Source organism: Plutella xylostella, chromosome 19 (assembly GCF_932276165.1).
Source record: "Plutella xylostella chromosome 19, ilPluXylo3.1, whole genome shotgun sequence".
In the NCBI taxonomy this organism is placed as follows: Eukaryota; Metazoa; Arthropoda; class Insecta; order Lepidoptera; family Plutellidae; genus Plutella; species Plutella xylostella.
Genome location: NC_063999.1, coordinates 4445894 through 4506841, shown reverse-complemented (window position 1 = coordinate 4506841; position 60948 = coordinate 4445894). Strand labels below are relative to the sequence as shown.

At 37.5% G+C, this 60948-nt stretch overlaps 6 protein-coding genes across 10 annotated transcripts in view; 3 read left to right on the top strand and 3 right to left on the bottom strand.

Annotated features, from left to right (window-relative positions):
• Positions 1 to 304: 304 nt before the first annotated feature.
• Positions 305 to 9354, bottom strand: LOC105393458. Its single transcript, XM_048627960.1, has 7 exons — positions 7852 to 9354; positions 6601 to 6770; positions 5128 to 5289; positions 4723 to 4808; positions 4135 to 4292; positions 3394 to 3672; positions 305 to 1328 (listed from the first exon to the last, which is right to left on the bottom strand). Exons 1-7 carry the CDS (start codon positions 9101 to 9103, stop codon positions 1126 to 1128), a joined length of 2310 nt encoding a protein of 769 aa, XP_048483917.1. The 5' UTR covers positions 9104 to 9354; the 3' UTR covers positions 305 to 1125.
• A 137-nt stretch (positions 9355 to 9491) lies between these two features.
• LOC105389599 (ras-related protein Rab-2A) lies at positions 9492 to 15000 on the top strand. Its single transcript, XM_048627961.1, has 6 exons — positions 9492 to 9689; positions 10223 to 10382; positions 10643 to 10798; positions 12333 to 12513; positions 12973 to 13104; positions 13405 to 15000. The coding sequence occupies exons 1-5, from the start codon at positions 9644 to 9646 to the stop codon at positions 13066 to 13068; spliced, it is 639 nt and encodes a 212-aa protein (XP_048483918.1). The 5' UTR covers positions 9492 to 9643; the 3' UTR covers positions 13069 to 13104; positions 13405 to 15000.
• On the bottom strand, positions 14731 to 16808 carry LOC105389598. Its single transcript, XM_011560741.3, has 5 exons — positions 16586 to 16808; positions 16290 to 16498; positions 15974 to 16186; positions 15568 to 15722; positions 14731 to 15325 (listed from the first exon to the last, which is right to left on the bottom strand). The coding sequence occupies exons 1-5, from the start codon at positions 16662 to 16664 to the stop codon at positions 15094 to 15096; spliced, it is 888 nt and encodes a 295-aa protein (XP_011559043.3). The 5' UTR covers positions 16665 to 16808; the 3' UTR covers positions 14731 to 15093.
• Positions 16809 to 21539: 4731 nt separating this feature from the next.
• Positions 21540 to 24628, bottom strand: LOC105391368 (thioredoxin domain-containing protein 9). 2 transcript variants are annotated; one of them, XM_048627890.1, is made up of 7 exons: positions 24465 to 24628; positions 24303 to 24375; positions 24102 to 24201; positions 23808 to 24009; positions 23369 to 23504; positions 22951 to 23162; positions 21540 to 21864 (listed from the first exon to the last, which is right to left on the bottom strand). In XM_048627890.1, exons 2-6 carry the CDS (start codon positions 24365 to 24367, stop codon positions 23027 to 23029), a joined length of 639 nt encoding a protein of 212 aa, XP_048483847.1. In that variant the 5' UTR covers positions 24368 to 24375; positions 24465 to 24628; the 3' UTR covers positions 21540 to 21864; positions 22951 to 23026. The 2 variants fall into 2 exon arrangements, with proteins under 2 accessions (XP_048483847.1, XP_048483848.1); XM_048627891.1 differs by having other exon boundaries at positions 21540 to 21869; positions 22971 to 23162.
• Positions 24629 to 25138: 510 nt separating this feature from the next.
• LOC105391367 (peroxisomal multifunctional enzyme type 2) lies at positions 25139 to 39801 on the top strand. Of its 3 annotated transcripts, none has more exons than XM_048627754.1 (15): positions 25139 to 25275; positions 25507 to 25706; positions 26412 to 26557; positions 26966 to 27117; positions 27585 to 27756; positions 28761 to 28867; positions 29245 to 29374; positions 29769 to 29871; positions 31484 to 31644; positions 32315 to 32441; positions 33638 to 33821; positions 34186 to 34308; positions 34669 to 34826; positions 38591 to 38797; positions 39119 to 39801. In XM_048627754.1, the coding sequence occupies exons 2-15, from the start codon at positions 25514 to 25516 to the stop codon at positions 39331 to 39333; spliced, it is 2178 nt and encodes a 725-aa protein (XP_048483711.1). In that variant the 5' UTR covers positions 25139 to 25275; positions 25507 to 25513; the 3' UTR covers positions 39334 to 39801. The 3 variants fall into 3 exon arrangements, with proteins under 3 accessions (XP_048483711.1, XP_048483712.1, XP_048483713.1); XM_048627755.1 differs by lacking the exon at positions 25139 to 25275 and adding an exon at positions 35379 to 35482 and having other exon boundaries at positions 25469 to 25706; positions 34669 to 34722; XM_048627756.1 differs by lacking the exon at positions 25139 to 25275 and adding an exon at positions 35233 to 35336 and having other exon boundaries at positions 25469 to 25706; positions 34669 to 34722.
• Positions 39802 to 42473: 2672 nt separating this feature from the next.
• The window catches only part of LOC119690556 (growth arrest-specific protein 1), a 21968-nt gene continuing 3493 nt past the window's right edge, over positions 42474 to 60948 (top strand). The window contains exons 1-2 of one of the 2 annotated variants that reach the window (XM_038106021.2): positions 42474 to 42863; positions 58175 to 58408. In XM_038106021.2, the coding sequence (XP_037961949.2) occupies positions 58178 to 58408 (231 nt within the window). In that variant the 5' untranslated portion in view covers positions 42474 to 42863; positions 58175 to 58177. Of the gene's footprint in view, positions 42864 to 49056; positions 49208 to 58174; positions 58409 to 60948 lie in introns of those variants that run through there. The other variant, XM_038106020.2, reaches the window with a different exon arrangement.

The following is a 60948-nucleotide window of genomic DNA, read 5'->3' as shown; positions in this document are numbered from 1 at the left end:
AGATATTTAATATTTAAAGATTTTTTGAATTTTTGCCAAAATTTCATGTTTATTAAGATGTTACTAATGCTAAACAAACAAAAAAAATATTGAAATATGGCTAGTTTTTTTTATTTTCTGTTTTAAACATGAAATTTTGGCAAAAATTCAAAAAATCTTTAAATATTAAATATCTAAGAAATGGTTAAGTTTCGGATAATGCATTATAGGGTATAATCGACTGGAAATGCCTTCCTCTATCACCTCCTGAAAGGATCAGGTCTACTTGCAAATAACCCCGTATATAAATAACATAAAAACAATCTGTTATTTTATAAACAATTGGTGGTGAAGTGGGAACATTGGGAAGACATATATGGCACGCGGGACACGTACCAATAAAGATTAAGAATTTGATGGAAAATATGTACCTAGTTATAATTCTAAATACCAGAGCGTTTAACACTGCTGTTTGTTTTAATTACACTTGACAAATTCATAATGCTACTAGCTTTACAATAAAGCTTCCTTTTTCTAAAAAAACAAACTTGAGTGCAATTTTTTTAAGGAACGTATCATGGCTTTATGTAAGTATACATACAAAATTACACTGACAAAAAATATTAGTACATACATATTTACATCGTAATATTCTTTTTATACTCAAAATATTAAAAGCTCAAATATCAACCATATATTATTGGTAGGTATATTCTGAACTTACTTCCAGTAAAATACTTTAATTTACTTTTACTTTCTTTTTCCCTACATCAATATCATAAGACCACCTCACGAAAACAGCCCGGAAAAAATACACGCGTTTTAAAACGCATTTTCAAATATCCTCAAATTCATCACAAATACCTTTAAATACCAAAAAGTCACGAATTGTGTGACTATCTTATCATAATCACATTCTCCTTATCCTTTTGAGTGGACCTTCAATATTATGTAAAACTACACCCATCACACCATGGCGCCATCTATCAATGACAAAGAGACAACCTGCATCTCTACGAAAACATGCAGCCATCCTGCTTTCCACTCCAACGTGTATCGTCTATCCCTCCCTTACTTGAGGAGTGTCCATCTCCAAAATATACAGCCATCCTGCTTTCACCTCCGCTCTGTAGCTCGCTCTATCCCTCACTTACTTGGCGAGTGTCCATCTTCATACAACAGTGGCAGTTGGCTAGCGTGCATCAGTCTCCTGTGAGCCTCGGAGCCAGTGAGCGCGGCGATGGTGACCCCCGCCTGGTAGGACGCCGGGATGGAGATGTGACGCGTTCTCACGCCGTGTTCGGACCAGCCTGTGGCGCGCCACTCACGGATCACGTTCACTACTTGACCTGGGGAGAGGAAAGGGATTGGTTTTAATGGTTAGTACAAGATTATTTGGTATGGATTATGCTTCGTATTTTTATAGCAATTTATTTTTGTTTATGTGTATTTATTTGGGCTGCAAATGTAATTTCCTCTAAACTCTCTTTATGAGGAATCAAATTCATCAGAACCTTATCTGATAAACAAATCAATATGTAGCTATGAAATATACATACACCATAACATTCCCGATTAAATAAAGTAATTGCTATGTAAATGCGTCATGTAAATCAAATATGTAATTTATAATTGAGTGGATGAATATCAAACTGCCATAAGTGCACCTACCCGAAAAATTGACTTCTTGATTTGGTCGTGTTCTCCGTTAAAATGTCAGTTTGCCTATGCCCTTCAAGTTCCAATAAGTGCAAAGCATCCATGAGAAAAAAGCTGTTAAAAAAGTAAGTTTTTTTCAAATCCTTTTAAGTCTAACCGTTTCGCATTACAAATTTTCACAAGTCCATTCCGGCCAATCACAGAGCGTAATTTTTTCAACATGGCGTCAGTCTTGGTGAGAATTTCGAGGCTGTGGTGTGTGCCCCCAGTGTTTTATAACGAATATGATTGAAAATGTTGAGGAAATTGTGATTGTGGACCCTGATAAAGCTCGGAAAAGGAACAGATTGAAGAGTGTAGCAAAAAAACGACAGAAAACCATGGCGAAGTAAGTTTAAAACCCCTTTTTCCCAACCCACGTGTCAATCACAAAGCATTTTCGTAGTAAGCACAGGGCCGTATCGGGTAGAATATAATACGGTAGGTAGGTACTTTTCTACCGATAAATTTTGGTTGATTAACTTCATTGTATTTAATAGAATATAGACTATATTAGTCGTAGTGAGTCCGGCCCATGATATAAGTATTTTTCAAACAACTATAAGTCCTTATGACTCATATCAAAACAGCATAAGTCTTGTATGGGCATATCAAACTGCTATAAGTCCAAACTGTTTATTAACTTTTACGCCTTTCTATGAGTGTTATAATGGATTTGTTTATTAAAATACATTCTTAAGGTCACAAGTCAACTAATTAAATCACGGGGCAAGTTCTATCACCATTAAATAATAGAGAAAACAAAAACCTCCATTTCCCAAATTTTGCGTGGACGTGACATATGGCAGTTTGATATTCATCCACTCAATTTATAATGTAGTGCCAGTGTCACGCTTCTCGTGCAAAAAGGATCAGGTCTGATTGTGTTGGTCGGGCTGACACGGAGCGCCCACTCCTGGCCGCTATCCCACTACTGCCCGATACGGAGACTTTTGGCTGCTGGGTTTCCCCCCTGGCCCGGTTCGCCTCTCCTTAGTAAACCTGCATTCCCCAGACTCCTCCGGGGAATCCATATTAATACCAGGCTTAGTGTGGACGTCCAGTCAACATGGGCCACTCAGCGCCAGGACTCCCGACCTCAAACCATCCTCTGAACCAGACCTCCGAGAAGCCGGATTACAGGAGACGCCACGCTCCCAGTCGAGAGTTAGTGCGAATTTCACGATGATATTCAACAACCTAGCGCTGGTTCGAAACCGACTTTATCATCTTTAATTGAAAACTTGGAAAAATCCGCTTTTTGTATTTTTATGTGTATGAACGGGATTTTAGTAAAATTTTTAGCAGATATAGCTTATTTAACTGTAAGGGTTATTTACTTACGGATAATTTGAATTTAAATAATACACTGACACTAGCGCCCTCTGTTGTTGCCGTCGTAAATCATGCGCTAGCTTGTAAAATGACTTGGAGCGTTGGATGGTAAAATCTAAATTCGTTTCGGCTAACATTTACGATAAATAAATTGCCAACCCTAATCCGAACCAAAGCTGCGACCATGCTGCGACTAAAAAAGAGTTTCTTTCTCGTTGCTGTGGTTGATGTTTCCAATAGAAAACCCTCTATGACGGGCGTATTGCCGCATACATTTTAAATTTACACTTCAGCTACCACAAGTTATGTTAAGATTGTGATTCAAAACCTATTTACCGAATTAAATTCTATTAGAGGATTGTTTGCACAAAAAAGACTCACCTAAAACATTAGCCGTATGCCACCTGCGATCAGGCACGGCCATCAGCGGCGTCAGATCCGTCCTCGGAGTGAACCTCTGTAGCACATCCCTGGTCCGTATCAACAGGTTAGAGGGAGAGGCCAGACGCGGCCATAGCGCGCTCTCCCTCACACACTCGACGGGGTTGCAGAGGTAGATGCCTCGGGATGACACTCCGAACACCATCTGATGGTGCCACGCGTCTGGGGTTTCACCTTCTGCGCCCACTTGCAGGTTTAATGTCAGAATTGGGACTGCTCCTGGAATAGGTATGAAGTAGGTTTATTTTAGTACACAGAACACAAGTACAGCGTACAGTCTGACAGATGACGATACATACATCCAGTAAACAGTCTGCTGAAGGACAACGTTCTCATCCAAGACTACAGTTATTTATATTATCATCTCCACGCTTGGCAGACGATTTAGAGTTATCACACAACACAAACATTAAAAACCCAACACCTGAGTACAAATAATATTTATCTGTAATTCTAACAAATATCTACCCCAGCCGGGGATCGAACCCGACACCTTTGGCATTGCATTTTCATTGCCTCATCGTCTTAGGGTTCGCGCACATTGTATCGGGGCGCAGCGTGCCGGGCCGCATCTCCATCCTGTTTTATATATAAATGAGGCCCGGCATAGTGTGCATTAGTTGATATAAAATGTAATGGCACGCTGCGACCCGACATAATTAAAGGTACTATTACACTAACCCAGCGAGATCCAGTCAGCCAGCCAGTGCGACAGCGACACGACCCGCTCGGGGTGCGTGGGGAAGAACCGCGCCGTCACCAGCCCGTCGGACGCGCGCTGGATGCCGCTCACCAGGTCCGCTGCCGTACAGCCGGCTACTGCTCGCGTTAGCAGGTACCTGGATGGGTGGTTAGATTGATCAGTCGGTATTGTAGTGTAGAGTCTAACTCATCATAGAATGAATTGTAAATTTACAAGGTTAAAATTGACACACGAGTCAGTAAACAACATGAAATTCGTGTATCAACGTCAATTTTAAACCTATTTTAAAGTGTTAAAAAGCCTTATGAATTCGGCGTAAGCTTCGGATGAGGCAATAAATTCGATGTATTTACTATGTATGTCAATTGTCGTCATATGTCCACATTTTATGTGGATTTCGTAAAATTTATAACCCAATAGACCCATGATGCGATACACCGCATAAACTAGGAAAGTTGCCGTTTTCTTGCATACAAAGTGGCGCCTCTAGCGGAAACTCTCTTGTAACTTTTGAAGAAAACGTAACCAGGGGGTGGAAATTATTTCATAGGAGAAAGTGTCGCTACCTCGCCAGCGGCGCGTGGTTGGCTCGCTGTCTCGTGCCGACAGCCGCGTTGATGCGTTCCACGTTGACGGGCGCGCCCAGCGCTATCTGCAAACATACACAATAGATACTTGTTATATTCAGTTACACAATCTATGTTTAAGTAAGTACTGCCATTTTTCAAACTGTGTAAACTAAGTAAAGGCGGTTTCTTAGGAATATCACCGCGGAGAAAGGATTAGTCAGACCAATTATTTTTTAGTCACACTTTTCGACTAAACTTAGTATTTCGCCGTAGAAGCCTCCTAAAACTGTTTTACGTAGTTCGTTATTGGTTGTAATACCAGTTCAGTTTATATAGTATGGGTAGTTCTCGTTAGCTATCGTTCCAGCAAGCCCTGCAGCATCAAGTTATTTGTCAACTCACAAACACGTTGACCACGGCGGTGGCGCCACAGGCCGAGGTGGCGATCTGCGTGACCTGCCGCTCGCACGCCTCCCGCTCCGTCCACACCATGCAGCGCGGCGCCGCCACCCCCTCCACCCCCTCCGCCCCGTCGCCCGCCCCGGCAGCGCCCGTGTCGCGCGCCTGGAATAGAAGGGCAGAAGGCTGAAGAAAAAAACAAAGTTTGTCTATGGTTTGGGGACCAGAAAAGAATATGTCTATGGAACCCCATTCAACACTCTGAACTAAAGTTATGTCATCTAGGTGAGGAGTTTAGTTCATTCAGAATCAGATAAAACATAAAAGAAAAGCCACAATCTCATCCTCACAAAGAATCATTACAGTACAAGAGTTCCTATATTTTAATAATATATAAGGACATAATAATATGTGGAGACATATCTCTCTCTCATCTTTGTTACCATGGTTTTTACTTAACCCGCGGATAGTCGCGCGTGGGTCGAAAAGACCAGCACTCTATTTATACCTCGATAACTTTTAAAATATTCGATATTACTAATTGGCGTGCTTAGTACCTTTAAGTTACCATATAGGCTAGCCGCACTGCGCACCCCGACCAGATTGCCCGCGGCACATGGACAGGACGGACATTCAAAGTGAGTATGGGTCTTTTCAACCCAAGAGCGACGCTTTGTGTCAGTATAATTTTTTTGATATTTTTTTTATTTTATCATTTTTTCTTTTCAGAAATGTCACGTAACCTTTTAGACGATCGTTGTAGAGATCACACTTCATTTTTATGCAATAATTGTAATCCGAATATGTGAAAATACCGAAGAAAATACCGAATTATATACTTAATCAATACAATGAAGAAGTAATTTTATATGTAAATTTATGTTAACTTTGAAGCCTGATTGTTGATTATTTTTTTATATAAAAAGTTAATTTATTTTTTGTTTCTCTGAAGAATGGTTATTAGTTTAGATAAAAATAAGTTTTTTTTATTCATAAATATAAAATTAATAATAATAAGCTGTAATTTATGTTCCTATGTAGATAAATATGAAAATGAAGCATACTACTTTTGAAACTGTCAAAACATATTTTTTTATACATAATAATTTTTATACATTTATACATATTTTTTTATACATAATTCAATAATAATTTTGATTTGAATATAGTTTCATTACTAACCATACGTTTAATGTACAATAATATCTAAATTTTCTTTTGTTTCGAGAAAATAGAGCAATTTACTTTCGGGTCGAAAAGACCCACATGCGACTGTTTGTGTCACGAAATTTTGACGCGAGCACTGGCGAGTTAAGTATCTATCTACGAAGAACTGAACTCCAGACACAATAATAATTATAAAATGCTAACACTATCCATAATAAAAAACCCATAATTTAGATTGTAATACATACCAAAATATATGAACCCCATAATAAGATCCATTTCATAGAATATACTCAAAATGTTACTCACAAAATTAGCAATGTCATTGTTTTCAATTTCAGCCGCAGTCCCCTCCACCATCAGCCTCTTGGCCATGTTGAGGTGGTACAGCGTGGACGAGAGGTTCAGCGGGTCGAACGTGGGCCGCTCTCCCTGGTTGATCTGGTAGGACAGGTGCCCTTCTTCTGGTTGCTCCTCTTCTGTAAATTTTACACACAATTAATGGTGCTTATGCTCATTGACAATCTTTTTATGGATAAATTTAAACAAATCATTAAAAATATAATGTAACATAATAAATATCACCCTTTTTCAAAACTGTTTCACTTCTGCCTAGTTGAAAGTTGGTAAGAGCTCTGCTCTTCAGCAAAGTAAGTTACAGAATGTGGTAACAAAATACACTTTTGTATGCACAGTTGCCATAACCATGCCATTTATATGTTTATCATGTAGTAATAATAATATACCATAAGACACATGTTGGACAATATTGCTAAGACAAAAGTATTTAAAAAGTGGACAATCTAATGGACAACATTTCAAAAAACTAAAGCTGCTATAAATCGAAAACCATTTCGAGATTTAGCTCTAAAGGCCACAAAAAAAATGTTTTTGTATTTTTTGGATGTATCATTTTCGAGAAAATCATAAAATAGTAAAAAAGTGCTGATGACGTCATGCATCAGGTGCGATGCATTTTGATGATCAAAGCCCATATATTTAAAAACAAAGTAACTGTCACTTTCATTTTTGATTGACGTTGACGTTTTATCGTGACGTTGTTGTTTATTTGGGTCATTTTCATTAATTCTGTTCTGACACTTTCTGACTATTTTTTTTATTTATTATTAAGAGATGACCTCTATATAATATGTCCCAGAGCATGCCACCGCCTACACAGTTGAAAAAATGCTTCTGCTTATTTTTTTACATGATAAGTACCTACTTTCCATCATCAGAAATATCAATGTCATTTGAAAATGACCCATTTGTTGGTTGGCATGTAAACAAAGTTTCAATGTCACTTGTCAGTGTCATTTATGTTTTTTTTCGAGACTCAGGCAATAGACAAAAATAAAAATTGTGCCTAATATGTGACGTCACTTCCGGTTTTAAAATAATTAACTTTAAAGTTAAAAATAACATGCAAAAATTAATGTATATACAAAATAAAAAAATACGGGTCCACTAATTTTCTATAAACTTTCCGAATAGCTAATAAAAATATAGGGTAAAGAAAATGAAATGTTGTCCATTAAGGATTTATTTGTTCAAACTTACGATTTAGTAATTCTCTAGGGGAGACCAGGTCCCCACTGGACACATGGAGACTTACAGGTACATTTGGTACAGTTTGTGATGTAGTCCGTCGCACTAACAAGTGTTCTCCGCGGACATTGATGTGCGTAATAACTGACCCACACGGCTCACTAGTAGTGGCCACCAATCCTGACCTTGACCCTGATGCCTGCGGCTCTGGCTTTAATTCCACAACAGCTCTAGTTATACCACTACTCGTAGATGGCATAGGTTCCGGTTGTTGACAGCTCATGAAGGATGACACATTCAATGCTTCACATGATGATGATTTGGGCCTGCTACCAGCTAAATTAAACCCTGGACTTTGTCTGTTGCCTAATACTTCTGCAATTTCCTCAATCATTTCTTCTCCAGCCTCCAAGTCAGCATTTAATTCATCTGGACTGAGTTCCTCTCCTGAATCTACTTCATTGGAGGGTCCGGGATCAAAATCCATCTCCAAGAAGTCCATATCAGGGCTGGACTCCCGAGATCTCTCCCTCACAACAGGGCCAACTGCTTCTGGTCTGGGTACATAGTTAGGTTGAGCTGGGAGGTGCATGTCTAGAGGCAGTCCCATGTCCAAACTGAAGAAGGAACTTGGCAAATCTGCCAAATGTTCTCCTCCCCTGTAAGTGTACACACAACCATCCTCTGACCCCAGTGAGCAGTCATCATTGCCAGTATCACTCGAGCTCTCCTCCTCATCATCATTTTGTCTGTTTAATCTTAAGCTTGAAGGTCGTTTTCTGCTTTCTTTGAAAGCACTGTTGTCAATTTTATCACAGGGTTTACTTGCTCCACTTGTAGATGGGACATTGAAATTATTTGCTACTTTGTCAAGGCACACCTTGTGCCTCTGACATGATTGTTCAGTTTCAGGGGTATTACTACATGTCTTAGGTATCCTACTAACGGTAGGCTCTTGCTGATTGAGAGGGTTGGTGTTAGTGTTGGAGCCAGTATGTGATGAGCCGGGGGCGGCTGCGTCCCGGCCGTATTCCGGGTTGGTGCCGCTCAGAGCAGCCGGCGCCCGGTTGTCATTGAGCACAGAGTTCACGACTCCAGCGAGCGGCCCGTTCGAGGCCGAAGTTCCTGGCTGGTTTGACACTGCACTAAACACATCCCCACGGTCACATTGTTTAGTATTATCCTTACAACTTTTGGTGCCCTTACTTTCACCGACCCTATCAACATTTTTTCCAAAAGAATCATTGTTATCACGTGGATCCATGGCTAGAAATGCGTGCAAATCGGCAGCAGCATTGTAAACATTGGAAATTCTAAGGTTATCTTAATTCAAAATAACTTCAAATGTACACGTTATGATTTATTACGTTACTTTATATAATCCCGTAGTATTTCATTGATAGTTTCATGGCTATAAATTAAGAATCAAGACACAAAACACATTTTGCAATAAAATAACAAACTAAAATTGACAGCCGTTTGCGTTTTCGCCTAAATCGCTAGAGGTGGATGTAATGAAAAACCGGATTTTATCGGTTTTATTCTTTACTTACCACCTATTATTTGTACTTGACCAGTGTATATCAGGCTCATTACGTTTATCTTGTCTATGCCATTAACCACGTCCATAGACAAAAATAAGTTTTTATTATTTAGTTGTCAATTTTTCACAATGACATTCTGATTCTACCAGCTGTGAATATTGTAAAAATTGCGTCTAATTTTACTTATTACGATCTATTCTACGTCTTAAACTGTGGTTTTTCTCCGTATTTATAAATAATTATCAAATACTGTGCTAAAAATGGCGTACGCCTACCTATTCAAATACATCATCATTGGCGACACAGGTATTGATTTTATTCCTCAGTGTTTTATCTTGCTTATTTCATACTATGTTTATCTATTTTTTCATTTAACAAAGCTTATCATCCATGCAACACTATCCTTAAAATTCAAATGATCGAATGTCCATATTCTTATTAATGATGTTTTTGTATTTCACGATAATATTTTATCCAATCGCGTATATACCTATTACGCCTACGCACACTCATCCCCCTTGTTAAACGTTCAATAATTGCTCCGTTGAGTTTCATGGAATCCAAAGAGAAACTCACACCATTAGATACAGAATATTAGAACTATCTTTGATTGTTTGGATACAAAGATCTGATCCAAGGTCTTTGTTGTTTTCCTTTGTTAGCTTTACAATATTATATAATTAACAAACATAATTAGGCACTAATTTAATCTAGCACATACATTTTAAAAGAATACAATAATCAGTCACCAAATATGTAGAAATCACAATGTCCACATCACTATTTCACTCCTAAAATATAAATACTGATAGATGAATGTAATCATGTTTATTCAACAGGTGTAGGAAAGTCGTGCTTACTGCTACAGTTCACGGACAAGCGGTTCCAGCCCGTCCATGACCTCACTATTGGAGTGGAGTTTGGTGCTCGCATGATCACCATTGACGGCAAGCAGATCAAACTGCAGATCTGGGACACTGCTGGGCAGGAAGCTTTCAGGTTATTATTCAGCATATTTTCAGGCACTTAATGATTTAAGAGACCAAATTATTCTGGTGAATATTACTGTCTTCAACCAGATTCCGATGAATCAGATCCTAAAGGAAATAATAATGCCCAACCATAATACATAAACATATAGGTACATACATACATGTAAATGCATAATCCTTAGGGAACAGTTCATTAGTCATAGTTGATTCATACCACATAAATGTGAAACCTTACTTTATTTACAAACAGCACTGTTATGTTTGTAGGTCAATCACCCGGTCCTACTACAGAGGAGCAGCGGGGGCGCTCCTGGTGTATGACATCACTCGGCGAGACACCTTCAACCACCTCACCACATGGCTTGAGGATGCTCGCCAACATTCCAACTCTAATATGGTCATCATGCTTATTGGAAATAAGAGGTAAGTGACAAAGCTGATGAAAGAGTAATACAAAATATTTATTTAAGCAATTAACTAATCTTAACAAAATTACTATAAGGTGCATAAATCAACTGTTTAAAGAAAATGGGAAATAGATGTAGAAACAACATTCAATGCTGTTTGCTTTGTTCTGCCCTCCATTGTCTCAAATAATATGGAAGGCTGGTCAAATACAATCAGATCTGAACTAAAAATATAACTTTCACTGGTTCACAAAAATATAAATTTCAGGTACTTAGTTACATAGTAAAATTAGATTTATTGAGATAAATGGCTGTTTTGCAACAAAAACATAATTTTTCTGTCAGTATGAGAAAAAAAGTATTTATATATTTTGTGTGCAACAAATGCTGAAATTCGTAAGCAAATGCTTTCTATCTAACTTGAGAATGACATAATATTGAAAGCAATACTATTTTACTACTGAGGTAATAAGATCTTTAGGATCTCTGCCAAACGGTGTCATTATAATGTTATGCATTGTGTGCTCTACATAATTAAGGCCAAGACGGAACACTTGCGGAACAAAATGGTAATGAGAGTGGTAATGCAATACTAATATCAGAGGCATTAAACTCGTTGTGTCATATCACTCATATCAAAATGATGCTGGTTGATTCTGAGGTGATATATCGACCCGCAACCACAACCTGCAGCCACTTTTCCTAAAGACGCTTCTAAGAGGAAGAGGAAGGTAACATTCGACACGCGAAACTGTAGGGTGCAGAACAGTCTTATATGGCATAGTGATGCAAAATGCTTTGTTCTAATCGTGACCTACTTAGGTAATCATACGCACATAATAATAACTTAATTTCTACGATGTCTTTAGAAATTCGTGTCTCCTCACAGCTGGAGGGAGCATCGTCCTAATCGCTGTTATCAGTCGATCGATACGTCAACAAAACTACTTTTTCACAGAACAACAAGTTTTATGGCACAGCCGTTTGAGGTCGTATTCTTTTGAACTTGGTCACCCTTATTTATTTTTATTTACTTGGAAATTCAAGCACATGTTTACTGGATTTTTATTCCTTTTTCACTTTGTATGGTAACTGTAGATACCTACATGAGCTAGGTGTAAAAACAATAGCAGTTGAAGCGTATAGATAGGTACCTAATGAATAATGGTTTATGGATCAATGGTTTCATCTAACTGACATACAAGATTACTATCAATGATTTTGCCGTCTATGTTTACATTACCCTGGCTGGGGCGCAGTGAATACTGTTTGATTTTAGTAATGCATAGGTATACCTATTTATTTCCTATATCTTAACACTTTTTACTTATTCTACCTAAATTCGGTATCATTATTTGTCATCTATCAGTATTGGTATTTTACCTATGGTTGCATTACCGTGAACGCATTATTTTTTTACACTATGCCACTGATAGGGACCTGCCACAGTAAAAGAGAAGACCTGTGAAGTACTAACCCTCTCTTGAAGTAGCTCCCTATCACCACCCCTAAACTCATATTTTATACAATTTCCTCTAACCCCCCTCCAGTGACCTGGAGTCCCGGCGCGAGGTGAAGAAGGAAGAAGGAGAGGCGTTCGCGCGCGAGCACGGGCTCGTGTTCATGGAGACGTCCGCCAAGACCGCCGCCAACGTCGAGGAGGCCTTCATCAACACCGCCAAGGAGATCTACGAGAAGATACAGGAGGGCGTGTTTGATATTAACAACGAGGTTTGTTATAGTTTTTTGAGCCTTTTGTAACGGCGCGTATACGTTTTGTGTGTCAAAGGGATGAATCTGGATGTCATTTAACCTTTAGAATCACGAAGTCACGATATCGCACCATACACAATAGTTTTTTATGGTGTCTGATTCAACCAGTTAATTAAATTAGTTTGGATTTAGTAATGTTTGAAAACATATTAATTTATTTACAAGCTGGTTTCTCGTCATTGATAATGATAACGAATTTTTGGTAACGCTGTAGTAACAATTTGGGAGGATTTGAAATTGGTGTAATTTTCAGTTGGCCTGCCTAGCTCCCATGATCACTGCTATCTAACAGCTAAGACTTATACAACAACAAATAATCGATGGGATATGTTGATCCAAGAATCGACTATAGTTGGTGATGGTGTTTTTTAAACCTTTTTGGTCATGCTGATAATGCCAATAAATGTTAATCCACAGGCGAACGGCATCAAGATCGGTCCCCAGCACTCGACGGGGGGCGGCGCGGGGGCGAGCGCGGGCGCGGGGGGCGCGGCCGGCGGCGGCTGCTGTTAGGTGCTGACCTGCACACACTGAGCGGAACGACGACGGGTATGCTTGTCTCTTTTACTCAACAGGGTTGCGTGTAGCGCTATCTCACTCTCAGGTTATGCGACTAATTTAAATGATGACGGAAGTTATGGAATGTAAATAAAATGGATGTGTTGGTCTCTGTCACTCACCAGACGTTGTGTGGTGTGCATAGAACAACGCACACTCGTTGGTGTGAAATAACCTTCACACACAAAAGTTGTCTTGCCTTTATGTTTATTAAAAAGATTAAAAGTCGCACAGAATAACTACTTATGATTTATTCACGATTTAAAACACTTTTTTCTTGATCTTCCACAGGAGGTGGTACAGCTGTGTGCAACGAATTCTGGTTCGAAACTTACTGCATGCCGGACTTTTATAATTATTTTATACGCTGCGGACTCGCTAGCATCGGGACTTTTACATTTACGCCGAACAGGCATAGACAAGAGGTGTTGTCATCCACAGGTTGTTGCAAAACGGGTACCATAATATTAACTACATAGATATTATGTTTCGCGAATGTCCAAAACCGATTTGGTATCTACTTCTATTCCTTTTTGCAACAGCCTGTATACTATAGGCAAGGGAACGTGGCAAACAGCTATCAACTATAACTAACCCGGCTCGATGACTAACTAAAATTTTGGAGGTGCTAATCTTTTTATTTCACAAAATATTGATCGAACAAGTAAACTATTTTAATCCAGAAAATAAAATCTTTTTTTGCAACATAAAGAGCTCTATTGTGGTATAAAAGCATATTGGCTTCCAAAATTTTACACTTTTAATACTTTGGCATGGACTTGCAGTCAATTTATGGTATGTAAATACGTTAAAATAGTAGTAAAATATTCCTAAGACCGACATTTGTCATTTGTTTCCATAATCCTGCCTGTATTTTGGTGGCAGTTATCTACAATTTTAAATATCATCACTTCATAACACCTACATACAGACATCTCTACTAGTTTAGGTTTTTTGTCAAGAGAGGTGATCAGAACAATACCTTTAAAAGGAACAGTCGGGCTACATTTATCATCACCATGTATAGTTGTATTTCATATATTAGCTCCTTCATTAAATAATGAAGCTTTTTTAAGTGTGATGTAAATGTGTTGAATTTCATTTCTAATGCTAACATCCCAAGGTTTACAATAATTCATTCATCTTTTTGTCTCGCATTTATCCACAATTACCTTAAAAAATATTAATTTAATGATACTGTTGTGGTGTGCCGGAATGAGACAGATAGTTTAATTTTATTTTTATTCTTTAGTTTTAAACATATTGGTGTGATAAAGAGGACTTATTTGACTAAGGATTAGAAACACTACGAGTAGAACAGAAATCTCTTGTCAGAGATGGAGGTACCGTAACTGAATATGTATTTTTTGGATTTTTTTTAACTCAATTTATGAACAGAAAATTATTTACGTTGTTATTGTCATAAAAGATCTCTACAAAATGAATTTTATTCTGTGTTAACAATACATATTTTGTTATTTATAATTATTCTGTTATTTTACAAGAATCAGTATCCATTATTCAAAACTATCGTTATTTTTGTAGCCACGCAGCAGCAACCAAAGGTATGTTTACTTTGAATTGGGCCAGCCAGATAACATTGATTTTATTTGTATATGCTCTACATCTTGAACATTAATGTGTGTTCACATGCTTCATATCTGGCCTAGTACAGTACAAGTTGTGCACAAGTAAAATTAAATGTCCCTTATCCATTAAACTAAGGGGAATCTAAAAAGGACTGCTTGCAAGGTAACGAAAGACATGATATAGCAAAAATATACTTATTTTTAAGTTTAGCACATTGTAATGATGTATAATTTGTAAGGTTACAATATGCAAACACATTTGTAAGATGTAATTCATGAGAATAAATGTTAAAAAATATTCTTTGTGTGTTATTATTGTCAATAGGTACATTTTTAATACTTAAAATTTTAAAACTGGTATAGGATAGTTCTTAATTCAGCTTTTATCCTACTAAACAGCGTCTATAGTACATATTTCATTTAGAACTGTAAATACCGAGTTCACCATTTCGGGTGTCTTCATTTTGAAAGTACCATTGTCTTTGACGGAAGCCTTGGGCAGTGCCACTTCATGTAGGTTCAGCACCGCTATGTCAAACTCAAATGTGTCAAATATCTGATTCTGCAGTCCTTGGTATGTTAGGAATACTAATTCTGACCTCTTCTTTGCTTCTTCTTTCATACTGAAAATTAACTTTAGATTAGTTACTAAATATTACACAATTTTTTGGTACAGGTAAGAGGTAAGGTAAGGGAGGATAGTAGATACTAGTATTATTATTAGCTTACATAGATACAAATTATGTTTACCAGTTGCATTATGGGATTACAGTTGAGCCATACACTGCCCTTTACTTCCTCAAAGACTCAATAAATTTTCATCTTCATTAATCAGTATACCACATATAGAAATAAAATAACTTACCTGTTTAAAATTAAATAAACATCTTGAATTTCAAAGCTCAATGTTAATTTGTCCTTTGTGTCCACATTTGGAGTGCTGTAAATAAACTTCATGGGCTTGTCCAAGTTTGATGTTTCATTCTCAATAAAGTTGAATGCAAATTGTAATATCTGTCTCTGAAATAAGATAAACATTGGATTAGTTATTACTGTATTTTTTTTAATTTAACATTTCCATGATAACTCTTTAGATTAAAACACCAGCAGCATTAATTTGTAGATAAATAATGGTAAATAAGTGATTCTCAGCCCAAGTCTCTCCAAAGATATCTTATACTTAACTCCATCAGTCACTGCTATGTTATGTAAGTAGGTATACTTTACTCAGAACCAATTTTCAATATTTAAAAGAAACTTAAAAAAATAACCTGATTGAAACTAAATGGTATGATCCTGCAGTCAAATATGCTAGCAAATGCAGTTTTCACAGCTGTTCCAACTTTTTGCTCTCCTCGCTCCAGTAAGTATGGTAGATGTATAGCTTCAGGCACAGTGTTGCACATACCCCAGGAGAGAAGAATTGCTTCATACACTACTGCGGATTTGGAGTTCTCACTGGATGAACTACTTGATACTGTTATCTGAAAATTACATAGTTAGTGGAGTGTTTTAGAATGATTGTATTTAGTACTCTTAGTACCAAGTTAACTTTATATGTACTTAGAATGATATGGGAATGCTCACCATTAGTGCGTCGGAATCATCTTCAGAATACTTGAGCTGTGGCTCACCAACTACATTCACTGAGTATTTGAGACTGGAGTTAGTTGTGACTATGTTTACAAGAGCTTGCTTTATACTTGCACGATATTGCTTCAACTTCACTGCTTCGTATTGTAAGTTATACAATGCGGTCACTTTGCTTATCCGCCAAGAGGCTTGGTTGTAAATGACTGAAATGTAAATTATTTCCAGATCAAAACACTTTAAGTTCATAAAGTTGTAAGATATTACTTTTTATCAAAAATCTATTATCTTACCAGCAACAGGATCGTTGATAACTCTATTGGAAACTCTTGGTTCCCTCCTCTGTGGCGATCCTTTATAATATGCAGACATTACAAGATAAAGAAGGAAAACCTATTTAGCAAGTAAACAAAACAAACAACACCAATCCCAAACTTGAAATATTTTGACGGTTGGTTTTGCCACAGCATCCCTTTCCCTTGCCTAGTCTGTGGTATAGTGACAAATGTATGCGTATGACCGTTATCATTCTGAGGTACCGATCTCACTGTCCCCTCCACTCTCCACTGTACTAGTACTATGTAGGTAATTTTTCATGTAATCCATTTCCCCTATGTATTGATGCGATACTCGATGAATAAATAATTATGGATATCTAAAGTAGGCCATACACAATGATGTCATAGTAATATACATAATATATAATCCTAACTAATATTATAAATGCGAAAGTAACTGAGTATGTCTGTCTGTTACTCTTTTACGCCAAAACTACAGAACGGATTTGAATGAAATTTGGTATACATATGGTCTAGACCCTGAGAAAGAACATAGGCTACTTTTTATCCCGGAATTCCCACGGGAACACTTTTTAAGGCGAAGCGAAGCTCGCGGGAACAGCTAGTACATAATATATTGATAAATGACATATTATGTCAATGGCCATAGTTATAAGATTGTGGCATGAGGACTGCCCCTCTTGTTATGGAAGTACAAGCAATGTACTTTGCATCTGCCTGTGCAGGAACCTATGGCTGCGCAGTTACTTGTTTTCGTAACTTTATAGATGAACTTGTATACTTACCGTTTGTCGCGGTGTTAGCGAGGGACTCCGGTTTGGTCGCCTGCGCAGGTCCACACCACTGCACATGTCTATCTCCACGCACATCTGGCATACCCATAGAGTACGAGGGCTACACCGAAAAGATCGGTAATAGAATACTTAGGAATAAATTAGAGTGAAACCTTTTTGGTGTATCAAATGTAGTGTTTTTTCAAACATAATTCCATTTTCGAATTTTAAAAAAAGTATTGACCATTTGAATTTGACAAGTCGGTGCACAGAGTAGGTAATATAGCACAGAGTAGGTAAATGACAGATGACATTTTATACAGAGTAGGTAATTTTATGACATGAAAGGTTAGAGGAAGTGAGTGAGATAGAATGACTCCACCATAAACAAAACTATCCAAACTCCATACATTTGTGTTTGAAGCTCGTTTGAAGTTATAAGTTGCCACAGACCACAGAGTAGGTAATATAGTAGTAAGAGACCGGACTTCCTAAGAATAAAAACACAAAGTTTGGATAATGAATCATTACCAACCTGTGTCACTTAAACCAGTCAGTGCTGCCAACATTACAAACACAAAATAGTTGACGGTCGAATGGCGTAGTGGTTAGTGGCCCTGACTGCTATGCCGAAGGTCCCGGGTTCGATTCCCGGCTGGGGCAGATATTTGTTTAAAGACAGATATTTGTACTCGGGTCTTGGGTGTTGATATTTATATTTAGTATCTATCTATCTATGTATTTGTGTAGATATATCAGCTGTCCGACACCCATAACACAGGTTCTGCCTAGCTTGGGGTCGGATGGCCGTGTGTGAGATGTCCCCACATATTTATTTATTTATTTATTTAGTGATGTACCAAAATAGTGATGTACCTAGGTATTATTTCATATCGATAATCGACGCCTCTTGTAATGGTTGACGTAGGTATACACTACAAGGAATCGTTACGATAATTCTGCATAGTTCGAACGGTATCGATAACTCGTAGCATGTATGTTATAAAACTGTACATTAACATATTTACAACGAATTATCGGTGCTCTTAGAACTGTGTAGTGTGGCCGTAACGATTTCTCTTTTTGTATATGGCTAAAGCTAGCCAGTTTTTAAATGCTTTTCTTTTTGTTTAACTACTATGCAGTACCTATACGACTTGTTTTAGTATGTAGGTATGTCATCAATCCCCTTATAAATTAGAAGTTAATCAAAAAGTAAAACAGTTTTTGATCAGTAAAAGATTTGATATAAACAAAAACATTTTTTTATTTAACAATTTATAAACATTTATACATATGTACTAGCATTTCCCGCGAGCTTTGCTTCACCTTGAAAGATTTTCCCGTGGGAAATATTTTTTCCTGCTAACTCCCATTCCTGTAGAAATTTAGCAATATCCTATTGTATTTGTAACTAAGCTTTAAGTTTACTAAGGTACCTGCATGCCAAATTTCAAGCGTCTAACTTAGATTTGGTTTAGATTTTTCATACAAAAATATTATCCCGCTAATTTCCGTTCCTGTGAGAATTTCGGAAATTTCTTTCTTAGTGCTCACCTACACTACATAAGGAACCTACTTGCCAAGTCTCATCATTGTAGCTTGAGCCGTTTGGCCTGTACGTTGATGTCTCTTCTATTCTATTCTGGTAGGGGGTGAAGATCCTGTACGTGGCTCTCTCGAGTAGAACTTTTGTACATATCCCCTTGATTTCAGCAAAGTCCTGTCGTGTCGTGTGTACTTCTACAGCACATTGTACTGGTGGAATATTGGTCATATTATTATCTGTAGAACATGATGCACCTTGTTCTGTAAAATAATCAATTAAGAAATAGTTAGAAAAACATAGGTAAATGCCACTCAATGGAACAAATTCAATTGTAATTGTACAGTCCCCCTCACATATTAACAATGCTTCTGGGAGGGGTTAGGTTTCTCTGCCCCTGGGTGTACATGATGTGTATTATAAAATCTACTAACAATACCTACTCTTCTTTCATAAGTTTCAAAGGAAATTCTTTTAGTATTTCATCAGAGAGTGGCTTTAGAGTTAGTCTTAGCCTTGGAACCGCAGTTTTTTTCAACCGACTCTTCTTCGTATTAAAATCTGTAGCATTGAAGTGATTTCCACATATAAATTTTAGCTGGTGCAGTTTTTCAATGGGAACATATATATGCTAAATCTTCCTAGCCCGTAGCTATTACCCATTTTTTACACCTGAGAAAAATATCGACAGTTTTGTTGTCGTGTTGAAAAATTGTCTCATCCCAACACTATATTTTGAAATGAAACGGAGCAAATTATGTTTTCTTACAGAAATATCCCTTTATATCGAGGAAGATACGTTGCTTACTTATAGCTACTTATTTTTTACTTACCGAGATACGTCCAAAGAAAATCTGGCCATAAAAAAACGACTTTGGCCGTCTTTACAATTCGATTACAGTCCACATATTTCGCACTTTCTTGTTAACATTTTGGTAGTGATTTTATTGTTTTAGACACCACATACACTTAAAAGGAAACTGATTCTATCCACTTTTTCATTAACATGGTATTATTGTACTTATAACAAATTGAAAATTTAAATATAACCGACATTGAACAAAACGACTGACAGCAGTGAGTGACACAGACCACAGAGTAGGTAATATAGCAAAGAGTAGGTAAATGACAGATGACATTTTATACAGAGTAGGTAATTTTATGAGACATGAAAGGTTAGAGGAAGTGAGTGAGATAGAATGACTGCACCATAAACAAAACTATCCAAACTCCATACATTTGTGTTTGAAGCTCGCTTGAAGTTATAAGTTATAAGTTGCTACAGACTGCCACAGACTGGTCGGTGTAAAAAATGGAGCTTACGCGGGAACATTTCCGTGCAATAATTTTTCACAACTTTCGTCGAGGTTTATCTCAACAACAATGTCTCGCCGATCTTGTTTCTATTTATAAACTTGAAGCACCAAGTAAAACGACTATATATCGTTGGTATTCTGAGTTTCGCCGTGGACGTTCCTTTCTTACCACAGTCCCTTCTACTGGTCGGCGGTAACACAAGATAACATCGATGCTGTACGCCAGTTAATAAAAGAAGATAGACATGTGACATACGAGCAGATTCGGGCTTCTCTCAGCATTGGTATGACAGCCATTCAAACCATTTTACATGAAGAACTGGGTGTCAAGAAGTTAGTTTCGCGCTGGGTGCCCCACCGTTTGACCGAGGAACAAAAGTCGGCTCGTGTTAATTGGTGTCGATCTGCTCTGCAACGGTTCAATGGAGGCAGTTCAAATGCTGTCTACAATATCGTCTCTGGTGATGAATCGTGGATTTATTCATATGAGCCCGAAAGAAAACATCAATCGGCAGTTTGGGTCTTCGAAGGTGAGGTCAAGCCAACAAAAGTTATTCGCTCACGCAGCGTGTCGAAAAAAATGGTCGCTTCGTTTGTATCGAAAACTGGCCATGTGGCTACGATTCCATTACAAGAACAAAGGACGGTTACTGCTGATTGGTACACAACAGTTTGTTTGCCGGAAGTCGTAAGAGAACTTCGTAAAACTAACCCGAATCGTCGTATAATCCTTCACCACGATAATGCAAGCTCTCATACCGCTCGCAAAACAAGAACGTTTTTAAATATGGAAAACGTGGAGTTGATGGACCATCCTCCGTATAGCCCTGATCTGAGCCCCAATGATTATTTTACATTCCCAAGAATTAAAGATATGCTACGTGGTCAACGGTTTAGCGGCCCAGAAGAGGCGGTCGAAGCTTACAAATCAGCTGTTTTGACAGTATCCACTTCAGACTGGAATTACTGTTTCAATGATTGGTTTAATAGAATGAAAAAGTGCATTGAATGTCACGGAGACTACTTTGAAAAACAATAAAAGTAAATAATATTATGATATCTTTGTACTTTTTTCTATTCCCGATCATTTCGGTATCACCCTCGTATGTGTGCCCCCCTTATCAAATGGATTTCTATATAGCCAAAAAAATATGGGACTAACTTTTTTTTCTGTGGAATATACCTTTCTACCATACTGTAGATAAAATGATAAAGAAATTAAATTCGATAACAACTGCATCTTGAAAGCAGAACAGCTACCTAAAAAATTTAAACTACCTACTTAATAAGATTAAACAAAAATACTATTAACATAGAATTAAAAAATAATTTATTACATAAAAACCATAAAGATTTAATAAGCCAAGCTGGGCAAATTTCATTAGTTTTAAATAAGTTTCTAATAAGGCTCGATATTTAGTTATTTATTGTAAACATTGTTTTATTCTTTCAAAGTAGCAGCAACTTAACAAGTAATTTAAAAATGTAAATAAGTATAAAATAGTATGCATGAGATATAGGTATCTAATAATTAAAAATACTGAGTACTTAAAAAAGAGTGAATACTAAAATGCATATTTAATAAGAACATCCATAAAAGTAGGTACTTGCATTATTAGTATGAAGTGACATAACAATTTTTCCCTTTTTGCCCGTTGTCCGGTTCTGTGGTCCGGTCAACCGGACCACGGGAAATATTTTTTTTCTGTAGTACAGTTGGCCGGACTACGGAAGAATAATTTTTTTCCATAGTCCGGTTGACCGGACTACGGAAGATCTAGTTTAAACCCTTTAAGTTTTTATCAAGTTGACCTTTTTGTTTAAAATATTTAATTTTTTTTTTATTCTGACAGTTTGTTTTCCTGAAAAAACGATAGAAATGTTTACTGTTTCTTATGTTGGTTGCTATCTATCTATACGGCTTAGAAAATATTACTGAATTATGTCTCAACGTTTACACTACATTTCAAGGAAAAAGTGCTGCTATTTGATGGGCATCAGTATTACAAAAATTGTAGTTACAAAGATGGCTCGTTACTGTGGAGATGTAGCCCTTATAAAAAACTGAAATGCAAAGGATGATAAGCAAACACAAATCAGAGTTACAAAATGTAATAAACAAAATGTTTATACAGGGTGTTCAAAATTCGCGAAAAAAAAACATTATCCATAGTAAAAAGTCACGTAACCAACAAAGTTTCTATGGAAAATGATTTTTTTTTCTCTAATTTTGAAATTCTAATTTCGAAACTGAAATGGCTTAGATATGCTGCACATGTAGGTTTCGGCTTAGTATACCCTTTTTGCAACACCCTGTATTAAACGGGAAGATATACTAAATGACGATATAATAAGGCATATTTAATTGCAACTTTTAAACGAAGAAATTGATTTAGGCTATGCTTTGGAGAAGCTAGCAAATATAAGATAATTAGTAGGTAATATTTATTTTCCGTACCACGGGCAAAGAGGGAATTTAAATATTCAGTTTTTTCTTATTTCATTATACTTTCCATTGTTATTTTAAATCTCCTTTGATTGTATAGGTAAGGTAGGTACCTATAGTTACGTATATTAAAAGGCAACCGGAGCATGTAAAATATTATTTTTCAGAATGGTCACACTGGGTTTATAATTTTTTCGTTGCAGAACTACGGAAAATATTTTTTTCCCGTGGTCCGGTTGACCGGACAACAGAACCGTACGACGGGCAAAGAGGGCAATTTTTATGTTCCATAGTATTTTGTTCCATATTTTTAATATAATATAATATTATAAAAAAGAAGAATAGTTACTAAAACTAGTCACTAAAATCATCTGAATCACTGTCCTGTTTACCCCTGATAGTTTTCTTGCTCTGAATGTGCAAAATCTTCTGCTTCCGAGCCTCAGCCGGAGGCACTGTGAGGTCCCCAGAATACTCAATGACATCAGATCTGAAATATCAACATTGGTTTAAAATGATTAGGCCCAAATGAGCCGACCAAACGAACTCCAACAAACGGGTTACATTGACCTTGGTTGCTGCAATCTGCCCTGTCCTGTACTATATACCTATGTATGATAAATATCCATCTTGGGTGTTCGTTGGGCCAGTCTGTATGCAGCTTAATACAAACATAATATGTATCACTTTATTTACCTAGCAATTCTCCACTCCAATACTTCAGTTGTGAAATCATCCCTGTTACCAAGATCTGTGAAACCAACAATGAAGTCCTTTGTCTTGTTTTCCTTCACCAAACCAATAGTAGGGATCACTCTGATCTTCAGACGTCCTGAAATATTGAAAAGCAATTAACACAAAACAATAACAAAAATACTACCTATAATTACATACTTTTAGTTTTACAATATGGGTCTTTCTTTACAGCGTAAGATGCTTTGCAATATAGGTAGTCTATGACATGCAGACTTACAGACAAATTGTCCGAACCAAAAAAGTCAATAGATATTCATACATTTGCATCAATATAGGGTGTATGTACAATAACAATCCCACATGACCTGCCCTATCTTCAGTATTTATGGTAGTTCTTGCTCACTATGGATTACCATGTATAACAATTTTATCAGTGTACCTGTGAGGAATGGTGCCCTCTCAACGTCCAGCTTCACAAATCTGGTCTCTATGTGCTTTTTGGCCAACAGTTTGAGGTGCATGTCGACAATGGCACATCTCGGAGTGTCACTCTTGTAAAAGTGACACACCACATTCTCCGACTTGTTGCAGACAGTGAAGAACTCTTTCTCATCACCTATCTCTGTGTACTCTCCATGACCCTGTGAAGTAAAAATATTTATACTGTAGTTTTCAAAGACAATTATTAGTAAATAGGTTCATAATATTTTATCAAGCTATCAATATTACTTACATTAGCCATCCATTCTTGTTTCTTTGATGCCCTCTTCTTCATTTCAGCAATACGTTGCTGCCTTATCACCTCAATATCATCCTTGTCCAGTGCGTCTAATCTACACGTATACAAAAAAATAAATAAGTGTGGGTCATGTGTGGGTTGAAATTGTTTTGCTGTAGGTACCTTTATATGATTTGATAAATTTTATTTTCTTACCTTTCAAGTTCATTATCGAGTTGTTTTTCGACGTTTTGAGCGACTTGTGCTATAACTTGATCCATTGCGAAAACTGAAAAGGAAAAATAAGTAATGCTTTAGTATGAATCATGACAACGGCAAAGCATGGTTACTAAACAATGAATAACACCAACAAAATACCTTTTAAATTTACTGACGTTGGAGGAAAATGAAGCAGTGGCAGAAAAATATATGAAAAATAAGTTCCTTGTAAGATTTATCAAGTTTTATTCGATAATTTCAGATAAATAACAAACACCGCCTCGAAGAGAAACTTTTTCGTCCTTGGATTGGAGGCTTTGACTTGCTTTGCTTGACTGACAGCAACTTGACATTTGAGTTGGCTTGGCACCACAGACTAAATAGAGGCTTGGCACCTTGGCAGTCTTTCTTTGTCTTGTCTTTGGTTAGTATGGCAGTTGTTTTTTTTTGTATGTGTTGCCACACCTCTTGCACCAAGCAACAACCCTAACCCGCTAGAAGCGAGATTATAAATTATATATTGACAGTCAGATAGGTAGGTACCTAAAGAACAAGGCCTAATGATGTATACTCTGCACTCGGTATTTCCAATAGACGACAACTTTTCGAAATGCGTACAGACCGGCCAACGAACGGTTTCGTTGACCTTCGTTGCTGCAATCTGCCTTGTATTATGTATGATAAATATCCATCGTTGAGCGTTCATTGGGTCGGTCTGTACGCAGCTTAACGAGAGGAGATGAACAACAAGTTTTACTTCAGACCAAATACAAAGTGTGATACCTACGACGTCTGACACTGACAGGTGACTGACTGACATTACGTGAGTATGAGTACTATGAGTAGAAAACTAGAAAACTTGTTTACTTGTGTGTGTGTTGTACAAAGTAATAAGTAACTTCGTTTTATGTTTTTATTGAAATAATTTAGAGTTACTCCACTCAAATACCCATCCACCTACTTTTTAAAGGTAACCATCACATCAGCAGTTATAGATCTCAATATATATATAGAGCAGCAGTAAACAAGTTTTCACGGAACTTACGTGAAGTCATTGTACTTTTACTATCTTTCATAAAACTTGTTTATCGCTGCGGAGCGCTTACGAATGATTGCGATTAGACTTTGAACTCTATAATCGGACAACAAAAAGCAGTTGATTTAATTTTACTTTGTGTTTGTCATTCGGTGCGGCCGGTAGTGTCAGGATGGATCAGCTTCGCTTCGACGGTCGTGTGGCGGTGGTGACGGGCGCGGGCGGCGGGCTCGGCAAGGCCTACGCCCTGCTGCTGGGCTCGCGAGGCGCCAAGGTGGTCGTCAATGATCTCGGAGGCGCCCGGGATGGCGCTGGCAAATCTGCTAACTTCGCCGATGCTGTTGTTAAGGAAATTCAGGACAAAGGTCAGTGGAATAATTAATTATTTATAGGCTTATTGTTCGTTTGTGGCTTGTGGAAGTTATGAACATAAAAATCATTTGAATAATAAATGCATTGAAACCCAGGTAGCTTTGATTTTTTTGTGGCTATGAAGTTAAAATACAATGTAGTTAATGAACTTTTTTGTTTATACCTCAATTAATTGTCATAAAGTTAATAAGCTACTTTATTTGTATGTCCAGGACTGATTGATACACAGTAGGTATATGTAGAATTTTTTTTATGCTGTACCATGGGTCTTGGGTCCTATATGTTAGTTTTGTATTCTCCAACTTGCCCACCAAACATGAAGATAGTGAAAAAAACAGTCTTGGAGGAGGCCCATGTTCTGAAGTGTACTATTATGGACTAGTGCTAGTGTGTGGATATTTAGCATGTCTATTTGATACCTATAAGATTATACCTACCCTGAGCAATCTTGTTCTAGATAGGTACTAGGTAGTATAATTTACAGGCTGCTGTAAAGTAATTATCAGTTTGTGAGGTTACAGAAAATATTAGATTTGTTTCAGAGATTAGTCCTTGTTGTTTTAGTAACCTTCTTAATTATAATAGTATCATATCCCAGGCAGGACAGACCATGGTGATATCAGCCATTTTATATCTAGCCGCAATTAATCAAATTGTTATTACATTTAATTATTTACTATTGATTTTCTTCTCTATAGGTGGAGTTGCTGTGGCAGACTATAACTCAGTAGTTGAAGGTGAAAAAATCATCAAAACAGCTTTAGATAACTTTGGCCGAATTGATATCCTTATCAACAATGCTGGTATCCTTCGTGATAGAAGTTTTGCCAAGATATCTGAGCAGGTAAGCAAAGATTAAATCAATATGTACTTAAAGATTATATTATTATTATATTATTATATATATTACACCGAAAACATGAATAAAAATCTGTAAGAATAATATTTTGAAAATGATGTAAGGCTTGGTAAGCTGATCGGGCGAATTGGTGAATGATCAAGGTGTCTGGATTGATGTCTGCTTATACACTTGGTACTGTAAAGTTAAAGTCAATGTTCACAAAACACAGCTAGCAGTATAATTTTGAAAAACATTGTGCACATTGTCTTGATAAATCACATATAAAATATCACCACAGGTATATTGATCACCAAATAAGCAAGGGTCTACCCCAAACAAGATCAATCTAAACATTTCAAATTAAATTCTAATACCTTATTTTAAACAATTAAAACTATGTTTGATTCGTAGGACTGGGACCTGATCCAAGCGGTGCACGTGAAGGGTGCGTTCAAGACCACTCAGGCGGCGTGGGAGACCTTCAAGAAGCAGAAGTACGGCCGCGTCGTCATGACCTCCAGCAATGCGGGGCTGTTTGGGAACTTCGGACAGGCCAACTACAGGTGAATTCACATTTCTGTGTAAATGTAGTTATAAAAAAGTAGATTGACTAGCAAAAACTAAATGATTCTAAAAAATATGCATAGTATGTATTATTCAAATAAGATAAGACAATGAATGCAAAGATGTGGACAAAGATATGTTCATTATATAGTGCAGAGTTTACCAACTATGTTCATTAGGGGCCTGTAGTATCATTTATTAATTTGGGACTGGGTACCTACCTCACGTACCATTGGCTAACCTCTTGATGAATCACGGCAAATGACCCATATACCTACCTACCACTCTACCAGCACACTCTACTTATTATTATTGTAACAGTGAAAAATTCTACTTTTGTAGAGATGAAGCGTGTTTGTAACCAACAAAGTTAGAGTGACTTTACAGGCTGACGACAATGCATCTCTCCCTCATCTCTACACCACCACAAATTCCCCCTATACTGATTCTATCATTCTAATTACAGTGCCGCAAAGATGGGTCTGGTAGGCCTAATGAACACCCTCTCCATCGAGGGCGCCAAGTACAATGTGAAGGTGAACACGATCGTGCCCACGGCCGCGTCGCGCCTCACCGAGGACATCCTGCCTCCGGAGATGTTCGACGCAATGAAGCCCGACCTCATCGCTCCCGTTGTGGTCAGTCTTTTGTTTTTATTGGTGTCTATGATTGTGTTCGTTTATTTTATCTGCAACTTTTTTTGTATGCTGCCAGTAGGTAAAAATACTCATTTTTAGGGTTCCGTAGCCAAAATGGCAAAAACGGAACCCTTATAGTTTCGTCATGTCCGTCTGTCCGTCTGTCCGTCTGTCCGTCTGTCACAGCCGATTTACACGGAAACTATAAGTACTACAGTGATGAAATTTGATGGGAATATGTGTTGTATGAACCGCTACAAAAATATGACACTAAATAGTAAAAAAAAGAATTGGGGGTGGGGCCCCCCATACATGTAACTGAGGGATGAAATTTTTTTTTTCGATGTACATACCCGTGTGGGGTATCAATGGAAAGGTCTTTTAAAATGATATAAAGTTTTCTAAAAAACATTTTTCTTAAAGTGAACGGTTTTTGAGATATCAGCTCTCAAAGTCGTAAAAAGTATGTCCCCCCCCCTCTATTTTTATAACTACGGGGTATAAAATTCTAAAAAAAATAGAGGTGATGCATGCTAATTAACTCTTTCAACGATTTTTGGTTTGATCAAAGTATCTCTTATAGTTTTTGAGATAGGTTGATTTAAGCTACGGAACCCTTTGTGCGCGAGCCCGACTCGCACTTGGCCGGTTTTTAAAATTTCTGCTGAAGTTTTGTTAATATTTTTTTATAGTTCAATTGCACCACTAGAATTTAATAAAAGAATGACTTGACTTGACCTCGCGACCTCACGTCCTGTGGTGGTCCGCCAAATAAACTTTTTGTTTGCATTTAAATTACTTTGTGAACTAATGTGTATTATTTTATTCTCCATATCATGTTATACTTTCTGTTACTTTTGCCCGCCAACGTAACTTTAGATTAAAGACGTAACATATCATACTATCCTCTCTCCTTTGCATTATGAAAAGTTCACTCTCAATTTCTGAAGCTTTATCAAACAAATTCTTGTAAATTATGCCTCAAACATAGCTCTTGTTTCCAGGCATACATGGTGCACGAGTCGTTCCCGGACTCGGGCAACATCATCGACTCCACGCTAGGGTTTGCCACCAAGACGCACCTCGTGCGCGGCGACGGCGCTCCACTCAGGTATAATAATAAACACTGAATACTTCTGACCCCAAGCTTAGAATAAACACTAAAAACCCTTGGCCCTAAAGTTTAGATTGGTCGTATTTGAAGTGAAATATTGAATGTAACTCGCGAGTCATGTGTTGAGATGATAATTAAACGTGTCAATCACTCCCTAGAGTTGGATTCGACTAGGTACTTTCGACACACTAATGCCATGGTTTTGCATTACATCAATTGCCACTATTTAGTTGAGACTTGTTACCGAGTTAACTACACCTTAAGAAATCAGAGAGCATGTCTTTTTTCCCACAGGTAGTCATTATACAGACATTGTGAAACAGGCCCTCAGTCTTCTATACTAAAACTTTCATAATTTCTCTTCCACCTCACAGAAGCAAACCCTCCGACCCGGTGACCATAGAGTCGGTGAAGCAGCACTGGGCGGACGCGGTCAACATGACCGGCGCCAAGCACGTCGAGAAACTCACTGATGTCACGCTCGACTTGGTGCAGAAGCTGCAGGTCAGTGATAACATTACATTTCAGAACTTGTTACACCATGCAGAGTTCCTTTCCCATGCTACCCATACATAATAGTCCGTCCGGCGCTATTGAGATACTTTGCTGGCGGCTCACAAGCTAGACAACCACACTATCGATGGTTGTGATAATATCTATATATATGTAAAACTATGATAAGCTTTGTAGGTGAAGTTTAGGTACTAGTGTTTACTGGAATATTTTCTACTAGTGTTTTGGGTCATTTTAACGCGATCAGGAATGCACGGAAGAAACGGTTTCTCAACATAGAACAGCGGTTCATTTATCGGTATTATAATTTGTCTACGTACTTATACATGGTTTATAATGTTTATGTGTATGGTTAGAACTAATGAGTGATATTTGTTTATACTAGGACTTCGATGAGAGGGTGAAGTTGGACGCGAAGGTGGGCCGCGAGTCGTACTGGACCACCTACAACTACAATGCCAAGGACCTCTTCACGTACGCACTCGGAGGTAACTTACTCTATTTACCAACTTATCATAGAGTCTTACACGTTATCACCAATTTTATTATTGTGGCATAATGTTATGATACTTTGATAATGAACTTCAGAATCGTTATTTATTATACATTTTAGGTTTTTTAATATAAATATTAATGCTCGTAAAGTACCTAAATACCTAGATAACTAGAAATTTTTACTGCTACTCAATAAATAATCTTATACGATCAAGATTATCATTATTACATATTCACACTTCACGATGATATTTTTGAATTCCAAAGATACCGTATCTTTTGTCTTGTAATAAAATATCAGCAGTAAAATTATCTACTTATTGTTTCTTATTTAAACTGATAAATGGCTGTGTTTTTGCGGGGGGTGCCTGTAATAATAGCCATTATTTTAGAGTTTTAGGTTTAGATTACAATTACTTACAGGAATGATAGATAGAGAATGGGGTGCCATGGCGCAGTGGTTAGTGCAGGAGACATAATTATGTATCTGGGGGCACGGCAGTGCCACCACCAAGTCGAGCAAAAAAGCGGCACGGCCGTACCATCCTGTAACTTCGTTGGATAAAACTAGAAGACTGAATTTTCACTAACCATGCAGGCATTGTAAAGACACGGTATATTTCAAATTTCATTCAATTTGAACCAGTAGTTTAATGATTTTAACGGGTCAAAGTTTCTTAATTTTGTCACTCACTGACTGACTCACCGATCATAAAAATTCTAAGGCACTTCTAGCAGACCTAGAAGCTTCAAATTTGGGATATAAGTAGTGTTTGTTGTATGAACCAAGGAAAAACTAAAAAAAATATTATCACTACCGTGCCCCCACCAAATCGAGTAATTTTTTTCAATTTTGGTCTAGTTTTCTAGATAGGTATATACCTACATAACTGCTTAAATAATTTCATAATCACATATCACCAAGTAAATATAGGCGCACGGTAGTGCCCCTGCCAAATCGAGCAAAAAATTCCCGTCATGCAAATTAAATCCGCAAAGGATGGATTACCTAATACCTACCTACGGACAAAGCACATCAGGCTACCAGTGCTACCACTTATAGTCAAATTTTCTTAATGTACAATGAACTTTGTGTATTAGAAACTAAGGTTGAGATTTAATTAGGGAAATTTGATGCAGTACGAAGTATCAAAGTTACGTTTATTCTATCTATCTATCTATCTAGATCTATTCATTACGTACATTACGTAGCCAAAAATAAAGATTATTGAATCTTACCTCAAGTTTGCGATTTATGTAGGTAGGTACCTACCAAACTAAGTTAACGCACCTACGTACCTAAAAGGTACCGAAAAGAAAAAAAACTGTCTACAAAATACAAAAAGAAATGAGATCCCATCAAAAACAATACTTGTCTGAGTTACGAGACTTGTTTTTTTTGACAAGTATTGTTTTTGATGGGATACATTTTACGATTTCAATGTGGCAACATGCCTGTATACATACAATATCATATTATGTGGAGAGTGACAGGGCAAACCGGAAGATACGGTTGTCGTGTAATATAAATAAGATTACGATTGAAGGAAATTAGACTATTTATATAAATTATGATTAATCAATAACCCATAATCCCCCCCACAGTCGGCGCATCCGTGCGCAACCCCACCGACCTGCGCTTCTTATACGAGTCGCACGAGCAGTTCGCGGCGCTGCCCACGTTCTTCATCCTCGCGGGCATGTGCCTGCAGGCGCCCGTGCTGCCCGCCGCCATGCCGCCCGGCAAGCACGCCGACTTCACCAACGTGAGTATACAGTACTCACTAGTCACAAGTAGAGTGAGGAGCTGAAGGGGTAGCACGAAGCGCAATTAAGACGTGACAAAAGTTTTGCACCGCGCTCACTCACATCGCGCAGCCTCAAGAGCGAGCGCGACGGAGAACTTTTGTCACATCTTAAATGCAGCCCACGTTCTTCATGTGCAGACTTAACTTAAACCTATTTCTTCTTCGATTATGACGGACGAGGAAAGTATGTAGAGTGACGAATAGTTCGTGTAATGTCTTAAACCTGACCTTCAAATACCTAATGTACAACTCCAGTTCATTGGCATGATCGGCATGGATTATTCATTATTCAAATCATTTTAATCACATTTGCATTTGGGCAGCTTTTCTTTCTAATTTAAAGATAGATTTTTTTATTTCATACTGTCGGAATTGCAATTACCAACTTATTTGTTTACCGGTAAATTAAACCGCAAAAAATATTACCTGTACCTGTAACCGAAAATATGTATACATACATTTATGCTCACGACTGTAATCCCTGTTGGTGACAACCCCGTCACCCGCTTTTTGCTGAACATTAGTACCTACTCACGTCACGTGCACTGTTTTCTTTCACCGTAAAGATTAGGTACGTGGTAAATATACTTTTTTTTAATTTAACATCTACACCTAATTCACCCCCCAGATCCTGCACGGCGAGCAGTACCTAGAGTTCGTGGGCGACTACCCGGGCACGGACGGCGAGTTCACGACGCGCACGTACGTGGCCGACGTGCTGGACAAGGGAACCGCGGCCATCGGGATTGTTAACAGTGAGTTGAAATTTGCTTGGCGGTTTTGGGTGGAGATGCTACGTTTTTCGATTACATAAGCTGCATTCCCAGTAGACTCGTAAGGCGTAGAATTAACGCAATACTAATAAACTGAGAACACTCGGCATGCTAAACCGATTCGCAGCTGATACAGTCGGGGCTAACAGTTTGCCTACTGGGAACGCTGCAATTTGGTAGATTTGTGCATAAGTTTTCAATTTGCAGTAACTGTTTACTAATAACAAATACTCAATGTAACCTACCCTATTTCATTAGAGTTTTTTATTATTTTAGATGAGAACCCAATCTTCAATGATCTATAATGCATAGATAACATGCGCGCGCAACTATGCGCTCTGTATCTTATTGTTGCACTCGTTGTGGTTAAAGGTTACCAGATAAAATATTTCTCGTATTATTTTGTTATTGTGCACTTGTGGATTTGTAGACTGATGTACGCACATGCTATATGTAGGTAGATGTAGTGTCTTTGAATACCTATACAAACTTATAGCAGGTGGTGGTACTTTACTATCCATCTCAGAATTCATTAGTTTTCTGACACATATTAAAATTGATTAAATAAGTGTAGTGTAACTAAAAGCCGGATTACGTATCTCTTATCTTATCAACAGAATTCAGTTGTTAACGACAGCAATAGCGTAATACTACCTACAACAAAACAACAAATACTGAACATTAATAAAACGATAACATAATTACTTATAGGTATCCTAACATCAATAATTTACTATGCATAACGTTGAATATCGAATTGGCTTAGCTGTAAGGGTAGACTAAGTTATTGAAATAAATAAATCTATTTGTAGAGGCAAAGGCGCTCTTACACCATAACTAGTTAACAGTTTTACCCCCAGTGTCACCATACTCTGTTAGATCATAACAAGGGATTAGTGGTTGACTTTTGACACATCTGTCAAGAATTTAATATGTCTATGTAACTATCTAACAGACTTTAGTGAAACGAGGCATTTGTCTCCGAACAAATATCAACACTATTCCACTCCCCTGGCGAAGTTTACCAAGACCGCCAGCTCATCTATCGCACCAACATATTATGTATATTCAAATATCTACCTCTATTGTTTATCACCGACAAGCTAAGAAGAAAACCCGTCTGTGTGCTCTTCTACGATTAAAACAAGAACTACAAAAAATTATGCTCCTCTCCCCAGGCGAAGTCTACCAAGACCGTCAGCTGGTCTACCGCACGCAACAGCACATATTCGTGGTGGGGCAGGGCGGGTTCGGCGGGCCGCGCGCCTCCGCCGCCGCCGTCCCCGTGCAGCCCGTGCCCAAGAGGAAGCCTGATGCTGTGGTGGAACAGACCACTGCTGAGGACCAGGCTGCTATCTACAGGTTTGTGGGGGTTGAAGGTTTTGTTCTCCTGTTAGGTTAGGTGCCCAAAAGGAAGCCTGATGCCCTGGTGTAGCTGCTATATACAGATAGCTATATACACCGTTAAGGAATTTTCTCACATGAAGAGTGCGATTCGGAGTGCTTCCTCGCCGCAATAGACTCTGCACTAAAAAGTGACCTTTCATAACACAGGTATCACCTTTTTCTTATCTGAGGCTAATTGCCTAATTACTCAAAAATTTAAGGACTCCTCAAGAAGGTACTTGAGGTCCCTGTTGCAGGTGTTAATTGTAAATCTAACATCTTATCTCCTACTTCCCTTTTTACACACTTTACATCTAATAATTAATCACATTATCACCAGGTTGTCCGGAGACCTGAACCCGCTGCACATCGACCCCTCCGTGGCGGGCGCCATGGGTCACCCCAAGCCCATCCTGCACGGACTCTCCTCGCTAGGGTTCTCCGCACGGCATGTGCTGGCCAAGTGAGTGTTGTTTATCATATTGATACATAAAAAATACCATGGAGTTCTTGCTTAAATGATACCTGAATTGAAGTAGTCCATTGATAGGGAGACGGAGCGCTACATTGTATTAGCGTAAAAGTGGACATCAAAATCGACAGCGCTATAGATATTATCGATTCTATCCGCAGGGCTATACTATTGTTTTTGCCTCACCTATCCTATGGATTTTCATTTAATTAATCGACCGACAACACTACCGCTTCTGTAAAGAGAGCAACTACCATTATTACAAAATGATATTCATTTGTTTTTGTAGGATTTACCAAAACTTTTAATATCTAACATTATTACATTTTGATGAATACCATTTATCGTCAGATACGGCGGCAACGACCCCCAGAACGTGCGCGCTGTCAAGGCTCGCTTCAACAAGACGGTCCTCCCTGGGCAGACGCTCGTCACCGAGATGTGGCTCGAGGGCAAGCGAGTGCACTTCCAGACCAAGATCAAGGAGAACGGAAACGCCGCTATTGGTGGTTAGTATGAGATGATTCGTTATCAAACCAATCAGCGACCAGGGACGGTGCTGCAGACGCTCGGCACGGATTTGTGCACTTCCAGACCAAGATCAAGGAGAACGGCAACGTCGCTATTGGCGGTTAGTAGTTCATGATTCGTTATCAACCAATCAGCGACCAGGGACGGTGCTGCAGACGCTCGGCACGGATATGTGCACTTCCAGACCAAGATCAAGGAGAACGGGAACGTCGCTATTGGCGGTTAGTAATTCATGATTCGTTATCAACCAATCAGCGACCAGGGACGGTGCTGCAGACGCTCGGCACGGATATGTGCACTTCCAGACCAAGATCAAGGAGAACGGGAACGTCGCTATTGGCGGTTAGTAGTTCATGATTTGTTATTAGCCAATCATCGCCCAGGGACGGTGCTGCCGGGGCAGACACTCGTCACAGAGATGTGGCTTGAGGGCAAGCGCGTGCACTTCCAGACCAAGATCAAGGAGAACGGGAACGTCGCTATTGGTGGTTAGTAGTTCATGATTCGTTATCAACCAATCAGCGACCAGGGACGGTGCTGCCGGGACAGACACTCGTCACGGAGATGTGGCTGGAGGGCAAGCGCGTGCACTTCCAGACCAAGATCAAGGAGAACGGAAACGTCGCTATTGGTGGTTAGTAGTTCATGATTCGTTATCAGCCAATCAGCGACCAGGGACGGTGCTGCGGGACAGACGCTCGTCACGGAGATGTGGCTGGAGGGCAAGCGCGTGCACTTCCAGACCAAGATCAAGGAGAACGGGAACGTCGCTATTGGTGGTTAGTATGAGATGATAGATGATGACCAACCCGCACTAGGCCAGTGTGGTGGACTAGGCCTAAAAACCCTTCCTTCATTGGAAGGCGACCCGTGCCCCAGCAGTGGGGAAGTGATGGGTCGTGATGATGATGAGATGATTCGTTATCAACCAATCATCAACCAGGGTATAGGATGTTGGAAGAGCACCACTACAATCTGATCATGATTATGTCCTGTTGGTCGTATCATTCACTTAATTTTCGTGGTCATCTAACCATTACTGTAGCAAGAGTGCAGTAGTAGGTAGATATGTCTATAAGCTTTGTATCAAATTCAAATTCAAAAAATTTCAAATTCAAATGGTTTAATCGACGTAAAATTTTACAATTATTTGTCGATAGTCATCTACCACCATTTCACAAAGGCCCCGTCATTGAGAAGGAAAGAAATGGCGAAAGAAACTCCTCGAGCATCTTTTCAACTTTTTCCTTATAATCTATTACAATTTTTACTTATATCTAGTACCTACAATTTTACTTAAGTACCTATATCCATTTCATTTTTTCAATAGCCTTAGCTGAGGTGGACAAGACCACGCGTTTTTGTCGTTTAAATAATCATTTATACTATAGTAAGCTTTACTACATAATGTAGCTTTAACATAATCCTTAAATTTTTGCTCAGTAAGGTTTATTGCTTCATTTGATAATTTATTATAAAAACGTATACAGTTCCCCATGAATGATGTGTTTGTTTTCGAAAGTCTGAGTGTGGGGAAAAGCAACTTATTTTTGTTTCTGGTCTCAATACCGTGAGTGGCTCCTACTTTACTAAATGAATTTAAGTTTTTACGAACATACATAATATTTTCATAGATATATTGGCATGGAACAGTTAGTATACCTATTTCCTTAAACGTATCTCTTAATGAAATTCTAGACCCTAATACATATATGGCTCGAATTGAAAGAAAGAAAGAAAGAAAGAAAGAAAATTTATTTATTTCTAACACACACAGAAACAACACATACATTTACAAGAAAAAGTTAATAAAGTAAATAAAAAAATAAGTAATTAAAAGAATGTTGCTTCTCGGTGCTGAAATGGGTTCTAGTTCAGCTTGATGCTATGGCAGGTACTAAACCACACCATAGCGCTGGTTTTCAACTAGAACCCCTGGGTGAAGTCACGGACTGACTTGACATACAAAAAAAAAAAAACATAAAAAATAACAAACAGAATAAAAAACAATTGCTCGTTTTTGCAGAACAAAGATTTGATTAATGTCAGCCGCTCGTCCCCACAATAGAATTCCGTAAGACATAACACTATGAAAATAACTAAAATACACAAGCCTGGCTGTATCTACATCTGTTAACTGTCTAATGGTTCTAACCGCATAAGCTGCAGAACTCAATCTACCGGCTATCCTCTCAATATGGGGTCCCCATTGCAACTTTGAGTCAATTGTAATACCCAGGAATACCGTTTCATTTACTAACTCTAGCTTATCGTTATTCAATGTCAAATATGTCTCTACTTGTCTTACATTAGGCAAAGTGAATTTAATACATTTTGTTTTCTTGGAGTTAAGAGCTAAATTATTTACAGTGAACCAATTAGCAACTATGGAAAGAGTACTGTTTGCATTGTCAAAATTGACTTCTTGTCGCTTCAACTTAAATATAAGTGAAGTATCATCAGCAAACAGTACTATCTCACATAATTTATCTACCAAAAACGGTAAATCGTTAACATATACAAGAAACAAGAATGGTCCTAAAATCGAGCCTTGGGGAACACCCATACTGACAGGACAGCCAGCCGAACGCACTCCATTTATGTCAACTAGTTGAGTTCTGTTGCTCAAGTATGATTCCAATAATGTAAGAGCTTTGCCAGTTAGCCCATAATATTTAAGTTTCATAAGTAGAGTGGCATGATCCACACAATCAAATGCTTTCGATAGATCGCAAAATACACCCACAGCATCAAGACGTTCCTCCCAAGCACTAAATATGTGTTTGACCAACGCGACACCAGCGTCAGTTGTAGATCGACCTTTGGTGAAACCGAACTGTTGGTTATGGAGAAGGCCGTGAATACTAAAGTGCGAAAGCATTTGATGCAGCATAATTTTTTCAAATATTTTACTCAGTACTGGCAAAACTGATACAGGCCTAAAATTATTGGGATCATTTTTCTCACCAGATTTAAAAAGCGGTATTAGTTTACTAAGTTTCATCAAATCGGGGAATACACCGACCTCAATGCATCTGTTAAAAAGATTAGCCAGGTGGGGTGCTAGGATATCAATAACATGACTAATAACTTTAACGGACATGCCCCATAAATCTTCTGTCATTTTTAAATTTAATTCTTTATAAGTGGTAATTATGGTCTGTGTATTTATACCATGAAATTGAAAGTCGAGATCGCAAGGCGGTGCATTCCCTCTTAGCAAACGTTCAGCTTCAGCGCAAGATGAGTCAAGGTTCTCAGTTGTAGCTATCGGTATACTACGGAAAAAATCTTCAAAGACGGAAGCCACTTCTTCACTAGATGAAACAATTTTATCATTAATTTTAAGTTCAAAATTTAAATCACGTGGTTTATTCTTCCCGGTTTCAGTATTAATGATATTCCATACGGTTTTAATCTTGTTATTAGAGTTTTTAATCTTTCTATTTATATAATCTGATTTAGCTTGGTGGCAAACGGCTTTGAATATCTTTGTATCGTCATGAGTAAATGTACGCTGTTCATAGAGATCATATAATTTACGTCTGCTCTTATAAATTCCATCAGTTTCCATCTTCCAACATTCGTATCTTCATATTTGGGCTTTGAATTTATTTTCTGCTTCACTATTCAAACCTTATAAAATTTAATCATATAGACTTGTATAGTCTGCCAAAATGTTACTGCGATTTCAGTCAATTTACAACAGGCCTAACATAAATATATTAACATTCCTCTCCAGGCGCCTACGTGGACCTCAAGAACGTAGTGACATCGGGCACGGCCGCGCCCGCCGCCGAGCCCGTCTCATCAGGCGCCTCACTCAAGAGCGACGCCATCTTCAAGAAGATCCAGGACGCCATCAAGGACAACCCCGCCAAGGCCAAGGCCATCAACGCGGTCTACCAGTACAACATTACTGAGAACGGAAAAACTGTTAAACAATGGAGTGGGTATAGATTTTTTGTGTTATGTTATCTAGCAAGTTAGTAGTAGGCAAAGTGGTGTCTAGTTCGAACAGTTTACTTGAAACGAAGCTTTAACTAAAGCTGGTGCGTTCATAGTAATCTCAGTATCTACTGCATTGTCAATATACATTTAGTGCTTTGTTATCACGTCATGATCAACCAAAGATATTAATACACAAGCATAACCTGTGATCGCACCACGCGCCAGCTTTCGTTAACCGATCTGCAGCAGTTAATGAGATTCAAGTTCCCAAATAGGTGTTAAAATGACCCCATATTTACAATGCTCCTATTCTTTCCAGCTCTTGACCTCAAGACCCCCGCGGCCTACGAAGGAGCACCAAAGTCCGGCAAAGCCGACACGACCATGACAGTAGGAGACTCAGTGCTAGTTGACATTGCAGCCGGCACCCTAAAGCCACAAGTGGCCTACTTGAATGGGAAACTGAAGATCAGTGGCAACCTTATGCTGGCTCAGAAGCTAGGGCCCCTGCTCCAGAGCGAGTCCAAACTGTAAGAAATACTGTGATCATGAAATGGAAATGTGGGACCTTGTTTATAAGCAAAATTATACCACCCAGTAGATACCTATGAGCTGCTCATTGCATCAAGAGTGTGTTTGCACTATGCACTAGTAGGCTAACAATGACTGGTCTTTATTTAGTAACTTTATTATTGGTCGCATTTGATTGGTGCATACCAAAACAATAAAAACACTATGGTGATGCCATCTATTACCACTTTCTGTTGTTTTAATAAGTTGAGAGATTTCTCTTATTCCAAATAGCTTTTACTAAAAAATTACTAAGTTTTATTAAACTCATTTATTGCTGAAATGTTAGTATTGTAGAGTTAATTGCAATATTATTTTTATTTTGGTTGGGTGCATATTTATACTATAAAATTATTATGAATGTTAAGTTTAAATTGTATATTAATTAAGGAGTTATTTGTAGGTGAAGGAATATACAGATTTTTACACAAAGATATTTTTTTATTTTTAAATATAATTATATTCTTTTTTCTATATCTCTAGAAATTCTTGGAGTATGTTCTTATACACTTGCGAACAATGAAAATGTTCCACCTGCCATTACCTGATAACACGGGGCAGGTTAAAAGCACCATAAACTATCTAACAGCAGGGCAGGTTTTCCCTTGCAGATAAAGATCTGCATCTTTAACCTCCATGTCCCAGGCGGCCCGCATCTGCGGCTGAGTGCTGAGGTCCACTATCTTGCTAGCTTGGACTTCTGGGAGACCTTTCGTTTTCACAGCTGTTCCTATAATGCAGCAGTATGTACCTGAAATATGTATAAAAAACTCATTACCCAGTTTTAAAATTAACATTCTGGCTGTGCTAAAATTTAAATATTATTGCTTTCTGAATAATGGCCTTCAATGTGTGGCAAGAGTTAATATTTATTGAATACATTCAAAAAGTACCTAAAATAATTATGTTTTCAGCTACAAACCTTTACTAATAGTAGCCTTATCAACAATACCATCAGCAGTTTCACATTTAGTTATCTTGGCCTTTCCTGTACTGTCGGAGATAATTAGTATATCGTTCTGGACTGTCTGCTCGATAGTTCCCTGTAGCCAGACGGTGGTTGGGGTCGGTTTGTTAAGAAGGTTTCTCATCAAATACTTGCGCGGAGTCTGATCCATCATAAGTGTGTTGAGGTTAGGTTCGGTATGTATACTAAAGTCTCATGAACATGCCCGTTTGATGTCAATGTTTTATTCGAAAGTAATGTATACAGTACAAAAATTAAAAGGAAAATGCAATAAATCGCTAAATAAAATCTCTGAAAATGAAAATATAAACAACAACAAAACTAACTGTCAGTGTCAAAAAAATATGAATGACAGAAGATGACAGTTGACATTTGAGAGATGTCACTGACTGACAGCACGGTTTCATCTGACTTGAATCTCAGAATAATAACGGACTCTATGGTTAAATCCTGCCATCTATCGGTTAATTTTAGAGCATTCATCATCACCATCATCATTAGCCTTCTATCGCTCACTGTTGGGTATAGGCTTCCTTATTTGTACGCCAATTCTTCCGGTCTTGTGCCGCTGTGGTCCACTGCTTTCCCGCATTCCAAATCAAATCAAATATTTTATTGCCGTCAAGTGTACATTGATCATAAAATAAAGGCCACCATTCTGTAACCGCCTTTGTCCACCTTCAGTCCTCCCGACGAGCCAAGTGTCCCGCCCACTCCCATTTCAGTCCATGTTTCGGCACTGTATGTTAGTGTTAGAGTGGGCAATACACATTGGTTAAACACCTTAGTCTTCAGGCATTGTGGGATATTATAGCATTGAAAGCATTAAAGAAATTTAATGCCTTGTGTGTTTGTGTGTGTACGACACGAAGATAAAATACTTAGAGGTAGGTACATGAAAGTGCAATAATGTAAGAATAAGATACTTACTTACTGAAATGTTTATCCGAAAGTTTAACCGTCAATGTCCTCTCTACCCATACCGTGTACTTGTCTAAGGTCGTGTTCAGCGGACCGGGGGGCGTCCCACACTTCACTTGTTCGTGATATCCCCCCGAGAACTCGTTTACCTCATTGGTAAGCTCATTGGTCATTGGTTCCTCGGCACAAGAAAATAGCCAGCCACTGCCACTGAGCTTGCAGATTTTAGAAGCTAACTGTATCGATTAGGTAGTTTGGGTTTCCCTACCTCATTTCTGATGTGACGCTTCATTCAGAGAAATCCCGAGCATAGCTCTTGCCAAATCTTGACATAGCCAAACAGCCCGCTGAATGACGAACCCATTGACTTATAAATTGTGGATGGACCTAAATACATATATCTAGCTAACCAAGCACCCTATCATTTATCATTAGTCATTTCATTACCAATCAACGTCGCCGTAACAAATCTCGAATGAAACGTATAAGTCTGTTTACAAAAGGATGCCGAGAGCATAAAATTGCTGCAACATTCCCAATCGGTCGGGCATTAAATACCGGCCGGAACATAACAACTCAATCAACGCAATTTTAAAATAAACTTTTTGTAAACAGTACTCAAACATCGGCGGGTGGAACAAAAAATAATACACTCCGACCGAGCGAAGGTCTCAATAATGACTTTCTCGAGAACTCGTTGCGTTTAAACACGTATGCGCCCTAGTGGAGTCCACCTCGCCAGATTGGACGAATTCTTGCACTCAAGGGATCCTGGCATTTACCACTTAAGCTTTAACGCTGCTTTTACTCTATCGACACGCTCACAAATAAGTTTTTTTTGTAACGCTATAGTAAAGACATTTTCCAAGCGTCGAGAAGTCGCACTTAAATATCCTCACAATTTATTGATCCTCTTCCTGTTCAAGTTTTTAGCTCGGTCAGCCAGATGAAGTTATTATTAACTATCCGAAATGTTCTTAGGCAGTTTTAACATTAAAACGGTTGATAATTACCAAGAATACCCAAATAAGTAGTCTCAGGCTCAGCCTCGGTTTCAAAATCAGAACGTTGATTGATGAGGTTTAACTAATCTATCCAATCCTCATTCGTGTAGACAGCTCTCGAATATTGATGGGCCGGTCGGCCGGTAGTTGAGGGTTTCAAAAAAGACGACGTGGACAAGTCTATTTTGTTTATTGCGCTACGTTTAGAGGCTGGGGCTGGCGGAGCGAGGAGGCACGGGGAAGCTGTCGGCTCTCCCGCCGGCGCCGCCGCCGCCGCCGCGCCTCGGAGCGGGACACAAGACATGAAGACATCTCAATCGAACCCGCGCGCGCGCTCGCTCCGGTCGCGTACCCGCACCAGTGGCTCCAACTACATTCCCGACTTCACAACAATCGGAACAACACTAAACAATACCACCTAACTACAAACTATTCAGTGATTATAACGGTTCCGTTTGAAATACCGAGGGTTGACTGTGACATTGTTTGTGTTGTATTATAACTGTGGAGTGCGAACCCATCGTAAAAGTTAACAAAAACAGGTGCTCCTAACTCTCCAGTGACTCCAAGACATGTGACTATAGCGGACAGCCAAGAGAGCAGTAAGTATTTGGTCTTAATTTAACTTTATTTGTAAGTATTGCTTCCGTTTATAGGCGGGGTTAGATAGTGCTTAGTTTGGAATAGTTAATTGATTCGGTATTTTAAACCGAGAAGTACCTATAGGTAAAGATTTCACCTTGATGAATGACCCTTATTTGTATCCACCAAAAATTTACTTCATCATTAGATAAGTACGTATCTTGTTTATTTTATTTATTTATTTTTATTTTTATTTATTGCATGGAAAACCAACAGCTTTATGTAACTACATGTAAACCGCTCTCTTTTGGATGGAAAATTTCCAGATGTGTGGAAGAATGCAAGAATTGTTCCAATTTTTAAAAACGGTAATGACGTAGAAGTTAAGAACTATCGCCCTATTTCTATTTTATCTTGTTTCTCTAAGCTCTTTGAATCCCTATTACTAGATGTTTTCTCTCCTCAGTTAAATAAAATATTGTCCGATTATCAGCATGGATTTATAAAAGGCCGCTCTGTACAAACCAATCTTGTTAACTTTATTACAGATGTATCATATGAAATTGATAAAGGCAAGGAGGTGGACGCCATCTATACTGACTTTTCCAAGGCCTTTGACATGGTAGACCACACATTACTAATTCATAAGTTAAAATCTGTCGGCTTTAGTGGAAATATACTGAGGTGGTTAGAGTCCTACCTATCAAACAGACCACAAATAGTGTCAGTGAACGGCTTCGACTCTAAACCTTATTATGCTAAAACGGGGGTTCCTCAAGGATCGCACTTAGGCCCTCTTTTATTCCTAATATTTATAAACGATCTTACCAATAACATTAAACATTGCCATTTCTCCTTTTTTGCTGACGATTTAAAAATTTATAAAACCGTGAACTCCATGACAGATGTCAAACTTATTCAAGAAGATCTAAATAATATTAAAGACTGGTGTGAGCACAACCATATGTCAATAAACGTTAGTAAATGCTACTTCATCAAATTTACAAAGAAGAAATGTCCTCTTTCATCTTCTTACACTATAGGCAATACTCAACTAACTGAAACAAGTCAAATAAGAGATCTCGGTGTTATCATTGACAGCAAACTCAGTTTCATTTATCATTATGATAATATTGTTAAAAAAGCAGCTCAAATGCTGGGGTTTCTAAAGAGAAATTCGAGGGACTTCCACAATAGCAAAACTAAAATACTTCTATACAACGCGCTAGTTCGCAGTCACCTGGAGTTCGCCAGCGCGGCGTGGAGCCCTCACTATACGGTGCACTCTCAGAGGATTGAAAGTATACAAAGAGCTTTCACCAGATACTTGGCATTCACTTCAACTGGGATATCGCACAGGAACACCTACGACCAGCGTCTAAACTTTTTCAACATGCACGCGCTGCGTGACCGCCGCATTCTACAGGATCTAGTATTTCTACACAAAATTATTTCAAACCAAATAAGCTGTATTCATCTTTCCGAAAAAATTCATCTATCAGTGCCATATAATCTTCCTAGAAAACCAATCAATAAAATCTTTCATATTAGTGCTTCTAAAACAAATACTGGTCTGCACGCTCCAATTAACAGAATTTGCCAGGAGTACAACGAAATTAGTACTAAGCTTCCGAACATAGATATCTTTAGTGACAGTCTACCGAAGTTCCAAAGTGGAATACTGCAACTAATTTCAGTTTAAGTTAAGTATAAATATAGTATGATATTAACTAGTACCTAATTTAATTTAACGGATTTGCAATATTTGTTATTTCTTTTAATTTTTTTTTTTTTTTTTTTTTTTTTAAATCTTAATGAAATTATATATTATCAATACAGTCATTTTACATACTACTTCTTAATTAAATTATTATTAATGCCTAACTAAAACTAACTAATATAAAATTAAACTAAAAAGAAAATGCTGGCCAGATCGCTGCCACTTTTAATTTGAATTTTGTTTTTAAATTAACACTTTAATTTTGTTTTATTTTTTAAAAATTTTATTAATTTTTAAGGTTTGTTGATTAAAATGTTGTATACGCCTGTAACTGGCATATCGTATTAGATGTAAGACCTTCTTTCAATGTATCTTTTAAAACTGTAATAATATGTATGCTGTTGGTGTATTTACCTATAATAAATAAATAAATACATGTTGTAAACATAGGTGAAAAAAAACTTGTACTTAGTTAAGTAGGTAGTGGTTGCTAATGAAAGTACCTATCTGCTAACTTTGCCTGTAAACCTCTTCTTGTAGTGTTGTAAAGCTATGTTAGATATACCTAAATCGTGACAGGTGTAGAGTAATGTTGTCATTGAACAGTGATAGCGAATAAGGTAACGTCCTAGAGTTAACAACTGTACACGCACGTGAATAGCAATAATGAGATGGCCTATTAAACGCATGCTTGTGATGACGCGCAAGCTCTTAATTAATTCAAGATGCAGACATATATGTAGGAACATTACATACAACGTATATAGGCGTCTCAAACACCGTAAACGTTAAAATTTTCATCATTCTTAGCTTTATGGCAGTGTTTGGCCCTAAGTTAAAAGACTCTTTAGCATTTATAAAATCGGCCTGTCGGCAGACAAATCAGTTAAACCGAGACGTGAGTTATTAAATCAACACACTCTTCAAGCACCTCTAGAGAGGAGATTCATCATCATCCGTTGCTTATTCAATCCCCTTATCCGAGGAGCACCGCAACACTTTGCCCTCGATCTTCCCCATACAGCCACACCGACTCCTAAGCCTACCCCTAATTATCTTTCTCTTCACTCTCGTCATCGCCAGAGCGGTCATCAAATAATTGCCAGTTATCTCTTTAGTGCTTGCAGATTTTGAAGAGCTTTGTCCCGTGAATAATATGAACACAACCATAACTTCAAATACAATTTGCAGTTATTGTGAAGCACAACCCACCGCGTTAATAAACATAACATAACGTATGTTAAGTCTTTGCTTTAACGGTCTTTCTATTGACTATTGAACAAGATAAAGTACTGAGTAGAGTAAATGTATGCAGAACTCTACAAACGTTTCGAGGACCTTCACTAATTCCCAATTGACACATGCACGACTTAACCATTATGTATGTCCAATAGCTCTATAATTCATACTTACTTGCAATGGCCAGTCACATAGCTAATACCTACTTGCAATGGCCAATATAACCTATAGTAGGACGGAACACGGAGTCCATAAAGAAACAATCAACGGCGCCAATTGATTTATGGGGCATGCTGCCCATGATAATGTGCTTGTCTGGGTAACTCACTCGTGTACAGGGTGGAGGCAATGGTAATCGAGCTGACGGCTGATCGATGGGTGTACCTACACAGCATAATAATATAAATGTAATACACGTAAAATATAATTCAGGAAAACCAGATACAACAACATACCTATAGAATTACATTATGGTATTCGTAATGATAGATTTTGGACATTGCAAAGCTCTAATTAGAAGATGACATTCAGTGATCATGAGTAATCTAGGTAAATCTCCTCCTGCTTGCATAAAGATAAAATTCCACCCCATATTCACGGTGGAGCTGAGTATGTGAAGGATTGTGAAAGACGCAGTAATCAGAGCTTGACTTCAAAGGGCGCACTAAGAAGCTCTTCAAAACTCGTCGACGTAAATAATGACTGCCATTACTAAACACCTCAACAGAAAACTAATAACCAAAAGAACTATTAATTTAAATAACCGCTTCATTTTGACGGTTTCGCAGAATGACTGGTGAGCGGAAAATTATGTTAATTTTGATTTACAGACGACACGACAGATGTTATGCTTTGAAATGTTGTAAATAAGTAGGTAAAACTAACATATTGGACGAAAGAAGAATTTTAAATGTGAAAGAAGAACCATTTGCTTAAGAAATCTGATAACTCAGCAGCATCCGATGCTTCTAAGCCATGTTTACTTATTTAATTAACTAAGAATGAATAGTCTTCAAGCATATTAAGTTACAAACACACGCTATCTAACAAGTGATCCTTATTAAATACATCTTTTCCGTTTCGTCTTAGTGTTGTTTGTTTAAGAAGTATAATCTTCTAATGTCATGATTACAGAGATCATGATAAAATATCCATTATATAAAAGTATAGTGAATGTAAACCATATCTAAATAAAGAAAATCTGTGCAGTCTAGCACAAAACTGCCACATATAAATAAATAATCATTTATTTCAGGTCATCATTTGTTACATTAAAATTAAAATCACAAAATAAACCCATATGTAAATACAATAAAATAAAATAAAATAAAATACATATTATACGTCGCATCGTAAAACTCATTCAGTGCAACTGTAAAACCTAAAAGTATACCATATTTCGGGTTTTTAGCTGATGCAAGATTCGCCAATTTGTTTTTGGTGTATTTTACGATTGCCGACTGGCATTATCGGGTTCGCTACCAAAACCAACACCGATAATTTTATCGTCATTGTTTTGAATTTAGTCACGCGTGTTACTGAACCCAAACAAACCAATTCGGCCCCGAACTGAATTTGCGTCTCTATCCTTATATAGGCTGGGTGTAGTATGTCAAAGATTGACAAATTGGGCATACCCTGGATGCCTTTCAGCTGCACAACACATGTCTTGAATCTGTCTCTAGAAAAACTTTTTTGGTGATTTATGATGTTGCTTGGTTTGTCCCAGGCTTTACAAATAGAGCCATCAAAGAAAGGTCGTAGACTCTAAAGCTTGGGCAAAAAAATCAACCCCTCGTTGTCGCCGTGGTGCTTGAATATGTCTCCATTTGGGAGATAATCTCTTTGAATAGTTATGTATACTTGCTGATTTCAAAAAGTAGCTGTAGTATTTTAAATTGTAAGTAGTCTTGCTTGTACTTACCTACGAACAATATCTAATGGTGCCTAATGTCTCTCGTCTGAACGCACAACTGCACAATTACAAAAGGGTGTTAGACGTTCTGCTACCTGCGGTCCTTTTGAGCTCTTCTTTTTTTAATTGCTACTTGATTTTTTCCAACTTTCGGATCAGGATCGTGTGCTACTGGCGTTCACCGGAGATTATACCATCAACAAAGAACATTACTTTTTATATCGATGTCTACATTAGCCATTATATATTCAGTGTTCACGGTAAAAAAAACTTCTTTACCCCGTACATTACAACAGTAACATGCAATACATTTCTATTTTGCACATAATTTATTGAGACTGAAAAATTCAAAGCTACAAATAATGAAATCCACTTAAGTGTTATTACGTTATTAAAGATTCGTGTGAATTTGTGGAGCTACCCGCATGGCACTTTGTTCATTGAAGTAGATTGGTGCTTAAAATAAAGGACTCTTCAACTTAAGCGACTTACAAAATGTTCAGAAATAACTACTTGTAAGTCTCTAACTATTGTTCGCCTGAACATTTCAGTGCGCGATTTGGATACGCTAAATATAATTTTGATGATAATATGTACTATAACACCAAGTCAGTTCAGTAGTCAAAGCCTATTAGTATTATGTAAAAAAGCTTTACGGCCTAGTACCTAGGTTTTCTAGTAAACACCGACGGCGGCGGTCAGCCGAGTACCATTCATCGTACAATAAGGCGCGGTGTCCCATGAAACTTCCCTGAAGCGTATCACAGTCCCTTCCCTGAAGTATGTCATTGGCTTTGGCATGCAGGTGTCATGGCCGTTTGTTATCTCGACCTAATACTCGGAACTGCAGTCGTACAAGGCCTGCAAGTGACACTTTTTGCGAGCGCATCAAAAACACCTAGTGTGCAAGCAACCTAACTAGCTGGGAACAGTTTAGCAGGCAATGATAATATCGGATACAATTAAATTAGGAGGAAAGTTTTGTTGTGACTTAATATTATTACAAGTATTAAGTACTTACATAATTTAATATGTTTTACCATTACTCATACTTACCTAGCGCTATATCTAGTTAAAAAACTAAGTTCTAATTCTTTGATAACCCTGTCAAGGGCTCGTTTTGCGAGCATTAATGAAGCAAGCAAGACAATGCTGATAACCTCCTTTACTAATGCGTGCTATCATATTGTCCACATACTGGAGCACCAATGTTGCTAATTTGAAACCACTAATTAAAGAACCACGTGGATTTAAAGACGCAAAACTTAGAAAAGGTCATACTGAAATGGTTTTCGACGCTACGCAATGCACAAGTTATCAGAAGAAGGCGATAAGCGCTATCTAAATCACTTGTTTTCGTGTAATTATGGAGTATTCGTTTAACAATGAGCATTACAATATGTGATTTTGGTTTCAATTTAATGACTAATTTTACAAATCGTGTTAAAGTATTAGTTTAAATTAATTCGGGAAAATGACTCCACATTTTGGTACGTTAACATTTGAACAGTATTTTATTAATGTGTATAGTATATTTTGTAATAATTATGTGTATACATACATAAATATAGTTGAAATTCTGACAAACTTGTGACCTAGATACCTTTATACCAAGTCCCCGCGGGAAAACCTTTCAGTGCGACCTGCACTGCTGCTGAAAAAACGGGACAAAATTACTTTACTACGGCACTACGTTTACATTCCAAATTTAGAAATGCCAAGTGTACCCAGTACTTGGTACTATAATATAAAATACACAAGTTACCGCCGGTAGCTGTTTGGGCAAGCTGTTGGCAGAACGACACGTCATTATGAGGTGCTCAGCCGTGGAGATCGTATTTGCGTTGGTGGTTAGCGCCCGCGCATGGCTCGGAATACTTAGGAACAGTTTGTGGTCGACTGGTCGAAACTGTTGCACAAGGTGGAATTTTATCTGTGGCCTACTATGTTGGCTGTATTAAACCTAAAAATGACACTTTAAATTATTGATACTTAACGTATCGTACCGGAAAGCTTTTGATAATAAAGTTAAGAAGTTAAGATGAACCAAAAAAGTATGTTTCCTGTCGCCAGAAGAAAATGTTCAAGTTTGTTCGACGGAAACATGTAGAAACTTTCGGAAACAGTCACGTATCTATTGTACTTATGTGTATTTGACACCGTTTGCTTTCCCCGCACTCGTGTTGACCGCTCACAACAATTACTAAAACCCTTTTCACGCCTTCTCGCTAAATGCCCAGCGTTTACAGTTTACACACTGCGATGTGGAAATGTCACAGTTGCAACAAGGCTATTCTCGGATCTAGAATCGGATGACCGCTTAGATACCGCTTCGCTGCCTGTCCATGTTAGGTGCGAAAAGGAAAAATACACCACGCATGTAAGCATTGAGTCTAATAGTTTCACACGTTTGATCGTGAGGACTGTCTGGTTGTTATGAGAATAAATTTCTGGTAAATTTATCTAGGTATGTGGGAAATATTTAAGGTAAATGTAGATACATTTACCTAAGCATTTATTTACCGTGCAAAAATCTTTAGACAGGTTAAATGCGCCGCTTTAATGCCTCTACATACAGGAAGAGAATAAAACGAGTTGTTGCAACTTTCGCATTAAGTTGCGGCAACAAATAGCCGACCACAATTGAACGAAATACAGTTAATACAGCATCAAAGGTGGCCGTCGAAGCCCGTTAATTTCCTTTTAAAGCTCGCAACTGATTAACAAACGAACTAATCAGAAGGCCCGCGCACGTGCCCGCAATGCTTATGTTTGGGCAGCCTCGTTAAGCTTTTATTATTGTAATAGGAGGTATGAGCGTCGCCAGCCGCCTGTTGTCATTGTAATGTAACTCTTAGAGCTGGCCACAGCCGGGGCCGCTGGACAACTCAACTTGTCACTCGGAGACTTGTTTTTCTCTCTTTGGACGGGACTCTCGTACGGGCGTTGAACTGTTAATGTCTCTATCATTCAGGGCTGACAGTCGTTTCCTTGCCTCAAGTTAGATACAGTTATGTGGTACAGTTTGTACTGAATATTAGATTTTGTGTTATTTTAGGAATGGTATATTATATATGTTTGCTCAGCTTATAAAAAGGTTACTAAGTGAATAAAATATAATTGAAAAAGCTTAAGTGAACCAACCTCCTTAGGAAGTAGGCAGGATGGATATACAAACCATGTACCTACATAGATATTGGAGTCATAATTTGTTTTAATAAATCAGATACACTGCAAGATCACTGTGCCTACGGTTTGGTGGTATGACACCTATGTATGGTAATATTTAATAGGTAACCCTGAGTTAATATTCCCGCCATAACGTACGGTACACACGACGCGACGGTGCGCGGGCGCATGCGTGTAAGTTAGTAGCAACTCGCTCACTGTTTGTTTGGACGCCCGTCCTCGAGACAAGAGAGTCCCTCCAAGAATCAAGACTTGGCTTTCGATTCAATCCTTTGGATATTATTCTAAAGACTTAGTTCATTTGAGCTTAGAATTTTGTCGAGTCACGTTTTGAAATTGACTGAGCTGGCTATCAACCTACATGAAAGTTAAGATTATTCATTAGTTGCTTAGTTAAGAAAACATCTCTTGGGATGTGGCTTGGAATATTATTATAATGCTTATAAGATATTATGAGTCTCCAGAGAACGTTGACATCATTGTGGGTACATTTTTTTATTTTTATGATGCGTCGTTAATTCAAGTGGAATATTTATACTTCTCATTATTTATTATTAACGAACGCTTATATGTCAAATGTAGTAGAGGTTTGTGTTGACAACAAAAAAAAACCCCTTCACACACTGTTTTTTGTAAAAGGCAAGCAATGGACAACATTTCAAAAAACTAAAGCTGCTATAAATCGAAAACCATTTCGAGATTTAGCTCTAAAGGCCACAAAAAAATGTTTTTGTATTTTTGGATGTATCATTTTCGAGAAAATCATAAAATAGTAAAAAAGTGCTGATGACGTCATTTATTTATTTATTTATTTATTTAAACTGGAACACCAGCAGCTTATACAACTAACATTTTTAAAACACATATTAGAATTAAAATTTCGTTATAGAAGCCAATTAAAGGTGTACACAACATTCGTAAATTATCTAAGACAACTTAAAATAAAAATTTATATAAAATTAACAATTTTTTAACTTAACTAAAATATAAAAAAGGTTTTTCTAAGTACTAAGTACAGAGATCACAGTATGAACACAAATATTTATACTTTCAAACTAAAACAAACAATTAGGCAGGTAAGTAATAAGAATATTATTTTATACATTGGATTTTTTTCTTAAAACAATTATACGAATCGTGAAAAATGTCAAGGTTAACATTATCCAATTTGTTGCTATAAATGTTATGGAGATCACATAGCCTATTTACTGGTGAATGTGAGCCTAAATTTGTACGGGGTTTAGGTCCACACATTAGTTTTTTGATTGGGTACCTCGGATATTTGAAAGGAATCGGGAAGGAAATACTCTCAAGTAGATCAGGACAGTCTATAAGATTATTAATAATTTTATAAAGAAATAAAAGGTCATGGGTCTCTCGTCTATTGCGTAATGATTTCATGTTAAAAAAAGTTAAGCGGTGATCATACGGAGATTTATGAGACACATTAGAGGAAATAAAAGCAAGATGACGGGTAAAGGCTCTCTGTATAGATTCGATACGATGTGAGTTGGCTGCATAAGAAGGACTCCAGGCAGAGGAAGCAAATTCGAGATGACTACGAACTAGGGAATTGTACAGGATAATCTTAGTGTCAGCTCTAAAGCCTTTACTTTGGCGTTTTATAAATCCTAACATTTGCGCTGCTTTTTTAATAATAGAGTCTATATGAGAGGAAAATTGTAATCTCGAGTCAATTATTATTCCCAGGTCACGAATCTCACTGACCTCCGTCACTGCATTACTATCGAGAAGGTAATCAAAGGAATGTGGAACTTTTTTACGTGTAAACTTAATATGAAAACATTTTTGAGCGTTGATCAACATGCAATTAATATCACACCATTTCAAAATATTATTAAGATCGTCTTGAAGAAGACAGTTGTCGTCGGTAGAAGTTATGGTACGGTAAATTTTTAAATCATCGGCAAACATTGAGTATTTACTATATTGGATGTGATGGGTCAGATCATTTATAAAAGCAAGGAAAAGAATTGGACCTAAATGAGAACCTTGAGGCACACCGGACTCAGCATAGAAGAATTTAGATTGAAAACCATTGATTGAGACAACTTGTTCCCTTTTTAGGGTTCCGTAGCCAAAATGGCAAAAACGGAACCCTTATAGTTTCGTCATGTCCGTCTGTCCGTCTGTCCGTCTGTCCGTCTGTCACAGCCGATTTACTCGGAAACTATAAGTACTACAGTGATGAAATTTGATGGGAATATGTGTTGTATGAACCGCTACAAAAATATGACACTAAATAGTAAAAAAAAGAATTGGGGGTGGGGCCCCCCATACATGTAACTGAGGGATGAAATTTTTTTTTTCGATGTACATACCCGTGTGGGGTATCAATGGAAAGGTCTTTTAAAATGATATAAAGTTTTCTAAAAAACATTTTTCTTAAAGTGAACGGTTTTTGAGATATCAGCTCTCAAAGTCGTAAAAAGTATGTCCCCCCCCCTCTATTTTTATAACTACGGGGTATAAAATTCTAAAAAAAATAGAGGTGATGCATGCTAATTAACTCTTTCAACGATTTTTGGTTTGATCAAAGTATCTCTTATAGTTTTTGAGATAGGTTGATTTAACTGTAATTTTGATTTGCTGCTACGGAACCCTTTGTGCGCGAGCCCGACTCGCACTTGGCCGGTTTTTTTTCTAAGTATGAAGTTAGCCACTTTATTAATGAAACATTTATGCCGATTATTTCAAGTTATTTGAGGAGAAGGGTGTGACAAACTTTGTCAAATGCACTAGTAAAGTCGATATAAATTGCGTCGACTTGCAGACCTGCGTCGACTGTATGGGACAACTAACCAGATTTGTTTCGACTGAGCGACCCTTCCTAAATCCATGTTGTGATTTACTTAACGCATGATCTAAATTTTTTGTAAGAATTGGACAAACGATAGCTTCAAATAGTTTAGCAAAACAGGACAGGATAGAAATAGGTCTGTAGTTTTTCACTAAGGTGATGTCACCTTTTTTATGTATCGGGGTAATTCTAGCTCTTTTCCACTCTGTAGGAAAATGACCATCTTGTAAAGATTTATTAAATATAATACACAATGGGAGGGCTAAGGCTGTGACGCACCGTTTTACAAGTAACGGATGAATGCCGTCCGGACCTGCTGATTGAGATGCATTTAGTTTATTAATACATTTAATTATTACTCTTTCAGTTATTCCGTAGTTAATATTGGTAGTTATAGGGGTAGTGGAGTTACTGTTATTAGTTCTGGCTGAAGAGGAAGTTTTTTTGTTATAGATATTAGAAAAATGAGTAGCAAAAAGATTAGATATGTCTGTTGTGTTGTTACCAATTAGGTTATTGAGATGCATCACTGTAGGTATAGTCGAAGCTCCTTTACGTTTGTCCTTCACATAACGCCAAAAAGCTTTGGGATTAGAATGCATTTCATTCTCCAGTCTACACTTATCGTCAGAGTAGCATTTATCTAACAGTTTATGACATCGGCTACGCAGTAATTCATATTCAAATTTGTCTCTAGGATTTTTAAACTTTTTGTATTTGTTTCTTATTTATTTTTTATTTATTTCGTTTATTTTCCAAAAACATTTTATAATAGGTACATAAAAGTTTACAACAAAAACCTGCCGCTTAAACCACGCAGGGTTTATGTGTGGCAAGTGCAGTCAGAAGTTGTGCATTAAACACTAATAATGGTTGACTATATAAAATTAATGTTGATAAATGTTTGGTACTAATAGCTAATTAGGTATTACAATTACAATTTGAGAGAAAGTACTGTTTCATTATAGTTTTACATTTATTCCTGTTTATTAGTAGACTTTCAAGTGTATCAGTAGGTAGTTCATTTAATATCATTGGTAGTAGGTATTCCCATGTTCATTATTATTATTATTATTACATTCATATACCTTGGTAAATTGTATGTAGACAAGTATGACAAATAACGCAACTGCTTTGGTCGCTCCCGTCTCACCAGTGAATCCATCTTATCACATCCTTCACAGATAATAGACATCTTAAACAAATTAAATACATTTAAAATTTTACAGTAATTAAATAAGTCGCTTTCGATTTTTATGTGATTCTTTCTGGCTGATTTGGGAACTATATGTTTCAATATTCTAATTTGAAGTCTATATATGTTGTCTAAATAGGTTTTATAGGTTCGACCATAACTGCTTATGCCGTAACTTATAATGGATTCTGCTAATGATAAGTACATTAATCTAAGTACGTTAAACGGAATCTTATATTTAAGTATACATATATTAGATAAAAAGGCTCTAAGCTTGTTGCATACATGATCAATATGTGGTCTCCAGTTGAGGTGTTCGTCGATTATCAACCCTAAGTACATGTGTTGTCTAGTCAGTTCTAAGGAATCACAGATGCAATTTATATGGTTTACATGAAAACATTGGTGAGTGTGAGACTTTATAAGGGGGGTGTATGGTGATTTTAAGTACGGAGAATGTATGTGTAATAGTTTAGTTTTCTGTGAATTAATAACTAAGCCAACGTCGTGTGCCCATTTACATAGTATATTATAGTTATGTTGCATTTGTTCTTGCGCTTTTATTACATCTTTGTTAGCAACCAACAGGCATGTGTCGTCCGCGAATTGATACACTGAACCTTCAGAGAATATATTGCACATGTCGTTTACATACAAAATGTACTCCAAGGGACCAGTTATGGACCCCTGCGCGGCTCCCATCTCAGTAGGATATCTTGTGCTATATTCACCAGCTATTTTTACAGTTGTAAACCTATTTGTGTGATAATTTTTAAATAAATTTAATAGTGGACCCTGTATACCATTTTGTTGAAGCTTTAAAAATAATGTTTCGTAGTTAATTGTGTCAAAAGCTTTACTAAAGTCAATGAAGACAGCGAGTACATGCTCGCGATTGTTCATGCACTCGCTGACCTCATTAGTGAACTTTGATAACAGCTGTGTTGTACTCCGTTTTTTCTGAAAGCCATATTGGTTTTTATTGATTTGACTATTATGAATAAGAAATTTGTTTATTTCATTGCCAAGATATCTTTCGATTATCTTGTCAATACATGGCAATATAGTTATAGGTCTATAGTTATTTACGTCTGAACGAATGCCTTTTTTATATATGGGGCGAATTATACCTAACTTTTGTGAATCTGGAAATAGTGACGTTTTGATGCAAGTATTTATGAGGTGAGTGATGACTGGTGTTATATTTGATTTTATGGATTTTATATCTTTAACCCTAATACCATCAAAGCCTGGGCTTTTCTTGTCGTTCATATGTGTAATTATAGAATATATGACGTCATTACTGGCCATTTTAATTCTCATTGACAAGTCTGGGCTGTTGTTATACGTTTTAGAATCCAGTAACGGTATGTCACAATATGTACAGATTTTTTTAACGTTATTACGAAATTCACAAGCAAAGTCTTCAACCAAAATTGGGATATTATTTTTAAAAGTTTTAATTAATAAGTCATCTATAGAATCAGTAATTTTACCACTAAGTTTGTTGATAATTTGCCACATTTTTTTGCAGTTATTAAAGTTTTTACATATTTCTTTTTTATAATAATTATTTTTTACATTATTAATATGTTTGTTAGTTTTATTTCTATATAAATTATACAAAATTCTATTGCTAAGATTAGTTTCATCTTTTTTCCATATTGATAAGAGTTCATCCCTTTTCTTACACATATAGGTGATTCTGTCACTTAGCCAGGGAGCTTCATATCTTTTACCTAATTTTATTTTTACAGAGATTTTACTGTTTTCATAAACTTCATCAAATTTTTTTATAATATAGTTCACAATATCATTTGGGTTTTCATACATTAGAGGAATATTCCAATCTACTTTTGTTAATTCGGTTTCAATTTTAGAGCTGTCTAGCCTGGTTATAAATTTATAATTGTTACATGGGGTCTTGGGCATATTATCTACGATTGTGAAACCTGTTATATAATGGTCGGCTAGGGCATTATTGATTACACAGGTGCGAACAGTATTGTTATTGACATTTCTAACAAAAATATGATCGATACATGATCCTTTGTAATTATGTTTTGTTTCTTCTCCACCCGTGTATACTGAGTTATACCACACTCTAGACCCTCCCCAACTCAAACTCCTTAACTTGTTTTGTTCAGTTAGGAGACATATTAGTTGTTTGGTGAACCATGGAGGATATCTTGACATTTTTCTAGTTCGTTTGGGTACAAATTTATCAATAGCAGAGATTAATTTATCCTTAAGTATACAAACCATAGAATCTACATTATCACAGTTAGAGAATTCGGAATGCCAGTCGGTAGAGTTTAGTTCTAAATTAATACTATCAAAGTCGGCCTTTTAGTAGTTGAGTGAGGGGCGTTCATTAGATTTTAAATATTGAAGACTAGTAAGTGGAAAGTTCAGCAACAAACGTCATGCATCAGGTGCGATGCATTTTGATGATCAAAGCCTATAGATTTAAAAACAAAGTAACTGTCACTTTCATTTTTGATTGACGTTGAAGTTTTATCGTGACGTTGTCGTTTATTTGGGTCATTTTCATTAATTCTGTTCTGGCACTTTCTGACTATTTTTTTATTTATTATTAAGAGATTGACCTCTATATAATATGTCCCAGAGCATGCCACCGCCTACACAGCTGAAAAAATGCTTCTGCTTATTTTTTTACATGATAAGTACCTACTTTCCATCATCAGAAATATCAAGGTAATTTGAAAATGACCCATTTGTTGGTTGGCATGTAAACAAAGTTTAAATGTCACTTGTCAGTGTCATTTATGTTTTTTTTCTAGACTCAGGCAATAGACAAAAATAAAAATTGAGCCTAATATGTGACGTCACTTCCGGTTTTAAAATAATTAACTTTAAAGTTAAAAATAACATGCAAAAATTTATGTATATACAAAATAAAAAAATACGGGTCCACTAATTTTGTATAAACTTTCCGAATAACTAATAAAAATATAGGGTAAAGAAAATGAAATGTTGTCCATTCTCACCTCTCGCAACTCGCAACAAGCGGTTGTGTGAATCAGGCTTGACTCTATACATATTATACTATTTATTGTTGCAATAGGTAGGTATTTCCTCTGGTCTTGAAGATCAAATCTTATTTTCTTACAGTAAGACCATTATTATAAATAATTACCTACAAGTATACTAAATTCAATGTGTGTACTTTGTCAATGAAACACTATCAAGTATAACCCAGCATTACTAACAGCCAACTACCCTCCTCAGGTGATGTGGGCACACGCGATGGTGCTAGCGGCGGCGGTGGCGGCGGCGGCGGGCGCGGCCTGCACGGAGGCGCGGCTGCGCTGCTCCTACCGCCAGGGCTGCGGCACGGCGCTCAACAACTACCTCATGTTGTGCTCGGATGTCATGAGCGAGCCCACAGACCAGTGCCCCGAGCCGTGCCAGCATGCGCTCATAGCGCTGACTTCTACCGAGGAGGGGAAGGAGCTTATGAATGTGAGTTTGGATTGTTGAAGTTACCTCATCATCTACAAAATACTGACGTCAAGTGACTTCTGTCATCATCAGAATGCAATGGTCCATTGCTTGACATAGGCCTATCCCAAGCGGCGCGGCGCCACGACACTCTGTCCTGGGTCTTCCTCATACAACCACTACCGGAACCTTTGCCTATCCCAAAGAAGCGTTCACTCTTAGTCACCAATATCAAGCTCCACCCATGTCAGAGTTTCATTGCCAAATATATCAAGTTTATTCCGAAGAGAACAATAAACAGCGAATTCATATTATTTACGAGCAGCCGAGACGATTCGCGGGAAAACATTAACTTGTCATGCAAAGTTCTCGTCGAGATCATCAGCATCTCTGCCGTTTACTGCCGTCACCACTTGGCGCGGCCAGATTAACTGTAGCTGCGACCCTCCTTATAAGGTCTTGGTATTACAAGTGAGGAGGAGGGTCTTGCTATGGTGGTGTTACAGTAGATGCGCAGACGAGTAATAAAATCTAATTTAGGTAGACATTGGGGAAGATCCGAAGCGGTGATTCTCGCAACGATTGAGACGCGGCGGGTTAATGAACTTATCGTACTATTTGTGAGGCGAATCAATTTGAGCATCATTCACGGTATTGCTGTAAGAGCTTAATCAACTGCCAGCACTTGCAAGCTGCAGTTCTTATTTATAAGTTAGTGTTGATTTTGATTGAAGTTTATTTTGCTTTTCACTTTAAGCAATTGGCTTGTTAGTTTATATTTACATAATACAAACACTTTCTCGTGATCAAATACTTTAAGTCCTGTGAAAAGCTTTCTGTGACAAGTTACTGAATTTATGTAAAAGGAAGTAAAGCCTTATAATAATGATTAAGTACATTTATGTAACGATATAGGCGTATTATTTATGATACGCCGGTATAATTAGTGTCGTATCTTAATCGGTCGGTCGTAAAGATAGTAATTATACAGCCAGATACTTTGTAGTATTTACTTGCCATCAATGATTACTGCGTATACTTTGTTATACTTTACGGGTTATAATTACAAGATACGAGTTTTATAACTTAATACGACGAGGGGTTGATTAAACTGTTAATCGGTACCTAAGTAGGAAGGTTATTAAATTATGAAATATTTTATGAGCAGTCTATAAATGTCAAGATGTCGAGAAGGGACCTTTAATCAGCGAAAAGGTATGATGGAGACGATTAATTGCATTATTTACTTATTTCATTAATCAATAGGTGGGTAGGTTAATACTTAAAAGCTACTTACTTATTTATTGAAATAATTAATTTCACTAACAAGTTCATTAAGTTTCTATTTATTGTTAGTTAAAATAAAACCGAAAATAATAGGAAGTGGAGATGGGCCGTTATTAAAGGCAAAACTGTGTATACAGTGTAGACTACAAATTTCTAGTTCTTGTACAGCATTTCTACTATATCTAAATAGATACTTTAGCTTATTGTAGATAATCGTGATCGTACTTACATGTTAATGGGCACCTGTATCAAATAAAACTTATTGCTGACACAAACATGCCTTTGTTCCCATCGAGTCACACATCAAACCTGTCACACTGTATACAGTTGGGAATTCTTCATGAAAAGTGTATACCTACCTAGTCGAAATACGTACTACAGATAGAGCAAAGGCCATAAAGTGCCTACTGCAGAGACCCCCTGCACTCGGGCAGGTGCACCCGCGCTTCATTCACTGTAAATTACATACAATTCACTATACTTACAAGTGCCATTCAATCGCGAAAATGAGCCTTAATAATACTGTGTAAAAGTCGTAAGTGTTTACAACTGATCTAATTTCAGCGGACAACTTACAATGAATTTAAAAACCACACACAGTCACTTGTTTACATACGTCGCTTGTGCAGATTGAAATGGAACGTTATAAATGTAATTGCTTTTCCGGTAATGAACATGATGTCTCTTTATTTCTCCGTTCACTTACCACCAAAGAAGTCAAAGCTTTCCGCATGTACCAATCCATACCTAAATTAATATAAATATTAATTTCGCGGTTCGACAAAAACAGTACTTACAAATTATTGAAATGCTTTTCATGAAGTTGTATGTTGGCTATTTTTTGGTCGTCGTTGTAATATCCATCTTGAGATACCTACTTATAAGTAAATTGATAATGTCGTTAAAAATGTCAAGCACAACCTTTTTCGCAAGGCAAACGAATAAACCAATCATAATGATTTACCTACCTTCCACAGTAGGTCATTACCGTAAACTAATTGCCTCGGCGGTACACTATCAGTAATATCGTAGGGCAGTGTATCGAAGCTCGGAGGAGTGGGGCAGCCTTGAGATTTGACGTCTTGATCGGGACCTACCGCAGCGCTGCAGGTGTTGTTCGACCAACAAAAAATACGAGATACAGAGTAACTCGGCGGCTCCATACAACTCACTCTCCTCCACCCGAGCAGCGTCGCGGGCCTAATTAACCTACGTGGGTATAGATTGATTGGGAAACGTACATTCATATGAATAACATAGTCAGCCAGATTAAG

What these genes read in the sequence shown, in the direction of transcription:
- LOC105391368 (XM_048627890.1), bottom strand. Translation starts at nt 24,367, where the DNA reads ATGGATCAAGTTATAGCACAAGTCGCTCAAAACGTCGAAAAACAACTC. An exon ending in AACAAGAATGGATGGCTAAT is followed by an intron (nt 24,010 to 24,101) that starts GTAAGTAATATT and finishes TTTACTTCACAG; the next exon opens with GGTCATGGAGAGTACACAGA. An exon ending in TTGGAGTGGAGAATTGCTAG is followed by an intron (nt 23,163 to 23,368) that starts GTAAATAAAGTG and finishes TTGATATTTCAG; the next exon opens with ATCTGATGTCATTGAGTATT.
- LOC105393458 (XM_048627960.1), bottom strand. Translation starts at nt 9,103, where the DNA reads ATGGATCCACGTGATAACAATGATTCTTTTGGAAAAAATGTTGATAGG. An exon ending in CCGCCGTGGTCAACGTGTTT is followed by an intron (nt 4,809 to 5,127) that starts GTGAGTTGACAA and finishes GTATGTTTGCAG; the next exon opens with ATAGCGCTGGGCGCGCCCGT. An exon ending in GGCTGACTGGATCTCGCTGG is followed by an intron (nt 3,673 to 4,134) that starts GTTAGTGTAATA and finishes TACCTATTCCAG; the next exon opens with GAGCAGTCCCAATTCTGACA.
- LOC105391367 (XM_048627754.1), top strand. Translation starts at nt 25,514, where the DNA reads ATGGATCAGCTTCGCTTCGACGGTCGTGTGGCGGTGGTGACGGGCGCG. An exon ending in CTTCACGTACGCACTCGGAG is followed by an intron (nt 29,872 to 31,483) that starts GTAACTTACTCT and finishes TCCCCCCCACAG; the next exon opens with TCGGCGCATCCGTGCGCAAC. An exon ending in AGCACGCCGACTTCACCAAC is followed by an intron (nt 31,645 to 32,314) that starts GTGAGTATACAG and finishes TTCACCCCCCAG; the next exon opens with ATCCTGCACGGCGAGCAGTA.
- LOC105389599 (XM_048627961.1), top strand. Translation starts at nt 9,644, where the DNA reads ATGGCGTACGCCTACCTATTCAAATACATCATCATTGGCGACACAG. An exon ending in CATCATCATTGGCGACACAG is followed by an intron (nt 9,690 to 10,222) that starts GTATTGATTTTA and finishes TTTATTCAACAG; the next exon opens with GTGTAGGAAAGTCGTGCTTA. An exon ending in GCTGGGCAGGAAGCTTTCAG is followed by an intron (nt 10,383 to 10,642) that starts GTTATTATTCAG and finishes TTATGTTTGTAG; the next exon opens with GTCAATCACCCGGTCCTACT.
- LOC105389598 (XM_011560741.3), bottom strand. Translation starts at nt 16,664, where the DNA reads ATGTCTGCATATTATAAAGGATCGCCACAGAGGAGGGAACCAAGAGTT. An exon ending in TATCAACGATCCTGTTGCTG is followed by an intron (nt 16,499 to 16,585) that starts GTAAGATAATAG and finishes TTTACATTTCAG; the next exon opens with TCATTTACAACCAAGCCTCT. An exon ending in ATGATTCCGACGCACTAATG is followed by an intron (nt 16,187 to 16,289) that starts GTGAGCATTCCC and finishes TGTAATTTTCAG; the next exon opens with ATAACAGTATCAAGTAGTTC.